The following is a 72089-nucleotide window of genomic DNA, read 5'->3' as shown; positions in this document are numbered from 1 at the left end:
CTGTTACTATGAATGCAAATTGTTCTGCAGTACTATTGAATAAGATACCAGAAAAATTATCTAATCCAGGAAGTTTCACAATTCCATGTTTTCTGGGTAGTCTTAGTTCAGTAGAAGCATTGACAGACTTAGGTGCTAGTATAAATTTAATGCCGTATTCACTATACGCTAAACTAGACCTTGGAGAATTGAAACCAACACGAATAAGCATACAACTAGCCGATCGATCAGTAAAATATCCTAGAGGGATAATGGAGAACATGCTAGTTAAAGTTGGTACTTTAGTATTTCCAGTAGATTTTGTTATTCTGGACATGGAAGAAGATTCTCGAGTTCCTCTCATATTAGGAAGACCATTCTTAAACACGGCTAAAGCAATAATAGACGTGTTTGGTAAAAAACTGACCTTAAGTATAGAGGACGAGAGTGTTACCTTTTCTGTTGATAGAGCCATGCAACAACCGCAATCTGCAGATGATACATGTTATTATATTCAAACTATATATTAACATGCAGAATTGTTAGAAGAATTTCCAGAATTACAAGGAACAGGAGAATGTTCTTTAGGAGAAGGAACTAAACCAATTGATGAAACTGAAATGTTAGCTACACTTATGGCTAATGGATATAAACCAACAACAGAAGAAATTCAAATGCTAAAAGAGGAAGACAGATATCGATATAAATCATCGATAGAAGAACCACCGACATTAGAGTTAAAGCCACTTCCAAACCATTTGGAATACGCTTATTTACATGGTGAATCTGAATTACCTGTAATCATATTGTCTTCTCTTACTGAAAATGAAAAATCTCAACTCATTTCTGTGCTAAAAGCTCATAAACCAGCTATTGCATGGAAAATTCATGATATTAAAGGAATAAGTCCTTCATATTGCACACATAAAATCCTTATGGAAGAAGGTCATAAAACGTATGTGCAACGCCAACGAAGACTAAATCCTAACATGCAAGATGTTGGTAAGAAAGAAATTATTAAACTGCTTGATGCAGGTTTAATTTATCCAATCTCTGATAGTCCATGGGTAAGCCCAGTTCAATGCGTACCTAAGAAAGGTGGCATGACTGTCATCACAAACGAGAAAAATGAGCTTATCCTACTAGGACTGTAACAGGATGGCGTGTTTGTATTGATTATAGAAAATTAAATGACGCTACTAGAAAAGATCACTTTCCCTTACCTTTTATTGATCAAATGTTGGAAAGATTAGCCGGAAATAGTTACTATTGTTTTCTTGATGGTTTTTCCGGATATTTTCAAATTCCAATAGCACCTGAGGACCAAGAGAAAACCACATTCACGTGCCCTTATGGTACTTTTGCTTACAAACGCATGCCATTTGGACTTTGCAACGCCCCTGCAACCTTTCAAAGGTGCATGATGGCGAATTTTCACGACATGATAGAAGAATGCATGGAAGTTTTCATGGATGACTTTTCAGTCTTCGGTGATACATTTGAATCATGTATAGTTAATCTTGAACGAATGCTTATTAGATGCGAACAATCAAATCTAGTACTTAATTGGGAGAAATGCCATTTCATGGTTAAAGAAGGCATCGTTCTTGGTCATAAAATTTCAAAGGAAGGAATTGAAGTGGACAGAGCTAAAGTAGATGTAATTGCTAAATTTCCACATCCCGCCAATGTTAGAGGAGTTAGGAGTTTTCTAGGGCATGCCGGTTTTTACCGACGTTTCATAAATTTTTTTCTAAAATTGCCACTTCTATGAATAAACTCCTAAAAAAGGATGCTCCATTCATTTTTTCAGATGAATGTATCAAATCTTTTAATATTCTTAAAGAAAAACTCACTAATGCGCCGATCATGATAACTCTAAATTGGAATCTACCGTTTGAACTAATGTGCGATGCAAGTGATTTTGCAATGGGAGCCGTTTTAGGACAAAAGATTGAAAAACGATTTCAACCTATTTATTATGCTAGTAAGACATTACAAGGAGCACAAACAAACTACACAACTACTGAAAAAGAACTCCTTGCTATTGTCTTTGCTTTTGATAAATTTCGTTCATATCTCGTTCTAGCAAAAACGGTGGTCTATACCGACCATTCTGCTCTTAGATACCTATTTTCGAAACAAGATGCTAAACCAAGATTAATCTGTTGGATCTTACTCTTACAAGAGTTCGATATTGAAATCAGAGATAAAAAGGGAGCAGAAAATCTCGCCGCTGATCATCTTTCTTGTCTTGAAAATCCTGAATTAGAAGTTCTAAATGAATCGGCCATACAAGACAACTTTCCTGATGAATATCTATTGAAGATAGATTATAATGAAATTCCATGGTTTGCAGACTATGCAAACTACTTAGTATGTGGATTCCTTGAAAAAGGATTATTGTACCAAAAACGAAAGAAACTCTTTAGTGATATAAAACACTATTTCTGGGAAGATCCACATTTGTTTAAAAGTTGTCCTGATGGAATAATACGCCGATGTGTATTCGGAGATGAAGCTAGTCAAATCTTAAACCATTGTCACACAGGACCAACAGGAGGGCATTATGGGCCTCAACTCACAGCAAGAAAAGTTTACGACGCTGGATTCTATTGGCCTACAATTTTCAAAGACGCACACCTTCTTTGCAAATCCTGTGATGCTTGTCAAAGGGCCGGAAAAATAAGTCAACGTGATGAAATGCCACAAAATGTCATTCAAGTATGTGAAGTATTTGACATTTGGGGTATTGACTTTATGGGTCCATTTCCAAAATCTCATAATAATCTCTACATTCTCGTTGCCATTGATTATGTATCTAAATGGGCGGAAGCACAAGCTCTCCCGACTAACGATGCACGAGTTGTAGTCAACTTTTTAAAATGTATTTTTGCAAGGTTCGGAACACCGAAAGCTTTAATAAGTGATCGGGGTACTCATTTTTGTAACAATCTACTTGAGAAAGTTCTCAAAAGATATGGAGTAACTCATAAAATCTCCACTGCTTATCATCCACAAACAAGTGGATAAGTTGAAAATACCAACCGAGCATTAAAACGTATTCTAGAGAAAACCGTAGGATCAAATCCGAAGGAATGGTCCATTAAATTGGAGGATGCACTCTGGGCTTTTAGAACAGCCTACAAAACTCCAATTGGAACCACACCTTTTAGACTTGTTTACGGAAAAGCATGTCATCTTCCAGTAGAAATTGAACACAAAGCATTTTGGGCTTTAAAGACATGTAATCTTGATTTACATGAAGCCGGACGTCTACGATTAAGTCAACTAAACGAATTAGAAGAATTAAGACATGAAGCAAACGAAAATTCGTTAATCTATAAAGAAAGAACGAAGAAATGGCATGATAAAAGAATCAGAAGTTCAAAAGAATTTAAGGAAGGAGACCGAGTTCTTCTTTTCAATTCACGATTCAAGCTATTTCTTGGAAAATTGAAATCAAGATGGTCTGGACCATTTATAGTCAAAAGAGTTTTCCCATACGGAAGAATAGATTTAATAAATTCAAATGGGATTGAATTTAAAGTTAATGGTCACAGAGTTAAACATTACATACATGGTCCGATGGAAGTTGACAACGAAGTTAATCACAATTTCAACACCACATCTAACTAAGTGTGGGGAGGTTTGAATCTTTTTAAGGTAATATGTATTTCTGTTAGAGTTAGATATTCTGTTTTCGTGTAGTTCTCGAGAATGGAATCCGAATGGTCTTTCCCTAGCAGACCCTAAAGAACTAGTCTTCTCCCCCCATTCTGAATTTTTATTTTTTTAGGTTTTACGAGATGAAGAATTCCTTTGATCTGAACCATGGTCTAATTCTACACGCTTTGATCACTAAACGTAATAATGACACTCCCGAGTGACCTGGTATCAGTAATAAGAGCCAAATTGGACGGAGTAAGAAAAGAACTCAGGAACGAACATAATAAGTTACTTTTTGGTAAAGGAAAATCAAAATCCGCACCGAAAAGAAGAGCACGACACCTTGAAAGATGTCATAAATGCGGAAAATGGTCACACGAAGGAAAATGCTCGACGAATCAGACACATTCCAATACCGAGTTCGTTACTTTATGCAGAGAAGGACCGTTCATATGTTTCGAAGAAAAATCGTTGAATGCTCGAGGTTACGCCTATGTAGCTATGGAAAACCAATTAGTTCGACTATCTTATGAGCGTGCTAAAGCAGGTCACTGAGAATTCTTTTTCACAGGTAAGTATGTACAGTTTTTATTTTTATTTTTATTGCTTTTAACCTTTTGATAATAAACGCTAAATCGTTCGCTATAAAGTATTAAATTGGTATTCAATAAAATTAGGTTTTGCGACCGAAATTATTGATATCATACAAAAATTTATTACATCACTGCGAAATTTACCGTTTATTCTTAAGGTATAAATATCTTTAATCAATTAACCCAAAATATTTCAGAAATTCGTCAGGAGTAAAACTAGGTAATATAGCCGAAATTACTTTACCGAAAAGAGGGGCGTATATTTTTGATAATATTTGATTGATTAAAGTGGGATAGAAGACCAAAAAGATTTTTAATTTTATTTTTACTTTATTTTTAAAATTAATATTAAAATAATATTGTAAACTTTTTAAAATCAATATATTTAAGTTTGTAAATATTTAAAAAAATTTATGTTTTTAATATAAGTTTGTATGTATAAAAACAAAATTATAATATAAATTTGGTGTGAATTTTTAAATTTTAATAATATGAATTTTTAATTTTATGCATTTAAGTTTGGTGTGAATTTAAAAAAAAAAATTTACTTTATTTCACTAAGTTAAAAATATGATTTTTAAAATTCGTCGTGAGTTGAAAATTAGGTCGTTGAACCGAAATTACTCTACCCAAGAGAGGGACGAGAACTTTTATTATCATTATTTTTAATCTTATTGAATTAAAGTAAGCCAAAAACATTTAAAAAAAAAACCCAAAAATCTTTGCTTTTAAAACAACGCTTTGAATTGACAAATTTTAAAATTTGGTCGAGGGACGGACTAGGACAACGTTCCGAAACACCCTCACTCCTAAAAAGAAACAAATTTTTAAAATTTTATTAATTTATGTTTTAAAAGTTATAAGGTTTTCATATAAAAAAAAATGGGGACCTCATGCGATCGCATGAGATTTACCCTGTAACCTCATGCGATCGCATGAGGCTGGAAATCAGGCCAGAAACAAAAAGGGCAGCGAGTTATATCTTCACCACAACACACACACAGCTACACGAATACACTCCCAAATCACCTCTAAAATTCGCAATTTTTCACCATAATTCGTCAAATTTCTCGCTCTAATAATGAAATTGTTCAGAAGCTTTTCAAAGAAGGTAAAAATTACACCCCTAAACTCATAAATTTTCTAGTTTTTGTGATATTTATCAATATTTTACCTAATTTGATTTTGTTAATTTCTAGTGTAATTAGAGTTAAATTGTTAGTATTTTATGCATGTATAACCTAGATTGATGCTATTTAACATGATTTGAAGCCAAAAACTTCAAAATTTTTAGGAATCTAGGGTTTGTGTTCTTGAGCAATTTGGGGCTTTTTGATATAAACAGGTTATGGCCGATTTTTGTCATGAATTATTGCTAAATTAAGTAGTGTAACATGTTTAGGTAGCTAAATGATCCAAACTTTGATCCTAAACATGATTTTTGAGAATTAAAGTGGACTTTTTATGTCTAAAATTCATGAACTTGATTAATTTGATATAATTGCCATTTGAGACTTGTTTAATTGCTAGTAATGGTTATTTTGACATGTTATTTAAGTTAAATGCTTATGAACTTTGTAAACATTTTCATATATGCTTATTTGAAAAAGTGTAGAATTGTAAAAATTGTGAAAATGTGTATAAGTTTAATTTTGATTTAACATGTTATTGTAATTGTTTCAATTTGTTATTTTGCTAACACTAATGCATATTTGGATGCACAAATTTTGTGTTTAATGTGTTTTGCAGAGATTTACAGATACTGATGGTGCAACATCATCATCCAGGCAACCTGCTCCAGAACCTGAACCTGAACCTGAAATGCAATATGAAACTGAACCGGAACAACAGAAACCATAACAACAGCCTGATCAACACGTACCTTATTATGATCCGCTACAATTTGTTGATGCCTTTATAGTATTTCCGATGCATCCGCCAGTAGAATACCCAACGATTCCTGAACACACGTTGCATCCTAATCTGAGATTCGATAGAAGCTGGAGGGATTACCCAGCATATCAAAGTAACAAATTCAAACTGCTACCGAATAATGTAGAAGTGCCAAGGGTAATCGATTGGGATTCTTTGGAAAGGGTCCAACTAGCTAACTCAGTTAGGGAGCATCTGATCCAAAGGTATGGCAGTTCTTCTTTTACCGACTGGGAACGTCTATTCACCATTCGTAGGCCTGTATATAAGGAATGGTATGTTGAGCTCATGAGTACTATAGCGTTAAATGTAGATGTAGATAGATTAGATGATAGAAGTTTTCTTAGATTTATACTTGGCTGTAGGATGTACAGGATGTCCATGCTGGACATGGCCAGGGCTTTACAGATATATACTCCTGGTGAATTACTACTACCCGATTGTATGAATTTAATTTATCGTGGTGAAAGGGTAGATAGGAATTTTGACGCGAACGCCGTCTGGAGGCGTATGTCAAACTATAATGTTTTTACGCTGGGAGGAAAACACTCCTACTTACATATTAACAAAGCCGAGCTTCGTATAATTTATAGATTTCTGGCTAACTCGATTACACAGAGAGGTCACAATAAAGAGAAAATGACCGTACATGATTTATTTTACCAAAAGTGTATTCGAGACCCAAGAAGCTTTGTTATTATCCCTTACTGTGTTGGTTTTTATTTGTCTAAAATGGTGGAAGGAATACAGGAAGGGGGACAATAGGAGGAGGTATTTTTGTTACTCTCATTGGAGAGTATTTGGGTGTAGATAGGGACCAGAGGGGTCCACTTTTAGAATGTAGGGAATAGGTTGAGCCTTTAGGATTGAAGGTCTATCAGGGTGCTAAGGTATTAAAGAGCAGACGCAACCAGGCAGTACCCTATGAAGGTCGTCATCCACAGGTAGAGAGAGGATCAGATGAGGAAATGGAGGAAGCAGATGACATTAGGGATGTCATTAGGGAGGCTATGAATGACATCTACCAGCGTGTAGATGAGGTAGATATGACAAACGGGGAGAGATTTAGTCGGATGGAGCAGTGGCAAGCCCGGAATGATTACGGACATTCCAGGCAACGATAGCATGATAGATGGGACTATCATCAGCGTCAGATTATGAGCCGGCTGTCACCTCAGGATCACTACGTCCCGACCCGACCGGCTTACTATCCTCCACACCAGCCCGAGATGAGACCACCATATACTCTCTACGATCCTAACCAGGCCTATCAGTACACCTATCACCAACCATGGAACCCGAACGACGACATGAACTGGAACCCCTATCCAGATTGATATAGTTCCTGTTGGTGATTTCTATGATTTTTATCTTTTTATTATTTCTATTTATTTATGTTTAAACACATTATATTTTGATACTTTTATGTAAGTTTAATATTTTATTTATGTTGTACTAATATTTCATATTTGATTTGAAAGTGGGATTTAAAGTCCCATTTCAAATTACCATGCATGTTTATATTTGTATGTATGTATGTTGTCAATTGTACACAACAGGGTAAAACAGCGCATTTTCAAAGACTGGCATTAAGTTCAGCAAAAGCTACTGATTTTGACAACAAAACGAAAAATAAATGTGATGTAACAACAAGACGGAATGAACAAATGATGTGCACCATTTATCATTCAGCAAACAAACGCCAATATGTTTGGAAACTTTGGTAAAATTTAATCATTTTTCTAAGCTAATCACCCTCAATAATTTAAATTGTTACTGATTTCTTGCAAATGAGGGCATTGCAAGATCTTAAGTGTGGGAAGGGGTTAAATTCTTTCGGATTTTAAAAAAAAAATAAAAAATTTAACTTATACACTTGGTTACCATTAAAAATACTAGTAAAGCAGTAGTTGTATTAGAATCTAGTGCTCTCTGATAATAAAGAACAGCCCTAGTCTTATATACTGACTACCCAATTCTAGTAAAAATTTTCAAAATTTTCAATTAAATGAACTCAAAATCATGTTTATACATATTTATGAACGATAAAACTAGATTTTAACACCGAAATTATTGTTACCTCGGAAAGGATATAAATTGAGAAACAACCTAAAATGTTAGAATTCATTTAAAATGGAATAGAGGACAATAAAAAGGCAAAGAAAAGAAAATAAAAGCCAAGTGTGGAAAAAATTTACCAAGTTATTTTGAACATATATCACATATTTTTGTACAAATAACTGAGGATACTTTTGTTTTGGACAAAATTAACCGTTTTACCCAATTTCTTATAATATATTTGAAAGAAAGATGGATCTACACGATGAATCAATTCCATCATTAAAAGGAAGTAAAGTCTTCCGAAAAAGAAACGCGCTTCTTGATTTAGGTCAGGAAGTTGTCGTCCAGACCAGCTGTAGGTTGACGAAAAATCTAGAAAAGTCATCTCTAAAATCAGCTGGAAATCCACGGACCTCAGCATCAAACAGGGTCGCCAAGTGGTCAGACTTATCCTAACCATGAGAGGATCTGTCTCCTAAAATGGGGAGGGCAACGTGCAAATTAGCTTGATAAGACTAATGAATCAGATCCCCAGAAAGGATAATCTCCTTAAAGATCAAAAATCAGCTTTTAAGCCTGATATTACTCAATCCTTGAGATTGACTTTAAAGATTGAGAATTACAAACTCATCGAATTCGATGATATCTAAACTCGAGCTTGAACGAGAAAATATTTTGATAAAAATTACAAACCGATTTGTTTTCTGAAAACCCTATTTTTAATGCGTTCATTACCATTGAACGTAAAATCCCAGGAATTCACCTGGAATTCATTAGGTCACCTAAACCAAATCGGGTGTCAACCGTAAGAACGGTGGTTGCATAGCATGGTCGAAGACAGGACCTTGTGCCAGACCAAAAAACTATAGGGTGAGCTTTACTATTGCTCCTACCAAGGATAGTAATTGCATCCGACACGTTATAGACCATAATTAAAAGCATGTCAGGGGACATTGCCTTAACAGTTGCTTGTTCAACGCTTTCCTTTACAACTGGACAGTAGTTTATCGAAAGGTAATATACGGAGCAAGTATACTGGACGTGTTGCTTTCCCAATACAAGGTTAGCAAGTGGGTGACACAAAACCGCAAGTTTTGAGCTAAAATTTTCAAATCTGAAACCCACCAAACCCACAAAAACATTTTGCAACACCGGTGAAGGGTTATTCCGGAAAATTTATCTAGGGTAAAAGCTAGATCGTATTTTCAAAAGATCAAATGTTTTTATAAAGATCCAATTTCTTTAAGGATCTAAATTTTTATAGTCATGTGGGACTGTAAACCACATCGTTACTACCATTATTCATATCGCCGTATAAAAATCACTGATGTACAAAGTGTGAAGAATAAAGAAGTGATTCTAGTATTTTTATTTCAAGACTATATTGCTTGAGGACAAGCAACGCTCAAGTGTGGGAATATTTGATAATGCTAAAAATGAACATATATTTCATAGCATTATCCCTCAAGAAAGACAAGCTTTAGTTGCAATTGTTCTATTTACAAGTGATATTCGTTTAAATAATAAAAGGTGAAGACAAAAGACAGATTCGACGAATTAAAGACGCAAATGACCAAAAAGCTCAAAAGTACAAAATACAATCAAAGTGGTTCAAATTATTGGTGAGAAACGTCTCAAAATTACAAGAGTACAAGAAGCGAAACGCAAAATACAAGATATTAAATTGTACGCAAGGACGTTCGAAAATCCGGAACCGGGACCAGAGTCAACTCTCAACGCTTGACGCAACGGACTAAAAATTACAAGTCAACTATGCACATAAATATAATATAATATTTAAATAATTCTTAAAATTATTTATATATTATATTTATTTATTAAAACGTCGACAAGCTTGAAAACAAAAATATGTGAGCTGGTACCTACCTCCATGCGATCGCATGGCCTGTAGGCTTGTTTTCCATGCGATCGCATGGGCCACTTTTTGTGGCCACATGCCTATAAATTTCGCGGTTTTGATCGAACTAAAAAACATCTTTTTCTCTTCTTACTCATACGTAATATATATATATATATATATATATATATATATATATATATATATATATATATATATATATATATATATATTATAATTTTAATTTTAAATTCTAATAATAAGGGTATGTTAGCGAATGTTGTAAGGGTGTAAGTCGAAATTCTGTCCGTGTAACGCTACGCTATTATTAATCATTGTAAGTTATGTTCAACCTTTTTAAATTAATGTCTCGTAGCTAAGTTATTATTATGCTTATTTAATGCCGAAGTAATCATGATGTTGGACTAAATAATAAAATTGGGTAATTGGGCTTTGTACCATAATTGAGGTTTGGATAAAAGAACGACACTTGTAGAAATTAGACTATGGGCTATTAATGGGTTTTATATTAACTAAATGATACTTCGTTGATTTAATATATAGACTTATAATTTGACATATTTATATATAACCACATACGCTTGACTGGGTACGGTGGGCGAGATATCTATAAATACCAATAATTGTTCATTTTACCGGACACAGAACTGGATTAATAGTTAATAGACTTGTTGAAACAGGGGTGGATTACATTCAAGGGTAATTGGTGTAATTGTTAACAAAGTAGTAAAACCTTGGACTACACGCAGTCGATAACCTGGTGTATTCATTAAACAAAGTATTAAGATCTTGTTACAATTTGAATCCCCAATTAGTTGGAATATTTGACTTCGGGAATAAGAATAATTTGAGGAAGACTCTCGCACTTTATGATTATGACTGATGGACTATTATGGACAAATCCGTATGGACATATCGAATAATCCAGGACAAAGGACAATTAACCCATGGGAATAAACTAAAAACAACACGTCGAACATCATGATTACGGAAGTTTAAATAAGCATAGTTTATATATTTCATATTTAATTGCACTTTTAATTATCGCACTTTTATTTATTGTCATTTTATTTAATTGCATTTTTAATTATTGTACTCTTTAATTATCGCAATTTTATTTTATCTCACTTTTATTTATCGCAATTTCATTATCGTTATTTACTTTACGCTTTAAATTAAGTTATATTTATTTTTAATATTTTACATTAGGTTTTAACTGCGACTAAAAGTTTTAAAATCGACAAACCGGTCATTAAACGGTAAAAACCCCCCTTTTATAATAATAATATTACATATTTATATTTTTGTATTTTTGCAATTATAAGTTAAAACTAATATAGCGTTGAACTAGTTTAAGTCTCCCTGTGGAACGAACCGAACTTACTAAAAACTACACTACTGTACAATTAGGTACACTGCCTATAAGTGTTGTAGCAAGGTTTAGGTATATCCATTCTATAAATAAATAAATAACTTGTGTAAAATTGTATCGTATTTAATAGTATTTTCGTAGTAAAAATATAACTATTTCGTACCCCTCTGCTTTAACATCATCTTGAATGCAACGTCTTTTGAAATATGCCATGAATGACTCCAAATAATATCTTTAAAATGAGTAAATGCACAGCGGAAGATTTCTTTCAATCCTGAGAATAAACATGCTTTAAAGTGTCAACCAAAAAGTTGGTGAGTTCATTAGTTTATCATCAATATTCATTTCCATCATTTTTAATAGACCACAAGATTTTCATTTCCATTTCTCATAAATATACATCCCATACATAGAGATAAAAATCATTCATATGGTGAACACCTGGTAATCGACCTTAACAAGATGCATATAGAATATCCCCATCATTCCGGGACTCCCTTCGGACATGATAAATTCGAAGTACTAAAGCAGTTCAAATTCTCTGACCGGGGCTTGTTAGTGCCCACAGATCTATCTTTAGGATTCACGTCAATTAGGGGCCAGTTACCTAATTCTTAGATTACCAGACTAAAAAGGGGCATATTCGATTTCGATAATTTAACCATAGAATGTAGTTTCAATTACTTGTGTCTATTTCATCAAACATTTATAAAACCAGCGCATGTATTCTCAGTCCCAAAAATATATATTGCAAAAGCATTTAAAAAGGGAGCAAATGAAACTCACAACACTGTATTTCGTAGTAAATATGCATATGACGTCACTGAACAAGTACATGGTTGGTCTTGGATTCACGAACCTATATTAAGTATATATATTAACACATATAATCACATAATTTCTCCTACATAATATTTATATATTAAGTATTGTAGTTATATATATATATATATATATATATATATATATATATATATATATATATATATATATATATATATATATATATATATATATATATATATATATATATACTTTATTTATATTTTATATCTTCAGTTATATTTTATATATAGTTATTTTGTAAATAATCTGTATTCATACATATAGTTATATTACAATATATATATATATATATATATATATATATATATATATATATATATATATATATATATATATATATATATATATATATATATATATATATATATTATATTGAAGTTGGTATTATATCAAAAATCAGTAATTTATTATACGTAACATTTATATAATAATGTTATTATGTTTGTAGTAATAATAATACTGTAATAATAATAATACTAATGATAATAATAGTGATAATAAAAATAATGTAAATAAAATTATATATAAAAATCATGTTAATGAAAATAATAATAATGATAGTAATAATGATAATAATAATGATAGTTTTAATTTTAATTAAAATGTTAATTTTTATGTTATTGATAATAACAATAATAATAACAATAATAATAATAATCATAATAGTCATAATAATAAAAATTTTAAAATTGAAAACTACCTCAATTAAGCCTTTATAAAAAATGCACTAAGCCAGGCTCGAACCCGAGACCTCTCGCTTATCCACCTAAACCCTTAACAATGCCTCTAATTCTGTCTTTCTGTTTTATAACCATTTTGATTAATTATAAACCGTATATTCTTTTGTTCACCTTCTTCTTTCTTTCACGATGAAATCGACCAGGGTTCAACCCACGTTAATAGCTAATAAATTGTTTAATTTAGGATTTAAAACTAATACAGAAACATTTAGTGATTGATTGAATTAATTTAAACAAAATAAAAATAAAGATAAAAAGGGTGTGACAGATGAAGAACATGTTCTTGAACTCAAACATCAAACTTGAAATAGAGACTGTTTTAGATAAAGATTTCTAAATGAAATAGGTAGTAAATGAAATGTCCCGTTCTTATTGATTAAAAACGTTCCATATTAATTGATTTCGTTGCGAGGTTTTGACCTCTATATGAGACGTTTTTCAAAGACTGCATTCATTTTAAAACAAACCATAACCTTTATTTCATCAATAAAGGTTTAAAAAGCTTTACGTAGATTATCAAATAATGATAATCTAAAATATCTTGTTTACACACGACCATTACATAATGGTTTACAATACAAATATGTTACAACAAAATAAGTTTCTTGAATGCAGTTTTTACACAATATCATACAAGTATGGACTCCAAATCTCGTCCTTATTTAAGTATGCAACAGCGGAAGCTCTTAATAATCACCTGAGAATAAACATGCTTAAAACGTCAACAAAAATGTTGGTGAGTTATAGGTTTAACCTATATATATCAAATCATAATAATAGACCACAAGATTTAATATTTCAATACACATCCCATACATAGAGATAAAAATCATTCATATGGTGAACACCTGGTAACCGACATTAACAAGATGCATATATAAGAATATCCCCATCATTCCGGGACCCCCTTCGGATATGATATAAATTTCAAAGTACTAAAGCATCCAGTACTTTGGATGGGGTTTGTTAGGCCCAATAGATCCATCTTTAGGATTCGCGTCAATTAGGGTGTCTGTTCCCTAATTCTTAGATTATCAGACTTAATAAAAAGGGGCATATTCGATTTCGATAATTCAACCATAGAATGTAGTTTCACGTACTTGTGTCTATTTTGTAAATCATTTATAAAACCTGCATGTATTCTCATCCCAAAAATATTAGATTTTAAAAGTGGGACTATAACTCACTTTCACAGATTTTTACTTCGTCGGGAAGTAAGACTTGGCCACTGGTTGATTCACGAACCTATAACAATATATACATATATATCAAAGTATGTTCAAAATATATTTACAACACTTTTAATATATTTTGATGTTTTAAGTTTATTAAGTCAGCTGTCCTCGTTAGTAACCTACAACTAGTTGTCCACAGTTAGATGTACAGAAATAAATCGATAAATATTATCTTGAATCAATCCACGACCCAGTGTATACGTATCTCAGTATTGATCACAACTCAAACTATATATATTTTGGAATCAACCTCAACCCTGTATAGCTAACTCCAACATTCACATATAGAGTGTCTATGGTTGTTCCGGAATATATATTGATCTGTCGACATGATAGGTCGAAACATTGTATACATGTCTATGGTATCTCAAGATTACATAATATACAATACAAGTTGATTAAGTTATGGTTGGAATAGATTTGTTACCAATTTTCACGTAGCTAAAATGAGAAAAATTATCCAATCTTGTTTTACCCATAACTTCTTCATTTTAAATCCGTTTTGAGTGAATCAAATTGCTATGGTTTCATATTGAACTCTATTTTATGAATATAAACAGAAAAAGTATAGGTTTATTGTCAGAAAAATAAGTTACAAGTCGTTTTTGTAAAGGTAGTCATTTCAGTCGAAAGAACGACGTCTAGATGACCATTTTAGAAAACATACTTCCACTTTGAGTTTAACCATAATTTTTGGATATAGTTTCATGTTCATAATAAAAATAATTTTCTCAAAATAACAACTTTTAAATCAAAGTTTATCATAGTTTTTAATTAACTAACCCAAAACAGCCCGCGGTGTTACTACGACGGCGTAAATCCGGTTTTACAGTGTTTTTCATGTTTCTAGGTATTAAATCATTAAGTTAGCATATCATATAGATATATAACATGTGTTTAGTTGATTTTAAAAGTCAAGTTAGAAGGATTAACTTTTGTTTGCGAACAAGTTTAGAATTAACTAAACTATGTTCTAATGATTACAAGTTTAAACCTTCGAATAAGATAGCTTTATATGTATGAATCGAATGATGTTATGAACATCATTAATACCTTAAGTTCCTTGGATAAACCTACTGGAAAATAGAAAAATGGATCTAGCTTCAACGGATCCTTGGATGGCTCAAAGTTCTTGAAGTAGAATCATGAGACGAAAACAAGTTCAAGTAAGATCATCACTTGAAATAAGATTGTTATAGTTATAGAAATTGAACCAAAGTTTGAATATGATTATTACCTTATATTAGAATGATAACCTACTGTAATAAACAAAGATTTCTTGAGGTTGGATGATCACCTTACAAGATTGGAAGTGAGCTAGCAAACTTGAAAGTATTCTTGATTTTATGTAACTAGAACTTGTAGAATATATGAAGAACACTTAGAACTTGAAGATAGAACTTGAGAGAGATCAATTAGATGAAGAAAATTGAAGAATGAAAGTGTTTGTAGGTGTTTTTGGTCGTTGGTGTATGGATTAGATATAAAGGATATGTAATTTTGTTTTCATGTAAATAAGTCATGAATGATTACTCATATTTTTGTAATTTTATGAGATATTTCATGCTAGTTGCCAAATGATGGTTCCCACATGTGTTAGGTGACTCACATGGGCTGCTAAGAGCTGATCATTGGAGTGTATATACCAATAGTACATACATCTAAAAGCTGTGTATTGTACGAGTACGAATACGGGTGCATACGAGTAGAATTGTTGATGAAACTGAACGAGGATGTAATTGTAAGAATTTTTGTTAAGTAGAAGTATTTTGATAAGTGTATTGAAGTCTTTCAAAAGTGTATAAATACATATTAAAACACTACATGTATATACATTTTAACTGAGTCGTTAAGTCATCGTTAGTCGTTACATGTAAGTGTTGTTTTGAAACCTTTAGGTTAACGATCTTGTTAAATGTTGTTAACCCAATGTTTATAATATCAAATGAGATTTTAAATTATTATATTATCATGATATTATCATGTATGAATATCTCTTAATATGATATATATATACATTAAATGTCTTTACAACGATAATCGTTACATATATGTCTCGTTTAAAAATCATTAAGTTAGTAGTCTTGTTTTTACATATGTAGTTCATTGTTAATATACTTAATGATATGTTTACTTATCATAGTATCATGTTAACTATATATATATATATATATATCCATATATATATCATCATATAGTTTTTACAAGTTTTAACGTTCGTGAATCACCGGTCAACTTGGGTGGTCAATTGTCTATATGAAACATATTTCAATTAATCAAGTCTTAACAAGTTTGATTGCTTAACATGTTGGAAACATTTAATCATGTAAATATCAATCTCAATTAATATATATAAACATGGAAAAGTTCGGGTCACTACAGTACCTACCCGTTAAATAAATTTCGTCCCGAAATTTTAAGCTGTTGAAGGTGTTGACGAATCTTCTGGAAATAGATGCGGGTATTTCTTCTTCATCTGATCTTCACGCTCCCAGGTGAACTCGGGTCCTCTACGAGCATTCCATCGAACCTTAACAATTGGTATCTTGTTTTGCTTAAGTCTTTTAACCTCACGATCCATTATTTCGACGGGTTCTTCGATAAATTGAAGTTTTTCGTTGATTTGGATTTCATCTAATGGAATAGTGAGATCTTCTTTAGCAAAACATTTCTTCAAATTCAAGACGTGGAAAGTGTTATGTACAGCCGCGAGTTGTTGAGGTAACTCAAGTCGGTAAGCTACTGGTCCGACACGATCAATAATCTTGAATGGTCCAATATACCTTGGATTTAATTTCCCTCGTTTACCAAATCGAACAACGCCTTTCCAATGTGCAACTTTAAGCATGACCATCTCTGAAATTTCAAATTCTATATCTTTTCTTTTAATGTCAGCGTAGCTCTTTTTTCGACTTTGGGCGGTTTTCAACCGTTGTTGAATTTGGATGATCTTCTTGGTAGTTTCTTGTATAATCTCCGGACCCGTAATCTGTCTATCCCCCACTTCACTCCAACAAATCGAAGACCTGCACTTTCTACCATAAAGTGCTTCAAACAGCGCCATCTCAATGCTTGAATGGTAGCTGTTGTTGTAGGAAAATTCTGCTAACGGTAGATGTCGATCCCAACTATTTTCGAAATCAATAACACATGCTCGTAGCATATCTTCAAGCGTTTGTATCGTCCTTTTGCTCTGCCCATCAGTTTGTGGATGATAGGCAGTACTCATGTCTAGACGAGTTCCTAATGCTTGCTATAATGTCTGCCAGAATCTTGAAATAAATCTGCCATCTCTATCAGAGATATTAGAGATTGGTATTCCATGTCTGGAGACGACTTCCTTCAAATACAGTCGTGCTAACTTCTCCATCTTGTCATCTTCTCTTATTGGCAGGAAGTGTGCTAATTTGGTGAGACGATCAACTATTACCCAAATAGTATCAAAACTACTTGCAGTCCTTGGAAATTTAGTGATGAAATCCATGGTAATGTTTTCCCATTTCCATTCCGGGATTTCGGGTTGTTGAAGTAGACCTGATGGTTTTTGATGCTCAGCTTTGACCTTAGAACACGTTAAACATTCTCCTACGTATTTAGCAACACCGGCTTTCATACCCGGCCACCAAAAATGTTTCTTGAGATCCTTGTACATCTTCCCCGTTCCAGGATGTATTGAGTATCTGGTTTTATGAGCTTCTCTAAGTACCATTTCTCTCATATCTCCAAATTTTGGTACCCAAATCCTTTCAGCCCTATACCGGGTTCCGTCTTCGCGAATATTAAGATGCTTCTCCGATCCTTTGGGTATTTCATCCTTTAAATTTCCCTGTTTTAAAACTCCTTGTTGCGCCTCCTTTATTTGAGTAGTAAGGTTATTATGAATCATTATATTCATAGATTTTACTCGAATGGGTTCTCTGTCCTTCGTGCTCAAGGCATCGGCTACCACATTTGCCTTCCCCGGGTGGTAATGAATCTCAAAGTCGTAATCATTCAATAATTCAATCCACCTACGCTGCCTCATATTCAGTTGTTTCTGATTAAATATGTGTTGAAGACTTTTGTGGTCGGTATATATAATACTTTTGATCCCATACAAGTAGTGCCTCCAAGTCTTTAATGCAAAAACAACCGCGCCTAATTCCAAATCATGCGTCGTATAATTTTGTTCGTGAATCTTCAATTGTCTAGACGCATAAGCAATCACCTTCGTTCATTGCATTAATACACAACCGAGACCTTGCTTTGATGCGTCACAATAAATCAAAAAAACATCATTCCCTTCAGGCAATGACAATATAGGTGCCGTAGTTAGCTTTTTCTTTAATAACTGAAACGCTTTCTCTTGTTCATCATTCCATTCAAATTTCTTCCCTTTATGCGTTAATGCAGTCAAGGGTTTTGCTATTCTGGAAAAGTCTTGGATGAACCTTCTGTAGTAACCAGCTAGTCCTAAAAACTGGCGTATGTGTTTCGGAGTTTTCGGAGTTTCCCACTTTTCAACAGTTTCTATCTTTGCCGGATCCACCTTAATACCTTCTTTGTTCACTATGTGACCGAGGAATTGAACTTCTTCCAACCAAAATGCACACTTTGAAAACTTAGCGTACAATTCTTCCTTCCTCAATACTTCTAACACCTTTCTCAAATGTTCACCGTGTTCTTGGTCATTCTTTGAGTAAATAAGTATGTCATCAATGAAAACAATGACAAACTTGTCAAGGTATGGTCCACACACTCGGTTCATAAGGTCCATGAACACAGCTGGTGCGTTAGTTAAACCAAACGACATGACCATAAACTCGTAATGACCGTAACGTGTTTTGAAAGCAGTCTTTGAAATATCATCTTCTTTCACCCGCATTTGATGATACCCGGAACGTAAGTCAATCTTTGAATAAACAGACGAGCCTTGTAGTTGATCAAATAAGTCGTCGATTCTCGGTAGTGGGTAGCGGTTCTTGATGGTAAGTTTGTTCAACTCTCGGTAGTCGATACACAACCTGAATGTACCATCTTTCTTCTTGACAAACAAAACAGGAGTTCCCCACGGTGATGTGCTTGGTCGAATGAAACCACGCTCTAAAAGTTCTTGTAATTGGCTTTGCAGTTCTTTCATCTCGCTGGGTGCGAGTCTGTAAGGAGCACGAGCTATTGGTGCAGCTCCTGGTACAAGATCTATTTGAAATTCAACGGATCGATGTGGGGGTAATCCCGGTAATTCTTTCGGAAATACATCGGGAAATTCTTTTGCAATGGGAACATCATTGATGCTCTTTTCTTCAGTTTGTACTTTCTCGACGTGTGCTAGAACAGCATAGCAATCTTTTCTTATTAGTTTTTGTGCCTTCAAATTACTAATAAGATATAGCTTCGTGTTGCCCTTTTCTCCGTACACCATTAAGGGTTTTCCTTTTTCTCGTATAATGCGAATTGCATTTTTGTAACAAACGATCTCTGCTTTCACTTCTTTCAACCAGTCCATACCGATTATCACATCAAAACTCCCTAACTCTACTGTTATCAAATCAATCTTAAATGTTTCGCTAACCAGTTTAATTTCTCGATTCCGACATATATTATCTGCTAAAATTAATTTACCATTTGCTAATTCGAGTAAAAATTTACTATCCAAAGGCTTCAATGGACAACTTAATTTAGCACAAAAATCTATACTCATATAGCTTCTATCGGCACCCGAATCAAATAAAACGTAAGCAGATTTATTGTCAATAAGAAACGTACCCGTAACAAGCTCCGGGTCTTCCTGTGCCTCTGCCGCATTAATATTGAAAACTCTTCCGCGGCCTTGTCCATTCGTGTTCTCCTGGTTCGGGCAATTTCTAATAATGTGGCCCGGTTTTCCACATTTATAACAAACTACATTGGCATAACTTGCTCCGACACTACTTGCTCCGCCATTACTCGTTCCGACACCATTTGTTCCTTTCGTTCTATTAACCCCTGGTCCGTAGACCTCACACTTCGCCGCGCTATGACCATTTCTTTTACACTTGTTGCAAAATTTGGTGCAGAACCCCGAGTGATACTTTTCACACCTTTGGCATAGCTGCTTCTGATTGTTGTTGTTGTTGCGGTTATTATTGTTGTTGGGATGATTGTTGTAGTTGCTGTTGTTGTTGTTGTTGTTGTTGTTGTTGTTGGGCCGTTTGTTGTAGTTGCGATTGATGTTGCGATTGTTGGGATAATTGTTGCAATTATTGTTGTAATTGATGTTGTTGTTATATTGGTGATTCTTATCACCGTTTTCCTCCTACTTTCTTTTGACTTGCTTCACATTGGCCTCTTCAGCAGTCTGTTCTTTAATTCTTTCTTCAATCTGGTTCCCTAATTTGTGAGCCATTCTACATCCCTGTTGTATGGAGGCGGGCTCATGTGAACTTATATCTTCTTGGATTCTTTCCGGTAATCCTTTCACAAATGCGTCGATCTTCTCTTCCTCATCTTCGAATGCTCCCGGACATAATAGGCACAATTCTGTGAATCGTCTTTCGTACGTGGTAATATCAAATCCTTGGGTTCGTAACCCTCTAAGTTCTGTCTTGAGCTTATTGACCTCGGTTCTGGGATGGTACTTCTCGTTCATCAAGTGCTTGAATGCTGACCACGGTAGTGCGTACGTATCGTCTTGTCCCACTTGCTCTAGATAGGTATTCCACCATGTTAACGCAGAACCTGTGAAGGTATGCGTAGCGTACTTTACTTTGTCCTCTTCAGTACACTTAATTATGGCAAACACCGATTCGACCTTCTCGGTCCACCGTTTCAATCCGATCGGTCCTTCGGTTCCATCAAATTCTAAAGGTTTGCAGGCAGTGAATTCTTTGTAGGTGCATCCTACACGATTTCCTGTACTGCTAGATCCAAGGTTATTGTTGGTATGTAGCGCAGCCTGTACTGCGGCTATGTTTGAAGCTAGAAAAGTACGGAATTCCTCTTCATTCATATTCACGGTGTGTCAAGTAGTTAATGCCATTTCCTTCAAAATAGTCAAATGGAACAAGTTAATCATACAGAATATTAAGAGTAGTTAATAGTATTTCGTAGCATAATATGAACTCATTTATAAAAGCTTTTTCTTCATATTAGCGTTTTATAAGTTTAAATTCGGGCAGTACCTACCCATTAAGTTCATACTTAGTAGCTAATATACAATTCAACTACTACAATTCTATATGAAAAACTGATTATAATAATATTTCGAGTTCAAACTTTTACACAATATTTTACAAACTTACAATACCGCTTATTTTACATATAGCATGAAATATAGCACACAATAAATTTGATACAAGATGGTTGTGAAGATAATTCTAGCTAGTACACAAGTCGTTCAGCAAAGGCAATAAAGACACGTAATTCATACGTCCAGAAACAAGTCATGCATTCTGGTTTTACTAGGATTACTTCCCATCCTTGGTCTTGTGGAACATAACCGTTATGGCCATTGATAAGACAGCGTGTTGTAACGTCGTCAAAGGGACGAGGGTTACGTAATGTCCAACAGTCCCATAACAATCTAAAAACCTTATTTCTTACCCCAATTACCGACTCTGTCACTTGTGGGAACGTTTTGTTTAATAGTTGTAGCCCGATGTTCTTGTTCTCACTTTGGTGAGAAGCGAACATTACTAATCCGTAAGCATAACATGCTTCTTTATGTTGCATGTTAGCCGCTTTTTCTAAATCACGAAGTCCAATATTCGGATATATTGAGTCAAAATAATTTCTTAACCCGTTGCGTAAAATAGCATTTGGGTTCCCCGCAATATATGCGTCAAAGTAAACACATCGTAACTTATGGATTTCCCAATGTGATATCCCCCATCTTTCGAACGAAAGCCTTTTATAAACCAAGGCATTCTTGGAACGTTCTTCGAATGCCTTACAAACTGATCTCGCCTTAAATAGTTGTACCGAAGAATTCTGACCGACTCTAGACAAGATTTCATCAATCATGTCTCCGGGTAGGTCTCTTAAAATATTGGGTTGTCTATCCATTTTGTTTTTTTATACTGTAAAATAGACAAGAGTTAGATTCATAAAAAAAATACTTATTAATACAAGCAATTTTTACATATATCATAAAGCATAAGCACACTATATTACATATATTACACCACACGAATACAACTATCTTATTCCGACTCGCTTGTTTCTTCTTCTTCGGTTTTGGTTCGTTTTGCCAAGTTTCTAGGGATATATGATGTTCCCCTAATACGAGCCGTCGTTTTCCACATTGGTTTAGAAAAACCTGGTGGTTTAGAGGTTCCCGGGTCATTGTTACAACTTAAGGACTTCGGGGGTTGACGATACATATAAAGTTCATCGGGGTTGGAATTAGATTTCTCTATTTTTATGCCCTTTCGCTTATTATTTTCTTTTGCCTTTTTAAATTCAGTTGGGGTAATTTCTATAACATCATCGGAATTCTCGTCGAAATCTGATTCTTCGGAGAATTGGTAATCCTCCCAATATTTTTCTTCCTTGGCGGAAACACCATTGACCATAATTAACCTTGGTCGGTTGGTTGAGGATTTTCTTTTACTTAACCGTTTTATTATTTTCCCCACCGGTTCTATTTCTTCATCCGGTTCCGATTCTTCTTCCGGTTCCGATTCTTCTTTCGGTTTCGACTCTTCTTCCGGTTCCTCTTCGGGAACTTGTGAATCAGTCCACGAATCATTCCAATTTACATTTGACTCTTCATTATTATTAGGTGAGTCAATGGGACTTGTTCTAGAGGTAGACATCTATCACATAATATCAAACGCGTTAAGAGATTAATATATCACATAATATTCACATGTTAAAAATATATAGTTTCCAACAAAATTTGTTAAGTAATCATTTTTCAAGTAAACACGGTCGAAGTCCAGACTCACTAATGCATCCTAACAAACTCGATAAGACACACTAATGCAAAATTTTGGTTCTCTAAGACCAACGTTCGGATACCAACTGAAATGTCCCGTTCTTATTGATTAAAAACGTTCCATATTAATTGATTTCGTTGCGAGGTTTTGACCTCTATATGAGACGTTTTTCAAAGACTGCATTCATTTTAAAACAAACCATAACCTTTATTTCATCAATAAAGGTTTAAAAAGCTTTACGTAGATTATCAAATAATGATAATCTAAAATATCTTGTTTACACACGACCATTACATAATGGTTTACAATACAAATATGTTACAACAAAATAAGTTTCTTGAATGCAGTTTTTACACAATATCATACAAGCATGGACTCCAAATCTCGTCCTTATTTAAGTATGCAACAGTGGAAGCTCTTAATAATCACCTGAGAATAAACATGCTTAAAACGTCAACAAAAACGTTAGTGAGTTATAGGTTTAACCTATATATATCAAATCATAATAATAGACCACAAGATTTCATATTTCAATACACATCCCATACATAGAGATAAAAATCATTCATATGGTGAACACCTGGTAACCGACATTAACAAGATGCATATATAAGAATATCCCCATCATTCTGGGACACCCTTCGGATATGATATAAATTTCGAAGTACTAAAGCATCCGGTACTTTGGATGGGGTTTGTTAGGCCCAATAGATCTATCTTTAGGATTCGCGTCAATTAGGGTGTCTGTTCCCTAATTCTTAGATTATCAGACTTAATAAAAAGGGGCATATTCGATTTCGATAATTCAACCGTAGAATGTAGTTTCACGCATTTGTGTCTATTTTGTAAATCATTTATAAAACCTGCATGTATTCTCATCCCAAAAATATTAGATTTTAAAAGTGGGACTATAACTCACTTTCACAGATTTTTACTTCGTCGGGAAGTAAGACTTGGCCACTGGTTGATTCACGAACCTATAACAATATATACATATATATCAAAGTATGTTCAAAATATATTTACAACACTTTTAATATATTTTGATGTTTTAAGTTTATTAAGTCAGCTGTCCTCGTTAGTAACCTACAACTAGTTGTCCACAGTTAGATGTACAGAAATAAATCGATAAATATTATCTTGAATCAATCCACGACCCAGTGTATACGTATCTCAGTATTGATCACAACTCAAACTATATATATTTTGGAATCAACCTCAACCCTGTATAGCAAACTCCAACATTCACATATAGAGTGTCTATGGTTGTTCCGGAATATATATAGATGTGTCGACATGATAGGTCGAAACATTGTATACATGTCTATGGTATCTCAAGATTACATAATATACAATACAAGTTGATTAAGTTATGGTTGGAATAGATTTGTTACCAATTTTCACGTAGCTAAAATGAGAAAAATTATCCAATCTTGTTTTACCCATAACTTCTTTATTTTAAATCCGTTTTGAGTGAATCAAATTGCTATGGTTTCATATTGAACTCTATTTTATGAATATAAACAGAAAAAGTATAGGTTTATTGTCAGAAAAAGAAGTTAAAAGTCGTTTTTGTAAAGGTTGTCATTTCAGTCGAAAGAACGACGTCTAGATGACCATTTTAGAAAACATACTTCCACTTTGAGTTTAACCATAATTTTTGGATATAGTTTCATGTTCATAATAAAAATCATTTTCTCAAAATAACAACTTTTAAATCAAAGTTTATCATAGTTTTTAATTAACTAACCCAAAACAGCCCGCGGTGTTACTACGACGGCGTAAATCCGGTTTTACGGTGTTTTTCGTGTTTCCAGGTTTTAAATCATTAAGTTAGCATATCATATAGATATAGAACATGTGTTTAGTTGATTTTAAAAGTCAAGTTAGAAGGATTAACTTTTGTTTGCGAACAAGTTTAGAATTAACTAAACTATGTTCTAGTGATTACAAGTTTAAACCTTCGAATAAGATAGTTTTATATGTATGAATCGAATGATGTTATTAACATCATTAATACCTTAAGTTCCTTGAATAAACCTACTGGAAAATAGAAAAATGGATCTAGCTTCAACGGATCCTTGGATGGCTCGAAGTTCTTGAAGTAGAATCATGAGACGAAAACAAGTTCAAGTAAGATCATCACTTGAAATAAGATTGTTATAGTTATAGAAATTGAACCAAAGTTTGAATATGATTATTACCTTATATTAGAATGATAACCTACTGTAATAAACAAAGATTTCTTGAGGTTGGATGATCACCTTACAAGATTGGAAGTGAGCTAGCAAACTTGAAAGTATTCTTGATTTTATGTAACTAGAACTTGTAGAATATATGAAGAACACTTAGAACTTGAAGATAGAACTTGAGAGAGATCAATTAGATGAAGAAAATTGAAGAATGAAAGTGTTTGTAGGTGTTTTTGGTCGTTGGTGTATGGATTAGATATAAAGGATATGTAATTTTGTTTTCATGTAAACAAGTCATGAATGATTACTCATATTTTTGTAATTTTATGAGATATTTCATGCTAGTTGCCAAATGATGGTTCCCACATGTGTTAGGTGACTCACATGGGCTGCTAAGAGCTGATCATTGGAGTATATATACCAATAGTACATACATCTAAAAGCTGTGTATTGTACGAGTACGAATACGGGTGCATACGAGTAGAATTGTTGATGAAACTGAACGAGGATGTAATTGTAAGAATTTTTGTTAAGTAGAAGTATTTTGATAAGTGTATTGAAGTCTTTCAAAAGTGTATAAATACATATTAAAACACTACATGTATATACATTTTAACTGAGTCGTTAAGTCATTGTTAGTCGTTACATGTAAGTGTTGTTTTGAAACCTTTAGGTTAACGATCTTGTTAAATGTTGTTAACCCAATGTTTATAATATCAAATGAGATTTTAAATTATTATATTATCATGATATTATCATGTATGAATATCTCTTAATATGATATATATATACATTAAATGTCTTTACAACGATAATCGTTACATATATGTCTCGTTTAAAAATTATTAAGTTAGTAGTCTTGTTTTTACATATGTAGTTCATTGTTAATATACTTAATGATATGTTTAATTATCATAGTATCATGTTAACTATATATATATATCCATATATATATATATCATCATATAGTTTTTACAAGTTTTAACGTTCGTGAATCACCGGTCAACTTGGGTGGTCAATTGTCTATATGAAACATATTTCAATTAATCAAGTCTTAACAAGTTTTATTGCTTAACATGTTGGAAACATTTAATCATGTAAATATCAATCTCAATTAATATATATAAACATGGAAAAGTTCGGGTCACTACAGTAAATTCCTCATAGAAACTTCTGTAATCATCAATTGATCCCATAACATCAACAAAATTACGAATTTCCTCAAGAACAAAATGGTTGACTTTTTGAACATAAACTTTGACTCAAAAATTCGTACTCAATATTAGAAATTGGGATTTGAAACTTTGAAGTGAGTTTAAATAGACAATTACTAACAAAGCTGCATTTACACATTTTGGAAATTGTTTCGAATTCAAAGGACTGATTAAAAGATATGAGAACAGGGGGACCGGCTGGGTTTCGATTAATTTTCTGTTGAATTCAATCAAATAATGACTGTAATAGTTTTTAATTGATAATGTGAATGTAAAATCGAATAACTATTGTCTGATATCTTAAGTTAATTGATTGCTATGTAGACAAATTTGATCGACAACATTTTCAATCAGGACATTAAAAAAATGAAGCAGATAGTAAAAGGAAAGGATTCGTACGATGGAGTAATAAGATTCAGTCAACAATTGGATTATAGTGTTTATGATCGATAACCAAATATCTTCGAGTGGACAGGTTAAAAAAAATAAAATTCCTAATAGGGAAGTATAACAAATTGGATTATTTTGATTTTATATATTATATTGATAATTAATAAATATAAATATATATTAATAATAATTCTTTTAATATTACTATTAATATAAATAACAATAATAATAATAATTATTAATAAAAATGTTAATAATGATTTTAATAATAATAATAATATTAATGTTAAATACAATAATAATAATAATTTTAAACATAATGATAATGATAATAATAAGATAATAACAATAAGGATAATGATAAAAGTAATAAAATTAATGATAATAATATTTGTAAATGAAAATGATAATTTTTAGTAATGATAATAATAAATAATAATAATAATAATATTAATATTAATAACACTAATAATAGTACTAGTAGTTATATTAATGATAATAATAATTAATTATAATAATACTGATATTAATAATATAATATTAATAATGATAGTAATAACAATAATATTAATATAACACTTTAATATTAACTTACAAATATTTACATAGACTGAAATATTCTAATTTCTTCATTTTATATATATCCATATATATTTATAACATACTAATACTAATTATGTATAGAAATTATGTAAATATATTATATACTAACTTTCAATTATATATTGTGCATTTATGAATATTCATTTTTTTTAACTTTGTCCAATATCAATTGACTGACAATTGAGTGTTACTAACTTCGAAGCCATATCTATATAGATTTATTTTAATAATAAGTTTTATTATATTTTATATTATTTTACCTATTTATCTCAATCAATTAAATCATATATTACTTCAAATTACATTTCATTTTAATATTTATTTTTAATATATTTGTATATATATATTTGTATATATAGAGATTCATTTTAAATAACGACTTTATTATAACGTTTAATATTTTATATTCTTAATTCCAATAATTAATAATTTATTAATGTATTATTATATATTTACAAATAATATTCATATGTATATATATATCTCTTTAAAAATATTTGTTCTTAAATCGTCGGGTAAAGTCCAATGGATAGTTAAGTGCATGAAATTATTTTAATATAAAACGTCGATTTACTTAACTTGTCGATATTATCTACATTTCATAATTTCACCTTTACATTAAATAATATGAAAGTTAAATAGTTACCTTATCAAAAGTCACGAGTAAATTATTGTAAAGCATATATTGGAAATCAAACAGGAATCTCCATTAACTTTTTTCTAGTTATCGTTAATTGACACTTTGTTCTCATATGTAGATCACTTTACTATTTATTCTGAATATTGTTAAAATGGAAAGATTTCTCAAATCAACGTGGATATCACAACAGAGACTTATAATAATATCACAATCCTTAAGGGACTTGATAAATATCTTTTAATTCAATCGTTTGACATTATCCTTTAACTTTGATATTTTAATATATCAAATAGATATGGAAACCAATAAATTTAATGTACGGTATCATACACGAAATACTTTGTTAATGTTTTCAATTAGTATATATATATATATATATATATATATATATATATATATATATATATATATATATATATATATATATGAACATCAAGTTACATATATTTGTTCGTGAATCGTTGTGAATAGTCGAAGGGAAAATGTATATATGAACATAGTTCCAAAATTTTGAGATTTCAACATTACCGACTTTGCTTATCGTGTCGAAAACATTAAATCATTTAAAGATTAAGTTTAAATTTGATCGGAAATTTCCGGGTTGTCACAGTACCTACCCGTTAAAGAAATTTTGTCCTAAAATTTTATTGGGATGGTCATGGCTGACAATAAGTATGTTTTCATGATGCCTACAAGCTGAAAATTAGAGTTTTATCATCATTGAGTAATATAGATAAAACAATTTGATTTTGTGAAGAGTACGAGTGAAGCTATCATTAAAGGGTGAAATGAATAAATGCAGATTTGTCTTAACCGGTGACGTAGTCACGGTTGTTTTCCGGAAATCAAGGGATTTAGAGAAAATCTTCGTAATAAGATTTGGTTCTTCGGTTATTAAGGATATTTAGATCCGCTTTGATTAAATGCAATAATCTGTTTTGATTGCCCTGTATCATATTTTACTATATATCCACCCTCTTCGTTTCCTTATTTCCACAGCTCATACCTTCTATTCTTTCTTCCTCAATACATACTTTAAAGCATTCGTCAATATGCTCCATCCGGTTCTAATTCTTGATATACTCCTAACTTTTCTATCTGTCATTCTTCTTTTTCATCTACCGCCGGAAGAATCTATTTACTTCCACTATACTCTTAGTTTTATAGTGTTTTTAGTCCTCCCGTGTCTTTATATTGCTATATGCATCGATATATACGGTTTATAATTTCTGGGTGGTTTTTGGGTTTTATATCTTCACTTATATTTCGATGTCTCTGCTTTTGTCTTTCTATAATCATTGACATCCACAATTAATGCTTTCTTCTATTTGCTGCGATTTACACTACAATTTCTATTTTGGAGCTTCATTCTTTTATTTTCTCTTCTTGCCATTAAGCACCGTATGTAATGGTTCAGAATTCGTAGATATGAATTTCGGAATGAACTTAGTTAACGTTCTAAGAAGGAAATTGTAATGGCACGATCTTGATTTGTCAAATTACCAGAATATCCGGAAAAGGCCGAATCTTCAAGAAAATATTTTCTTGATATTTTTAGAGATTAAATAGAATACAAGAGTCGTGTAACATGGCACATGATGATGGTATGGTATGTGAATCGTCATGTTCCATTAGAAACTCAGCATGACTTACTATAATATAATCACGTTGATCAAGTGTCATTATATTATACTAAATCATGCTTCAGTTCCTAACACTACTTCAAAAACATTCATATTTTAAACTCGAAGGTTTCAGAATTTAGAAACTAAAATAGTTTCTTTTATGATGTAACACAGATAGCGCGAAGAGATAAATGATTTTGGATAACAATAGTTATGAAGATATCTTCAGAAATATTGAAGATATTTATAATGAGAGATATGTTGATATCTTAGAATTTCTAACATCGATGGATGATGATGAAGATTTGTCCGTAAAGGTTTAGAGTCAGGAGTAAGGTATTCGCTAAAGACTTCAGCAGACACTGAATCATTTGGATTCTTTGAAGGCAGATTTAGTCGTTGTGATTTGTCCACAACCTCCTTCTGAAATGTCCCGTTCATATCGATTATAAACGTTTCATATTAATTGATTTCCTTGTGAGGTATTGACCTCTGTATGAGACGTTTTTTAAAGACTGCATTCGATTTTTAAAACAAACCATAACCTTTATTTTATCGATAAAGGTTTAAAATATTATGACGTTTATCAAACAATGATAATCTAAAATATAGTGTTTTCACAAGACCATTACATAATGGTTTACAATAATATTACACAACAATATAAGTCTTCGAATGCAGTTTTTAAACAATATTATACAAGCATCCAGACTCCAATCTTGTCTTTATTTAGTATGCAACAACGGAAGCTCTTAATAATCACCTGAGAATAAACATACTTTAAACGTCAACAAAAATGTTGGTGAGTTATAGGTTTAACCTATATATTTATCAATTCGTAATAATAGACCACAAGATTTTCAATTTCCATTTCTCAATAACATGCAAACTGCATAAAAATCATTCATATGATGAACACCTGGTAACCGACCTTAACATGATGCATATAGAATATCCCCATTATTCCGGGACTCTCATCGAACATGATAAATTGAAGTACTAAAGCATCCGTAACTCGGATGAGGCTTGTTGGGCCAAATAGATCTATCTTTAGGATTTACGTCAATTGGTGGCAATTATAATAAACACCAATTCTTAGGCTACCAAGCTAAAAAGTGGCATATTCGGTTCGATAATTCAACATAGAATGTAATTTTTTTTTATCACTTGTGTCTATTTTGTAAAACATTTATAAAACTGCATGTATTCTCATCCTAAAAATAATAGATTTTAAAAGTGGGATTATAACTCACTTGGCCACGGGTTGATTCACGAACCTATAACAAATGTATACATATATATCAAGGTATGATCGAAATATATTCACAACATTTTTTTATTACATTTTAATGATTTAAGTTTGTTAAGTTAGAAGTCCAACATTAGTAATCTACAACTAGTTGTCCACAGTTAGATGTACAGAAATAAATCAATATATATTATCTCGAATCAATCCACGACCCAGTGTATACAAGTCTCAGGCTAGATCACAACTCAAAGTATATATATTATTTTGGAATCAACCTCAACCCTGTATAGCTAACTCGAGCATTACTGCATATAGAGTGTCTATGGTTGTTCCCAAATAATATATATAGATGGGTCGATATGATATGTCAAAACATTGTATACGTGTCTATGGTATCCCAAGATTACATAATATATGTTAGAATACATGTATAATACAATATAAGTTAGTTAAGTTATGATTTGTATAGATTTGTTACAAATTTCACGTAGCTACAACAAGCAAAATTATCCAATCTTGTTTTACCCATAACTTCTTCGTTTTAAATCCGTTTTGAGTGATTCAAGTGTAGTGACCCGAACTTTTCCATGTTTTTATATATTAAATGAAATTGATATTTACATGATTAAATGTTTCCAACATGTTAAGTAATCAAACTTGTTAATACTTGATTAATTGAAATAGGTTTCATATAGACAATTGACCACCCAAGTTGACCGGCGATTCACGAACGTTAAAACTTGTAAAAACTATATGATGACATATATATGGATATATATATATAGTTAACATGATATTATGATAAGTAAACATATCATTAAGTATATTAACAATGAACTACATATGTAAAAACAAGATTACTAACTTAATGATTTTGAAACGAGACATATATGTAACGATTATCGTTGTAACGACATTTAATGTATATATATCATATTAAGATATATTAATACATCATGATATCATGATAATGTAATAATTTAACATCTCATTTGATTTAATAAACAATGGGTTAACAACATTTAACAAGATCGTTAACCTAAAGGTTTCAAAACAACACTTACATGTAACAACTAACGATGACTTAACGACTCAGTTAAAATGTATATACATGTAGTGTTTTAATATGTATTCATACACTTTTGAAAGACTTCAAGACACTTATCAAAATACTTCTACTTAACAAAAATGCTTACAATTACATTCTCGTTCAGTTTCATCAACAATTCTACTCGTTTGCACCCGTATTCGTACTCGTACAATACACAGCTTTTAGATGTATGTACTATTGGTATATACACTCTAACGATCAGCTCTTAGCAGCCCATGTGAGTCACTTAACATATGTGGGAACCATCATTTGGCAACTAGCATGAAATATCTCATAAAATTACAAAAATATGAGTAATCATTCATGACTTATTTACATGTAAACAAAATTACACATCCTTTATATCTAATCCATATACCAACGACCAAAAACACCTACAAATACTTTCATTCTTCAATTTTCTTCATCTAATTAATCTCTCTCAAGGTTTATCTTCAAGTTCTAAGTGTTCTTCATAAATTCTACAAGTTCTAGTTTCATAAAATCAAGAATACTTCCAAGTTTGCTAGCTTACTTCCAATCTTGTAGAATGATCATCCAACCACAAGAAATCTTTATTATTTACAGTAAGATATCTTTCTAATACAAGGTAATACTCATATTCAAACTTTGATTCAATTTCTATAACTATAACAATCTTATTTCGAGTGGAAATCTTACTTGAACTTGTTTTTGTGTCATGATTCTACTTCAAGAACTTTCAAGCCATCCAAGGATCCTTTGAAGCTAGATCTTTTTTTCTCATTTCCAGTAGCTTTATCCAGAAAACTTGAGGTAGTAATGATTTTCATAACATCATTCGATTCATACATATAAATACATATAAAACTATCTTATTCGAAGGTTTAAACTTGTAATCATTAGAACATAGTTTAGTTAATTATAAACTTGTTCGCAAACAAAAGTTAATCCTTCTAACTTGACTTTTAAAATCAATTAGACACATCTTCTATATCTATATGATATTCTAACTTAATGATTTAAAACCTGGAAACACGAAGAACACTGTAAAACCGGACATACGCCGTCGTAGTTACACCGCGGGCTGTTTTGGGTTAGTTAATTAAAAACTATGATAAACTTTGATTTAAAAGTTGTTCTTCTGGAAAAATTATTTTTCTTATGAACATGAAACTATATCCAAAAATCATGGTTAAACTCAAAGTGGAAGTATGTTTTCTAAAATGGTCATCTAGACGTCGTTCTTTCGACTGAAATGACTACCTTTACAAAATGACTTGTAACTTATATTTTTGACTATAAACCTATACTTTTTATGTTTAGATTCATAAAATAGAGTTCAATATGAAACCATTGCAATTTGATTCACTCAAAACGGATTTAAAATGAAGAAGTTATGGGTAAAACAAGATTGGATAATTTTTCTCATTTTAGCTACGAGAAAATTGGTAACAAATCTATTCCAACCATAACTTAATCAACTTGTATTGTATATTATGTAATCTTGAGATACCATAGACATGTATACAATGTTTCGACCTATCATGTCGACACATCTATATATATTCCGGAACAACCATAGACACTCTATATGTGAATGTTGGAGTTAGCTATACAGGGTTGAGGTTGATTCCAAAATATATATAGTTTGAGTTGTGATCAATACTGAGATACGTATACACGGCGTCGTGCATTGATTCAAGATAATATTTATCGATTTATTTCTGTACATCTAACTGTGGACAACTAGTTGTAGGTTACTAACGAGGACAGCTGACTTAATAAACTTAAAACATCAAAATATATTAAAAGTGTTGTAAATATATTTTGAACATACTTTGATATATATGTATATATTGTTATAGGTTCGTGAATCCACCAGTTGCCAAGTCTTACTTCCCGACGAAGTAAAAATCTGTGAAAGTGAGTTATAGTCCCACTTTTAAAATCTAATATTTTTGGGATGAGAATACATGCAGGTTTTATAAATGATTTACAAAATAGACAAAAGTACGTGAAACTACATTCTATGGTTGAATTATCGAAATCAAATATGCCCCTTTTTATTAAGTCTGATAATCTAAGAATTAGGGAACAGACACCCTAATTGACGCGAATCCTAAAGATAGATCTATTGGGCCTAACAAACCCCATCCAAAGTACTGGATGCTTTAGTACTTCGAAATTTATATCATATCCGAAGGGTATCCCGGAATGATGGGGATATTCTTATATATGCATCTTGTTAATGTCGGTTACCAGGTGTTCACCATATGAATGATTTTTATCTCTATGTATGGGATGTGTATTGAAATATTAAATCTTGTGGTCTATTATTATGATTTGATATATATAGGTTAAACCTATAACTCACCAACATTTTTGTTGACGTTTTAAGCATGTTTATTCTCAGGTGATTATTAAGAGCTTCCGCTGTTGCATACTTAAATAAGGACAAGATTTGGAGTCCATGTTTGTATGATATTATGTAAAAACTGCATTCAAGAAACATATGTCGATGTAATATATTTCTATTGTAAACCATTATGTAATGGTCGTGTGTAAATAGTATATTTTAGATTATCATTATTTGATAATCTACGTAATGCTTTTGAAACCTTTATTGATAAAATAAAGGTTATGGTTGTTTTAAAAATGAATGCAGTCTTTGAAAAACGTCTCATATAGAGGTCAAAACCACGCAACGAAATCAATTAATATGGAACGTTTATAATCAATATGAACGGTACACTTCAGTTGGTATCCGAGCGTTGGTCTTAGAGAACCAGAAAATTTGCATTAGTGTGTCTTATCGAGTTTGTTAGGATGCATTAGTGAGTCTGGACTTCGACCGTTTTTTCTTTAAAAATGATTGCTTAACATTTTTGTTGGAAACTACATATTTTTAACATGTGAATATTATGTGATATATTAATCTCTTAACGTGTTTGATATTATGTGATAGATGTCTACCTCTAGAACAAGTCCCATTGACTCACCTAATAATAATGAAGAGTCAAATGTAAATTGGAATGATTCGTGGACTGATTCATAAGTTCCCGAAGAGGAACCGGAAGATGAGTCGGAACCGGAAGAAAAATCGGAACCTGAAGAAGAATCGGAACCGGAAGAAGAAATAGAACAAGTGGGGGAAATAATAAAATGGTTAAGTAGAAGAAAATCCTCAACCAACCGACCAAAGTTAATTATGGTCAATGGTGTTTCCGCCAAGGAAGCAAAGTATTGGGAGGATTACCAATTCTCCGATGAATCGGATCCCGACAAGGATTCCGATGATGTTATAGAAATTACCCCAACACAATTTAATAAGGCAAAATAGAACAATAAGGGAAAGGGCATAAAAATAGAGAAATTTGATTCCAAACACGATGAACTTTATATGTATCGTCAACACCCGTATTTCTTAAGTTGTGACAATAACCCGGGAACCTCTAAACCACCAGGTTTTTATAAACCAATGTGGAAAACGATGGCTCGTATTTGGGGAACATCATATATCCCTAGAAACTTGGCAAATCGAACCAAAATCGAAAAAGAAGAAACGAGCGAGTCGGAATAAGATAGTTGTATTCGTGTGGTGTAATATATGTAATATAGTGTGCTTATTGTGACGACCCAGAAATTTCCGACCAAATTTAAACTTTAATCTTTATATTATTCCGACACGATAAGCAAAGTTTGTTAAGTTAAATCTCAAGAATTTTAAACTGTGTTCATACATTCATTATAACCTCGACCAAATTCCGACGATTCACGAACCGTTATATATAAATAGATATGTATATTTATATATATATATTATAACTTGAGAATATTAATAAAGTATTAAACGTATAATACTTTATACGAACGTATTTGTTTTAATATGATTTTCAGAGAAATTAAAAAAATATATATTAAATGATTGAATTATCAGAAACATTGAATTATGATTACAAGTCTCTGTTGAGAGGTCCACTATGATTTGAGAAAATCTATTCCTCTTAACGATATTCAGAATAATTTGTAAAGCTATTTATAAATAAAAACAAAAAGTGTCATTTACGAAAGTTAGACAAAAGTTAGTGGAGAATTGGTTTCTATAATATTCTATTAATCTATTTTCAAACGTACAAAGACGTTTTCAGTTTAAAAAGAACTTTATTATTAAAACGTATATAACTTTTATAAATATCTAGAATCACTTTTGATAACTCATTACTTAACCAGTATAATAAATATAACGATATTTATATTTTATTTCATTAAATATATATAACGATTTAAATTAATATTATATATTTATACGCGTATTATACATACATAGTTTTTATACTTTTACTATACTTTAACTTTACATTTACTTTACTTTAACTTTACTTTAACTTTAATAATTCATACTTTAATAATTCACTTTAATAATTCACTTTAATAATTCGTACTTTAATAATTCACTTTAATAATTAATACTTTAATAATTCACTTTAATAATTCATACTTTAATAATTCACTTTAATAATTCATACTTTAATAATTCACTTTAATAATTCACACTTTAATAATTCACTTTAATAATTCACTTTAATAATTCATACTTTAATAATTCACTTTAATAATTCATACTTTAATAATTCACTTTAATAATTCATACTTTAATAATTCACTTTAATAATTCATACTTTAATAATTCACTTTAATAATTCATACTTTAATAATTTACTTTAATAATTCAAAAATCTATTATAAATAGAATTCAATAGGTTTCATTATTTCATAGAAACTTGAAAATATATTTTTCTAAACTCTCTCAATCGATTTATATATATATATATATATATATATATATATATATATATATATATATATATATTTGCTCTGTATTATTTCAAGATATTATTAGTATACATAAAATATTACGACGGAGTGGTATCCGAGTGATTTCAAAATAGTTTTTTTGAATGAGTCGAAGCTAAGGAAATTATGGGTTATAACTATAGAGGTGATGAGTATGGTTCATGGGTATGCTCGTGAGGTCAATCTAGTGTTTATCATCTCCGTTGCGTCTACGTACTTTCCTGCAATATTGAATCTAAATATTGATACGTTCGTGAATCCGAGGCCAACCTTTCACTTGTTAAATGACGTTATATGTATTTTTACTATGAAATACAGTATTGTGAGTTTCATTTGCTCCCTTTTTATATATATTTTTGGCCTGAGAATACATGCGCTGATTTATAAATGTTTTACGAAATAGACACAAGTACTAAAACTAATTCTATGTGGGTTTAAACCAGAAATATACCCTTAGCTTGGTAACATTAAACTACTTGTCTATGTACGGTAGGCGCGAATCCTAAAGATAGATCTATTGGGTCTGACAAACCCCATCCTGACTATGGGATGCTTTAGTACTTCGAGGTTATTTTAAACACACCTGATCTGGTGTACTTCAGAGGGTAAAACATGAACGTTAAGGCTTGTTACCGGGTGGCTACAACTTATAGAATACTTTTATACACTTGCGAGTGTACATATATTTATAAACGGAAATCTTGTGGTCTATTAATATATTGAAATGATTGTTATGATAAACCTATGAACTCACCAACCTTTTGGTTGACACTTTAAAGCATGTTTATTCTCAGGTATTAAAGAAATCTTCCGCTGTGCATTAGCTCATTTTAAGGATATTACTTGGATTCATTCATGGCATATTTTGAAAGACGTTGCATTCGAGTCATTGAGTTCATCAAGATTATTATTAAGCCAATTATAGTTGGATGTATTATGAAATGGTGTGCATGCCGTCAACTTTTGTTGTAAAGAAAGTTTATCTTTTAAAAACGAATGCAATGTTTGTAAAATGTATCATATAGAGGTCAAATACCTCGCGATGTAATCAACTATTGTGAATCGTTTATAATGTATATGAACGGGTCCTTTCAGTTGGTATCAGAGCGGTGGTCTTAGCGAACCAGGTCTGCATTAGTGTGTCTAACTGATAGTCGTTAGGATGCATTAGTGAGCCTGGACTTCGACCGTGTCTGCATGTCAAAAGTTTTGCTTATCATTTTTGTCGGAAATTGCCTGCTTATCATTCTTAGTCTAGACACGTCTTACTGCATTGATTTCATGAATAGTGTATAGACAAAATTCATATCTTAGCGTATCTGCTAATCCATATCTTAGTGTATCTGTTACTGTAAACTTTGCCTGACATATCCCGTAAATTCCTCCGTAATCTACGAAATCTTTTGCGCTATATATATAGATATTCTATGTAATTAGAATACCACCCGATAGCCGAAAAATCATTTCATATCGAAAAATCCTTTATTCAATCGGACGAAATGGAATTCGTCATTAGTTCAAGTCCCTCGAATTCCGATATGGAATCCCACTCAAGCTCCGAAAGCAGTGTGACCGGAATGGATCAACCAATTAGCCATCATCTATTCTGGATGAATTGGGGATAGGTTCGTAGCCTCCTCAATAATTGGAGACAAGAAGAAGGTGATCCCTTCCATCCACCACATTGCCCTCTTGGCGATGAACCTGAAGCACTTACCGGCGAACCGGTCCGAAACACCATTTTCTCTCTCATTTCCAGAGTTTCTCGTCATGATTATATACTACATCAAATTCTAGATTTTATTTATTCGCTCGTCCGAACCGACAATCACCCCGGTGTAATAGAAGAAGTCAACGCGCTTCGCGCTCGAGTAGTTGCTTTAGAGAATATGGTGCAAGGGTTACAAACACCAACAAATAACGAAGTATTAATTCATAATTTCAATTTTATTGAATAAATACTCCGTAAAAGTTATGTAATTTCTAAAGTCTTTAGGGATTATTCAGTTCTAGTTTCAACCGTAAATCAAATGAGTTTAATTTAATATTAAATCATTAAATCTATGTTACATCTGAAGAAAATATGCACATATATATTTTCATAAAGACTGTAATAAAATTCTGTTGTACAAAATATTAATTGTGAAATTTTTTTAAACGGGTAGGTAATACCCGAGAGATATATAAATTCACAATTAATATATTACATTTTTCGAAACTGATTCAGTAATCATCAACTATACTCCCTACTTTCACAACAATATCCATTCTTTCATATAAATCAAAACAATCATACTCATTCAAATTCAATTACATATTCTGATTTTGAAATCGCATAATTCAATTCGAAATATAACCAGTATCATCACTCTTAGATTCCTATATCTTTCAAAGCTATACTTTGACTTCAAAACTGTGTTAGAACATCATATGTATTAACGATTACAATATGTGCTCAAATCCTTCTAAATTCCTGAAGACACTTCAACTAATGAACAATCGAGATGATGATCCAATCACATGTTACCCACAGTTATACACCTGAAAAACTCTCAAAACCCAAGTCATAGTTCGACACGTATCCGTGTTAGACCCTTTGGCATTTACTAGCTAACATAACTTTTCAATTCCGTTTAAAAATAGACAGTTTTGTCACAGCTCCAGCAAGTCGACTTCGACTTCTCAGTCAAAAAAGTCTTATTATAACCTCGATAGATACGTTGCCCTTTCGCCAACGTTACCGGGGAATCGTTTACATTCACCAAATTAGCAATAAACTTACCAACAACTTCACTGATCTTTGACTTTCCAAAAAAAAAAATTCATTATAATTATCGAAACCCTATCATATACTCATTCGTACCTTATAACAAGAATTGCCATACCAATTATTGAGAATCAGCAATCAGTATTTTGAAACCTCGCAGCATGTCTACATCAACAATTACATATACACACAACGTCTACCTCCAAGACTTACATTCTTTGAATGAGAAATTTCTGAAAAACACCCTAAACTGTGAACCAGTTTTCGAAATTTTGAAAAATGCTGATGAAGCAGCAAAAACTATAAACGACCTTAATAGTAAAAAGTTGGATGATAAAGGATAGTATATTGGCAAAGCTCAGAAAAAGAGAAGATTTGGAACTAGAAAACGGATTGAGCAAAGTATGAAGGAGGCTGTGGACAAATCACAAAGGCTGAACCGGCCTTCAAAGAATCCAAATGATTCAGTACTTGCTAAAGTCATTAACGAATACCTTGCTCCTGACTCTAAACCCCTGCGAACAATATCCTTCATCATCCTCTGATATTAGACATTCTAAGATATCATCGTATCTTTCATTATAAATATCATCCATACTTCTGAAGATATTTTTATAATTATTCTTATCTGAAATCATTTACCTCTTCGCGCTATCTGTAATATATCATAAAAGAAACTATTTTAGTTTCTAAATTCTGAAACATTCGAGTTTAAAATAGGAATATTCTTGAAGAAGTGTTGGGAGCTGAAGCATGAGTTAGTATAATATAATGACACTTGATCAACGTGATTATATTACAGTAATTCATGCTGAGTTTCTAAATGGAACATGATGATTCACAGATCATAACGTCATCATGTGCTATGTTACACAACTCTTGTATTCTCTTTGATCTCTAAATATCAAGAAAATATTTCTTGATGATTCGGCCTTTTCCAAGGTATTCTGGTAATTTGACAAGTCAAGATCGTGTCATTACAATTTCCTTCCTAGAACATTAACAATGTTCATTCCGAAATTTATATCTGCGAATTCTGGACCATTATAAGCGGTGCTTAATCGCAAGAAGAAGAAATGAAAGGACAAAGCTCCGAACTAGAAATGGGAGTATAAATCATAGCAAATAGAAGAGAGCATAACTGTGGATGATAATGATTATAGAAGAAGCAAGGACTTTGAAATATAAGGGAAGATATAAAACCCAACAACAACCCAGAAATCACAAACCGTATATATCAATGCATATAGCAATATAAAGACACGGGAGAACTAAAAACACTATAAAACCAAGAGTATAGTAGAAGTAAATAGATTCTTCCGGAGGCAGATGAAAAAGAAGAGCTACAGATATGAAAGTGAGGAGTATATCAAGAATCAGCACTGGATGAAGCATATTGACAAATACTTTAAAATATGAGTTGAGAAGGTGTGAGTTGTAAAAAAACAAATGAGGTGGATTTATAGTGAAATATCCGACAGAGAAATCAAAATGGATTATCGCATTAATTCGAAGAGGATCATAATTTTCTTAATCGCCGAATAATCAAATCCAATATAGATTACAAAGATTTTCTTTTCGGAGATCAATCGTGATGACGTCAAAAGGTACGACGAATCACTATTATCTTATTTCATTCATTTACGATAACTTCACTCACACGCTTCGAGTAATCGAATTATTTTATCCATTCTTCTTGAACATGATAAAACTCTATAATCATTATAATAACATTCTCATTGTTAGTCATGACGACCTCTATCAAATTTCGGGGACGAAATTTCTTTAACGGGTAGGTACTGTGACGACCCGGAAATTTCTGACCAAATTTAAACTTTAATCTTTATATTATTCCGACACGATAAGCAAAGTTTGTTAAGTTAAATCTCAAGAATTTTAAACTGTGTTCATACATTCATTATAACCTCGACCAAATTCCGACGATTCACGAACCGTTATATATAAATAGATATGTATATTTATATATATATTATAACTTGAGAATATTAATAAAGTATTAAACGTATAATACTTTATACGAACGTATTTGTTTTAATATGATTTTCGGCGAAATTAAAAAAATATATATTAAATGATTGAATTATCAGAAACATTGAATTATGATTACAAGTCTCTGTTGAGAGGTCCACTATGATTTGAGAAAATCTATTCCTCTTAACGATATTCAGAATAATTTGTAAAGCTATTCATAAATAAAAACAAAAAGTGTCATTTACGAAAGTTAGACAAAAGTTAGTGGAGAATTGGTTTCTATAATATTCTATTAATCTATTTTCAAACGTACAAAGACGTTTTCAGTTTAAAAAGAACTTTATTATTAAAACGTATATAACTTTTATAAATATCTAGAATCACTTTTGATAACTCATTACTTAACCAGTATAATAAATATAACGATATTTATATTTTATTTCATTAAATATATATAACGATTTAAATTAATATTATATATTTATACGCGTATTATACATACATAGTTTTTATACTTTTACTATACTTTAACTTTACCTTTACTTTACTTTAACTTTACTTTAACTTTAATAATTCATACTTTAATAATTCACTTTAATAATTCACTTTAATAATTCATACTTTAATAATTCACTTTAATAATTCATACTTTAATAATTCACTTTAATAATTCATACTTTAATAATTCACTTTAATAATTCACACTTTAATAATTCACTTTAATAATTCACTTTAATAATTCATACTTTAATAATTCACTTTAATAATTCATACTTTAATAATTCACTTTAATAATTCATACTTTAATAATTCACTTTAATAATTCATACTTTAATAATTCATTTTAATAATTCATACTTTAATAATTCACTTTAATAATTCAAAAATCTATTATAAATAGAATTCAATAGGTTTCATTATTTCATAGAAACTTGAAAATATATTTCTCTACACTCTCTCTCAATAAATTTATATATATATATATATATATATATATATATATATATATATATATATATATATATATATATATATATATATATATATATATATATATATATATATATATTTGCTCTGTATTATTTCAAGATATTATTAGTATACATAAAATATTACGACGGAGTGGTATCCGAGTGATTTCAAAATAGTTTTTTTGAATGAGTCGAAGCTAAGGAAATTATGGGTTATAACTATAGAGGTGATGAGTATAGTTCATGGGTATGCTCGTGAGGTCAATCTAGTGTTTATCATCTCCGTTGCGTCTACGTACTTTCCTGCAATATTGAATCTAAATATTGATACGTTCGTGAATCTGAGGCCAACCTTGCACTTGTGAAATGACGTTATATGTATTTTTACTACGAAATACAGTATTGTGAGTTTCATTTGCTCCCTTTTTATATATATTTTAGGCCTGAGAATACATGCGCTGATTTATAAATGTTTTACGAAATAGACACAAGTACTAAAACTAATTCTATGTGGGTTTAAACCAGAAATATACCCTTAGCTTGGTAACATTAAACTACTTGTCTATGTACGGTAGGCACGAATCCTAAAGATAGATCTATTGGGTCTGACAAACCCCATCCTGACTATGGGATGCTTTAATACTTCGAGGTTATTTTAAACACACCTGATCTGGTTTACTTCAGCGGGTAAAACATGAACGTTAAGGCTTGTTACCGGGTGGCTACAACTTATAGAATACTTTTATACACTTGCGAGTGTACATATATTTATAAACGGAAATCTTGTGGTCTATTAATATATTGAAATGATTGTTATGATAAACCTATGAACTCACCAACCTTTTGGTTGACACTTTAAAGCATGTTTATTCTCAGGTATTAAAGAAATCTTCCGCTGTGCATTAGCTCATTTTAAGGATATTACTTGGATTCATTCATGGCATATTTTGAAAGACGTTGCATTCGAGTCATTGAGTTCATCAAGATTATTATTAAGCCAATTATAGTTGGATGTATTATGAAATGGTGTGCATGCCGTCAACTTTCGTTGTAAAGAAAGTTTATCTTTTAAAAACAAATGCAATGTTTGTAAAATGTATCATATAGAGGTCAAATACCTCGCGATGTAATCAACTATTGTGAATCGTTTATAATGTATATGAACGGGTCCTTTCACTTATTCTTTATGATATATGTAAAAATTGATTGTATTAATAAGTATTTTTTATGAATCTAACTCTTGTCTATTTTACAGTATAAAAACACAAAAAAGATAGACAACCCAATATTTTAAGAGACCTACCCGGAGACATGATTGATGAAATATTGTCTAGAGTCGGTCAGAATTCCTCGGCACAACTATTTAAGGCGAGATCAGTTTGTAAGACATTCGAAGAACGTTCCAAGAATGCCTTGATTTATAAAAGGCTTTCGTTCGAAAGATGGGGGATATCACATTGGGAAATCCATAAGTTACGATGTGTTTAATTCGACACATATATTGCGGGGAACCCAAATGCTATTTTACGCAATGGGTTAAGAAATTATTTTGACTAAATATATCCGAATATAGGACTTCGTGATTTAGAAAAAGCGGCTAACATGCAATATAAAGAAGCATGTTATGCTTACGGGTTAGTAATGTTCTCTTCTCACCAAAGTGAGAACAAGAACATCGGGCTACAACTATTAAACAAAACATTCTCACAAGTGACGGAGTCGGTAATTGGGGTAAGAAATGAGGTTTTTAGGTTATTACGAGACTGTTGGTCATTACGTAACCTTCATCCTTTTGACGACGTTACAACACATTGTCTTACTATCAGTCACAACGGTTATTTTTCCCAAGACCAAGGATGGGAAGTGGTATTAGTAAAACCAGAATGCATGACTTGTTTCTGGACGTATGAATTACGTGTTTTTATTGCCTTTGCTGAATGCCTTATTTATTAACTAGAATTATCTTCACAACTACTTTGTATCAAAGTTTTATGTGCTATATTTCATGCTATATGTAAAAAAAAGCAGTATTGTAAGTTTGCAAGTTATTGTATAAAGGTTTGAATATGATATTTTTTTTTGTGATTAGTTTTTCATATATAATTGTAGTAGTTGAAATGGTATGTTAGCTACTAAGTATGAACTTAACGGGTAGGTACTACCCGAATTAAAGAGTATAAAATGCTAATATGAAGAAAGAGCTTTTATAAATAAGTTCATATTACGCTACAAAATACTATTGACTACTCTTGATATTCTATATGATTAACTCGTTTCATTTGACTATTTTGAAGGAAATGGCACCGACTACTCGACACACCTTGAATATGAGCGAAGAGGAATTTCGTGCCTTTCTTGCTTCAAACATAGCCGCAGTACAGGCTGCGCTACATACCAACAATAACTCCGAATCTAGCAATGCAGCTAACGGCGCAAGAAATCGTGTAGGATGCACCTACAAAGAATTCACTGCCTGCAAACCTTTGGAATTTGATGGAACCGAAGGACCGATCGGATTGAAACGGTGGACCGAGAAGGTCGAATCGGTGTTTGCCATAAGTAAGTGTACTGAAGAGGACAAAGTGAAGTACGCTACGCATACCTTCACAATTACTGCATTAACATGGTGGAATACCTATCTAGAGCAAGTGGGACAAGATGATGCTTACGCACTACCGTGGTCAGCATTCAAGCACTTGATGAACGAGAAGTACCGTCCCAGAACCGAGGTCAATAAGCTCAAGACAGAACTTAGAGGGTTACGAACCCAAGGATTTGATATTACCACGTACAAAAGACGATTCACAGAATTGTGCCTATTGTGTCCGAGAGCGTTCGAAGATGAGGAAGAGAAGATCGATGCATTTGTGAAAGGATTACCGAAAAGAATCCAAGAAGATATAAGTTCACACGAGCCCGCCTCCATACAACAGGCATGTAGAATGGCTCACAAACTAGTGAACTAGATTAAGGAAAGAATTAAAGAACAGGCGGCTGAAGAGGCCAATGTGAAGCAAGTCAAAAGAAAGTGGGAGGAAAACGGGGATAAGAATCACCAATACAACAACAACAGCAATTACAACAATAATCGCAACAACTATCCCAACAATCGCAACATCAATCGCAACTACAACAAATGGCCCAACAACAACAACAACAACAACAACAACAATAGCAACTACAACAATCATCCCAACAACAATAACAACCGTAACAACAACAACAATCAGAAGCAGCTATGCCAAAGGTGTGAAAAGTATCACTCGGGGTTCTGCACCAAATTTTGCAACAAGTGTAAAAGAAATGGTCATAGCGCGACGAAGTGTGAGGTCTACGGACCAGGGGTTAACATAACAAAAGGAACAAATGGTGTCAGAACGAGTAATGGCGGAGCAAATTATGCCAATGTAGTTTGTTATAAATGTGGAAAACCGGGCCACATTATTAGAAATTTCCCGAACCAGGAGAACACGAATGGACAAGGCCGTGGAAGAGTTTTCAATATTAATGCGGCAGAGGCACAGGAAGACCCGGAGCTTGTTACGGGTACGTTTCTTATTAACAATAAATCTTCTTACATTTTATTTGATTCGGGTGCGGATAGAAGCTATATGAGTAGAGATTTTTGTGCTAAATTAAGTTGTCCATTGACGCCGTTGGATAGTAAATTTTTACTCGAATTAGCAAACGGTAAATTAATTTCAGCAGATTATATATGCCAGAATCAAGAAATTAAACTGGGTAGCGAAATATTTAAGATTGATTTGATACCCGTAGAGTTAGGGAGTTTTGATGTAATAATTGGCATGGACTGGCTGAAAAAGGTGAAAGCAGAGATCGTATGTTATAAAAATGCAATTCGCATTGTACGAGAAGAAGGAGAACCCTTAATGGTGTACGGAGAAAAGGGCAACACGAAGCTACATCTTATTAGTAATTTGAAGGCACAAAAACTAATAAGAAAAGGTTGCTATGCTATTCTAGCACACGTCGAGAAAGTACAAACTGAAGAAAAGAGCATCAATGATGTTCCCGTCCCAAAAGAATTTCCCGATGTATTTCCGAAGAATTACCGGGACTACCTCCACATCGATCTGTTGAATTTCAAATAGATCTTGTACCAGGAGCTGCACCAATAGCTCGTGCTCCTTATAGACTAGCACCCAGCGAGATGAAAGAACTGCAAAGCCAACTGCAAGAACTATTAGAACGTGGTTTCATTCGACCAAGCACATCACCATGGGGAGCTCCTGTTTTGTTTGTCAAGAAGAAGGATGGTACATTTAGGTTGTGTATTGACTACAGAGAGTTGAACAAACTTACCATCAAAAACCGTTATCCACTGCCGAGAATTGACGACTTATTTGATCAACTACAAGGCTCATCGGTTTATGCAAAGATCGATTTACGTTCTGGATATCATCAAATGCGAGTAAAGGAGGATGATATTCCAAAAAATGCTTTTAGGACGCGTTATGGTCATTACGAGTTTATGGTTATGTCGTTTGGATTGACTAACGCACCAGCTGTGTTCATGAACCTTATGAACCGAGTGTGTGGGCCATATCTTGACAAGTTTGTCATTGTTTTCATCGATGACATACTTATTTACTCAAAGAATGATCAAGAGCATGAAGAACATTTGAGAAAAGTGCTAGAAGTATTGAGGAAAGAAAAACTGTACGCTAAGTTTTCAAAGTGTGCATTTTGGTTGGAAGAAGTTCAATTCCTCAGTCACATAGTGAACAAAGAAGGTATCCAGGTGGACCCGGCAAAGATCGAAACCGTTGAAAAGTGGGAAACCCCAAAAACTCCGAAGCATATACGTCAATTTTTAGGATTGGCTGCTTACTACAGAAGATTCATCCAAGATTTCTCCAAAATAGCAAAACCCTTGACTGCATTAACGCATAAAGGGAAGAAATTTGAATGGAAGGATGAACAAGAGAAGGCGTTTCAATTATTGAAGAAAAAGCCAACAACGGCACCTATATTCTCATTGCCTGAAGGGAATGATGATTTTTTGATTTATTGTGACGCATCAAAGCAAGGTCTCGGTTGTGTATTAATGCAACGGACGAAGGCGATTGCTTATGCGTCTAGATAATTGAAGATTCACGAGCAAAATTATACGACGCATGATTTGGAATTAGGCGCGGTTGTTTTTGCATTAAAGACTTGGAGGCACTACTTATATGGGGTCAAAAGTATTATATATACCGACCACAAAAGTCTTCAACACATATTTAACCAGAAACAACTGAATATGAGGCAGCGTAGGTGGATTGAATTGTTGAATGATTACGACTTTGAGATTCGTTACCACCCGGGAAAGGCAAATGTGGTAGCCGACGCCTTGAGCAGAAAGGACAGAGAACCCATTCGAGTAAAATCTATGAATATAATGATTCACACTAACCTTACTACTCAAATAAAGGAGGCGCAACAAGAAGTTTTAAAAGTGGGAAATTTAAAGGATAAAATACCCAAAGGATCGGAGAAGCATCTTAATATTTGGGAAGACGGAACCCGATATAGGGCTGAAAGAATTTGGGTACCAAAATTTGGAGATATGAGAGAAATGGTACTTAGAGAACCTCATAAAACCAGATACTCAATACATCCTGAAACGGGGAAGATGTACAAGGATCTTAAGAAACATTTTTGGTGGCCAGGTATGAAAGCCGACATTGCTAAATATGTAGGAGAATGTTTGACATGTTCTAAGGTCAAAGCTGAACATCAGAAACCATCAGGTCTACTACAACAACCTGAAATCCCGGAATGGAAATGGGAAAACATTACCATGGATTTCATTACTAAATTTCCAAGGACTGCAAGTGGTTATGATACTATTTGGGTAATAGTTGATCGTCTCACCAAGTCAGCACACTTTCTGCCAATAAGAGAAGATGACAAGATTGAGAAGTTAGCACGACTGTATTTTAAGGAAGTCATCTCCAGACATGGAATACCAATCTCTATTATCTCTGATAGGGATGGCAGATTTATTTCAAGATTCTGGAAGACATTACAGCAAGCATTAAGAACTCGTCTAGACATGAGTACTGCCTATCATCCACAAACTGATGGGCAGAGCGAAAGGACGATACAAATGCTTGAAGACATGCTACGAGCATGTGTTATTGATTTCGGAAACAGTTGGGATCGACATCTACCGTTAGCATAATTTTCCTACAACAACAGCTATCATTCAAGCATTGAGATGGCGCCATTTGAAGCACTTTATGGTAGAAAGTGCAGGTCTCCGATTTGTTGGAGTGAAGTGGGGGATAGACAGATTACGGGTCCGGAGATAATACAAGAAACTACCGAGAAGATCATCCAAATTCAACAAGGGTTGAAAACCGTCCAAAGTCGACAAAAGAGCTACGACGACATTAAAAGAAAAGACATAGAATTTGAATTTGGAGAAATGGTAATGCTTAAGGTTGCACCTTGGAAAGGTATTGTTCGATTTGGTAAAAGGGGGAAATTAAATCCAAGGTGTATTGGACCATTCAAGATTATTGATCGTGTCGGACCAGTAGCTTACCGACTTGTATAACGACCCTCATTTTTTCCATTCTATATTTTTCCAATATTAAAAGCCCAAACAATATAATTAAAACTTAATGATTAAACTTTAATCAACAATTGTTAAGTGTTAAGAGTTAGAAAACATATTAATTAACTTTGTACAAAAATTGACAAGTTAATAAAAGATGAAAATAATAAACTGTTAGTCGACACTCACTGCTAATTAAAATTTATGCATTTATGTAATATTATAACTAATAACCTATAAGTAATAAATAAAAAGTGACATTTATATAAATAATAAAACAATTGGGAACTAAATATATACAAGTCATGAATTAGTAAAAAGAAAATAATACTTATCATGTAGTAAATGTAAAAATAATAATAATAATAATAATAATAATAATAATAATAATAATAGTAATAATAATGAGACTAAAAAATCTTACATCCTTATGTTGACTAAAAATAAAGTGTAAACTAGTACATCCTTATGTTGACTAATTATAAACTAGTACCACCTATTGTTGACTAAAAATTATAAAACAAAATAAAAATCATTAATTAGAACATCCTTATGTTGACTAACACTCTAATACTTGCACTATATAAACACCTAGTTTCTCATTCACAAATCACACCAAAATCCTCTCTCAAAAACAATCTCTCCCTCTCCCTCTCTTGTGGTATTCGGATCTTCAAGCTTGTTCTTTGTGTTCTTCAAGAATCTTCAAGGAGTTCTTCAAGATTTTCAAGGCTTTGATCTTCCATCTTCATCGTGTTCATCTTTTCTTTGTTAATTATCTTGAATCTTCAAAGGTATAACATAAACCCTAAACTATTTACATAAACTTTGATCTTTGATAATTCATATTCATATTATAAACTTGTTATTCATAAGTATATACATAAACACACCTAGATTTATATATACATATATACATGTAAAAAAAATATTTTTATATATATATATATATACATATATATACGAATTATATATACATATACATATTAAAACCTTAAACCCTAATTACACCTAAACTATAATTCTTAAACCCTAATTAATTAAACTCTAAACATTTATGAAACCCTAGGACATTAATTACTAAACCCTAGTTATTAATTACTACTTTAATTAACTAACCCTAATTAATGAAACCCTAATACTACTTATACTAGTACTTAACATGTATACACTATTACTATTACTAGCACCTATAACCTACTAATTATATTGTAGCACAAAAACATTTTGGGATATGCATTAGAGATGTATAGATCTTCGAACTTTCTTGACAAATGGTTTCTACGAGATTCTAGGCAGAGGGTTTGGATTTCCGATTTAAAGGGTCCTATGGCTCAAGCCCCTAGATCTAAATTAGCCATTCGAAGGGAAAGTGGTGATTGGAAGCTTATCTAATACGGCAAGTATCCTAAAATGGAAACACTCATAAAAGTAGAAACTCTCTAGTCATAGAAACTTAGTAAAATAAGAAACTTTCTAAAAATAGAAACTTTATAAAAATAGTAACTTACTAGGAATAGAAACTTAGTAAAACAAACTATACTTAAACACATATTTAAACTTAAACATGGGCAAAACACTTAACTACTCTTAAATGTCAATAGGTTGACTTTCCTGCTCACTCGTTCAACTCTCTATTCCGAGGAATAACTCTCTCTACTTACTAAGGTGAATTTCATAGCCCCTCTTTTTACTATTTCATTACTGTTTTGAAACTATGGGGTGAGACACATGCTTGCTTTTAAATTTTTAACATGCAATATTTTAATAACTGTTTTACAATATTTATCTACGTGAATTTCATAGCCCCACTTTTTACTATTTCATTACTGTTTTGAAACTATGGGGTGAGACACATACTTGCTTTTAAATTTTTAACATGCAATATTTTAATAACTGTTTTACAATATTTATATACGTGAATTCATAGCCCCACTTTTTACTATTTCATAACTGTTTTATAACTTTTGGGGTGAGAATACATGCACAACTTTTATAACTATTTTACACGTATTAACTATTAAACTGTGATATATTGGGCTATGACCAGCAAGCCCCCAACCGATAAGTATAAACAATAACTTGTTACGGGGTAAACTTGAAAGTTTAGTCTAAATATCAGTACTTACACGTATCAACTATTAAACTGTGATATGTTGGGCTATGACCAGCAAGCCCCCAACCGACAAGTATAAACGATAACTTGACACGGGGTAAACTTGAAAGTCTAGTCTAAATATCAGTACCAATTGTTAAAACTATGCTATACCCGGCTATGTCCGACTAAGTCCCTACAGTGATATTTTTAAGTGCTGCGGCATGCTTATTTATTGGGGGTAGGCCTATCGGGAGTAACGTCCCCGATACATTTGACCGCGATGTCTTTGTATTACTTAATAATGATTTAAACATGGTGATAAGGTACTGCCAACTTATCATCGGGGCAAAAAAACGAACGTTTAGTCTAAATATCACGCACTGGCATAACTTTTTGATCCTGCGAGAGATCAACGTTACAAACTAAATCTTGTGGTCTAAAACAATGATAACTACTTTTGTTAAACCTATGAATTTCACTCAACCTTTTTGGTTGACACTTTAGCATGTTTTGTCTCAGGTGCTGTTTGATTCAAGCTTTCTTATCTACTACTTATGTGATGCTACTTGGACTTAGGATCAAGAGATATCGCATTTATTACCTCTGCATATGAACAATTACTTTATCGTTATTTCCATTATTGAAATGTCCCGTTCTTATTGATTAAAAACGTTCCATATTAATTGATTTCGTTGCGAGGTTTTGACCTCTATATGAGACGTTTTTCAAAGACTGCATTCATTTTTAAACAAACCATAACCTTTATTTCATCAATAAAGGTTTAAAAAGCTTTACGTAGATTATCAAATAATGATAATCTAAAATATCCTGTTTACACACGACCATTACATAATGGTTTACAATACAAATATGTTACAACAAAATAAGTTTCTTGAATGCAGTTTTTACACAATATCATACAAGCATGGACTCCAAATCTTGTCCTTATTTAAGTATGCGACAGCGGAAGCTCTTAATAATCACCTGAGAATAAACATGCTTAAAACGTCAACAAAAATGTTGGTGAGTTATAGGTTTAACCTATATATATCAAATCGTAACAATAGACCACAAGATTTCATATTTCAATACACATCCCATACATAGAGATAAAAATCATTCATATGGTGAACACCTGGTAACCGACAATAACAAGATGCATATATAAGAATATCCCCATCATTCCGGGACACCCTTCGGATATGATATAAATTTCGAAGTACTAAAGCATCTGGTACTTTGGATGGGGTTTGTTAGGCCCAATAGATCTATCTTTAGGATTCGCGTCAATTAGGGTGTCTGTTCCCTAATTCTTAGATTACCAGACTTAATAAAAAGGGGCATATTCGATTTCGATAATTCAACCATAGAATGTAGTTTCACGTACTTGTGTCTATTTTGTAAATCATTTATAAAACCTGCATGTATTCTCATCCCAAAAATATTAGATTTTAAAAGTGGGACTATAACTCACTTTCACAGATTTTTACTTCGTCGGGAAGTAAGACTTGGCCACTGGTTGATTCACGAACCTATAACAATATATACATATATATCAAAGTATGTTCAAAATATATTTACAACACTTTTAATATATTTTGATGTTTTAAGTTTATTAAGTCAGCTGTCCTCGTTAGTAACCTACAACTAGTTGTCCACAGTTAGATGTACAGAAATAAATCGATAAATATTATCTTGAATCAATCCACGACCCAGTGTATACGTATCTCAGTATTGATCACAACTCAAACTATATATATTTTGGAATCAACCTCAACCCTGTATAGCTAACTCCAACATTCACATATAGAGTGTCTATGGTTGTTCCGAAATATATATAGATGTGTCGACATGATAGGTCGAAACATTGTATACGTGTCTATGGTATCTCAAGATTACATAATATATAATACAAGTTGATTAAGTTATGGTTGGAATAGATTTGTTACCAATTTTCACGTAGCTAAAATGAGAAAAATTATCCAATCTTGTTTTACCCATAACTTCTTCATTTTAAATCCGTTTTGAGTGAATCAAATTGCTATGGTTTCATATTGAACTCTATTTTATGAATCTAAACAAAAAAAGTATAGGTTTCTAGTCGGAAAAATAAGTTACAAGTCGTTTTTGTAAAGGTAGTCATTTCAGTCGAAAGAACGACGTCTAGATGACCATTTTAGAAAACATACTTCCACTTTGAGTTTAACCATAATTTTTGGATATAGTTTCATGTTCATAATAAAAATCATTTTCTCAGAATAACAACTTTTAAATCAAAGTTTATCATAGTTTTTAATTAACTAACCCAAAACAGCCCGCGGTGTTACTACGACGGCGTAAATCCGGTTTTACGGTGTTTTTCGTGTTTCCAGGTTTTAAATCATTAAGTTAGCATATCATATAGATATAGAACATGTGTTTAGTTGATTTTAAAAGTCAAGTTAGAAGGATTAACTTTTGTTTGCGAACAAGTTTAGAATTAACTAAACTATGTTCTAGTGATTACAAGTTTAAACCTTCGAATAAGATAGCTTTATATGTATGAATCGAATGATGTTATGAACATCATTACTACCTTAAGTTCCTTGGATGAACCTACTGGAAAAGAGAAAAATGGATCTAGCTTCAATGGATCCTTGGATGGCTCAAAGTTCTTGAAGCAAAATCATGACACGAAAACAAGTTCAAGTAAGATCATCACTTGAAATAAGATTGTTATAGTTATAGAAATTGAACCAAAGTTTGAATATGATTATTACCTTGTATTAGAATGATAACCTACTGTAAGAAACAAAGATTTCTTGAGGTTGGATGATCACCTTACAAGATTGGAAGTGAGCTAGCAAACTTGAAAGTATTCTTGATTTTATGAAACTAGAACTTTTGGAATTTATGAAGAACACTTAGAACTTGAAGATAGAACTTGAGAGAGTTTAATTAGATGAAGAAAATTGAAGAATGAAAGTGTTTGTAGGTGTTTTTGGTCGTTGGTGTATGGATTAGATATAAAGGATATGTAATTTTGTTTTCATGTAAATAAGTCATGAATGATTACTCATATTTTTGTAATCTTATGAGATATTTCATGCTAGTTGCCAAATGATGGTTCCCACATGTGTTAGGTGACTCACATGGGCTGCTAAGAGCTGATCATTGGAGTGTATATACCAATAGTACATACATCTAAAAGCTGTGTATTGTACGAGTACGAATACGGGTGCATACGAGTAGAATTGTTGATGAAACTGAACGAGAATGTAATTGTAAGCATTTTTGTTAAGTAGAAGTATTTTGATAAGTGTATTGAAGTCTTTCAAAAGTGTATAAATACATATTAAAACACTACATGTATATACATTTTAACTGAGTCGTTAAGTCATCGTTAGTCGTTACATGTAAGTGTTGTTTTGAAACCTTTAGGTTAACGATCTTGTTAAATGTTGTTAACCCAATGTTTATAATATCAAAAGAGATTTTAAATTATTATATTATCATGATATTATGATGTACGAATATCTCTTAATATGATATATATACATTAAATGTCGTTACAACGATAAACGTTACATATATGTCTCGTTTCAAAATCATTAAGTTAGTAGTCTTGTTTTTACATATGTAGTTCATTGTTAATATAATTAATGATATGTTTACTTATTATAATATCATGTTAACTATATATATAACCATATATATGTCATCATATAGTTTTTTTTACAAGTTTTAACGTTCGTGAATCACCGGTCAACTTGGGTGGTCAATTGTCTATATGAAACCTATTTCAATTAATCAAGTCTTAACAAGTTTGATTGCTTAACATGTTGGAAACATTTAATCTTGTAAACATCAATCTCAATTAATATATATAAACATGGAAAAGTTCGGGTCACTACAGTACCTACCCGTTAAATAAATTTCGTCCCGAAATTTTAAGCTGTTGAAGGTGTTGACGAATCTTCTGGAAATAGATGCGGGTATTTCTTCTTCATCTGATCTTCACGCTCCCAGGTGAACTCGGGTCCTCTACGAGCATTCCATCGAACCTTAACAATTGGTATCTTGTTTTGCTTAAGTCTTTTAACCTCACGATCCATTATTTCGACGGGTTCTTCGATGAATTGGAGTTTTTCGTTGATTTGGATTTCATCTAACGGAATAGTGAGATCTTCTTTAGCAAAACATTTCTTCAAATTCGAGACGTGGAAAGTGTTATGTACAGCCGCGAGTTGTTGAGGTAACTCAAGTCGGTAAGCTACTAGTCCGACACGATCAATAATCTTGAATGGTCCAATATACCTTGGATTTAATTTCCCTCGTTTACCAAATCGAACAACGCCTTTCCAAGGTGAAACTTTAAGCATGACCATCTCTCCAATTTCAAATTCTATATCTTTTCTTTTAATGTCAGCGTAGCTCTTTTGTCGACTTTGGGCGGTTTTCAACCGTTGTTGAATTTGGATGATCTTCTCGGTAGTTTCTTGTATAATCTCCGGACCCGTAATCTGTCTATCCCCCACCTCACTCCAACAAATCGGAGACCTGCACTTTCTACCATAAAGTGCTTCAAACGGCGCCATCTCAATGCTTGAATGGTAGCTGTTGTTGTAGGAAAATTCTGCTAACGGTAGATGTCGATCCCAACTGTTTCCGAAATCAATAACACATGCTCGTAGCATGTCTTCAAGCGTTTGTATCGTCCTTTCGCTCTGCCCATCAGTTTGTGGATGATAGGCAGTACTCATGTCTAGACGAGTTCCTAATGCTTGCTGTAATGTCTGCCAGAATCTTGAAATAAATCTGCCATCCCTATCAGAGATAATAGAGATTGGTATTCCATGTCTGAAGACGACTTCCTTCAAATACAGTCGTGCTAACTTCTCCATCTTGTCATCTTCTCTTATTGGTAGGAAGTGTGTTGATTTGGTGAGACGATCAACTATTACCCAAATAGTATCAAAACCACTTGCAGTCCTTGGCAATTTAGTGATGAAATCCATGGTAATGTTTTCCCATTTCCATTCCGGGATTTCGGGTTGTTGAAGTAGACCTGATGGTTTCTGATGCTCAGCTTTGACCTTAGAACACGTCAAACATTCTCCTACGTATTTAGCAACATCGACTTTCATACCCGGCCACCAAAAATGTTTCTTGAGATCCTTGTACATCTTCCCCGTTCCAGGATGTATTGAGTATCTGGTTTTATGAGCTTCTCTAAGTACCATTTCTCTCATATCTCCAAATTTTGGTACCCAAATCCTTTCAGCCCTATACCGGGTTCCGTCTTCCCGAATATTAAGATGCTTCTCCGATCCTTTGGGTATTTCATCCTTTAAATTTCCCACTTTTAAAACTCCTTGTTGCGCCTCCTTTATTTGAGTAGTAATGTTATTATGAATCATTATATTCATAGATTTTACTCGAATGGGTTCTCTATCCTTCCTGCTCAAGGCATCGGCTACCACATTTGCCTTCCCCGGGTGGTAACGAATCTCAAAATCGTAATCATTCAATAATTCAATCCACCTACGCTGCCTCATATTCAGTTGTTTCTGATTAAATATGTGTTGAAGACTTTTGTGGTCGGTATATATAATACTTTTGACCCCATATAAGTAGTGCCTCCAAGTCTTTAATGCAAAAACAACCGCGCCTAATTCCAAATCATGCGTCGTATAATTTTGTTCGTGAATCTTCAATTGTCTAGACGCATAAGCAATCACCTTCGTTCGTTGCATTAATACACAACCGAGACCTTGCTTTGATGCGTCACAATAAATCACAAAATCATCATTCCCTTCAGGCAATGACAATATAGGTGCCGTAGTTAACTTTTTCTTCAATAACTGAAACGCTTTCTCTTGTTCATCATTCCATTCAAATTTCTTCCCTTTATGCGTTAATGCAGTCAAGGGTTTTGCTATTCTGGAAAAATCTTGGATGAACCTTCTGTAGTAACCAGCTAGTCCTAAAAACTGGCGTATGTGTTTCGGAGTTTTCGGGGTTTCCCACTTTTCAACAGTTTCTATCTTTGCCGGATCCACCTTAATACCTTCTTTGTTCACTATGTGACCGAGGAATTGAACTTCTTCCAACCAAAATGCACACTTTGAAAACTTAGCGTACAATTCTTCCTTCCTCAATACTTCTAACACCTTTCTCAAATGTTCACCGTGTTCTTGGTCATTCTTTGAGTAAATAAGTATGTCATCAATGAAAACAATGACAAACTTGTCAAGGTATGGTCCACACACTCGGTTCATAAGGTCCATGAACACAGCTGGTGCATTAGTTAAACCAAACGGCATGACCATAAACTCGTAATGACCGTAACGTGTTCTGAAAGCAGTCTTTGGAATATCATCTTCTTTCACCCGCATTTGATGATACCCGGAACGTAAGTCAATCTTTGAATAAACAGACGAGCCTTGTAGTTGATCAAATAAGTCATCGATTCTTGGTAGTGGGTAGCGGTTCTTGATGGTAAGTTTGTTCAACTCTCGGTAGTCGATACACAACCTGAATGTACCATCTTTCTTCTTGACAAACAAAACAGGAGCTCCCCACGGTGACGTGCTTGGTCGAATGAAACCACGCTCTAAAAGTTCTTGTAATTGGCTTTGCAGTTCTTTCATCTCGCTGGGTGCGAGTCTGTAAGGAGCACGAGCTATTGGTGCAGCTCCTGGTACAAGATCTATTTGAAATTCAACGGATCGATGTGGGGGTAATCCCGGTAATTCTTTCGGAAATACATCGGGAAATTCTTTTGCAATGGGAACATCATTGATGCTCTTTTCTTCAGTTTGTACTTTCTCGACGTGTGCTAGAACAGCATAGCAACCTTTTCTTATTAGTTTTTGTGCCTTCAAATTACTAATAAGATGTAGCTTCGTGTTACCCTTTTCTCCGTACACCATTAAGGGTTTTCCTTTTTCTCGTATAATGCGAATTGCATTTTTGTAACAAACGATCTCCGCTTTCACTTCTTTCAACCAGTCCATACCGATTATCACATCAAAACTCCCTAACTCTACTGGTATCAAATCAATCTTAAATGTTTCGCTAACCAGTTTAATTTCTCGATTCCGACATATATTATCTGCTGAAATTAATTTACCATTTGCTAATTCGAGTAAAAATTTACTATCCAAAGGCGTCAATGGACAACTTAATTTAGCACAAAAATCTCTACTCATATAGCTTCTATCCGCACCCGAATCAAATAAAACGTAAGCAGATTTATTGTCAATAAGAAACGTACCCGTAACAAGCTCCGGGTCTTCCTGTGCCTCTACCGCATTAATATTGAAAACTCTTCCACGGCCTTGTCCATTCGTGTTCTCCTGGTTCGGGCAATTTCTAATTATGTGGCCTGGTTTTCCACATTTATAACAAACTACATTGGCATAACTTGCTCCGACACTACTTGCTCCGCCATTACTCGTTCCGACACCATTTGTTCCTTTCGTTCTATTAACCCCTGGTCCGTAGACCTCACACTTCGTCGCGCTATGACCATTTCTTTTACACTTATTGCAAAATTTGGTGCAGAACCCCGAGTGATTCTTTTCACACCTTTGGCATAGTTGCTTCTGATTGTTGTTGTTGTTGCGGTTATTATTGTTGTTGGGATGATTGTTGTAGTTGCTGTTGTTGTTGTTGTTGTTGTTGGGCCGTTTGTTGTAGTTGCGATTGATGTTGCGATTGTTGGGATAATTGTTGCGATTATTGTTGTAATTGCTGTTGTTGTTGTATTGGTGATTCTTATCACCGTTTTCCTCCCACTTTCTTTTGACTTGCTTCACATTGGCCTCTTCAGCAGTCTGTTCTTTAATTCTTTCTTCAATCTGGTTCACTAGTTTGTGAGCCATTCTACATGCCTGTTGTATGGAGGCGGGCTCGTGTGAACTTATATCTTCTTGGATTCTTTCCGGTAATCCTTTCACAAACGCGTCGATCTTCTCTTCCTCATCTTCGAATGCTCCCGGACACAATAGGCACAATTCTGTGAATCGTCTTTCGTACGTGGTAATATCAAATCCTTGGGTTCGTAACCCTCTAAGTTCTGTCTTGAGCTTATTGACCTCGGTTCTGGGACGGTACTTCTCGTTCATCAAGTGCTTGAATGCTGACCACGGTAGTGCGTACGCATCATCTTGTCCCACTTGCTCTAGATAGGTATTCCACCATGTTAACGCAGAACCTGTGAAGGTATGCGTAGCGTACTTCACTTTGTCCTCTTCAGTACACTTACTTATGGCAAACACCGATTCAACCTTCTCGGTCCACCGTTTCAATCCGATCGGTCCTTCGGTTCCATCAAATTCCAAAGGTTTGCAGGCAGTGAATTCTTTGTAGGTGCATCCTACACGATTTCCTGTACTGCTAGATCCAAGGTTATTGTTGGTATGTAGCGCAGCCTGTACTGCGGCTATGTTTGAAGCTAGAAAAGTACGGAATTCCTCTTCATTCATATTCACGGTGTGTCGAGTAGTCGGTGCCATTTCCTTCAAAATAGTTAAATGGAACAAGTTAATCATACAGAATATTAAGAGTAGTTAATAGTATTTCGTAGCATAATATGAACTCATTTATAAAAGCTTTTTCTTCATATTAGCGTTTTATAAGTTTAAATTCGGGTAGTACCTACCCGTTAAGTTCATACTTAGTAGCTAATATACAATTCAACTACTACAATTCTATATGAAAAACTGATTATAATAATATTTCGCGTTCAAACTTTTATACAATATTTTACAAACTTACAATACCGCTTATTTTACATAAAGCATGAAATATAGCACACAATAACTTTGATACAAGATAGTTGTGAAGACAATTCTAGCTAGTACACAAGTCGTTCAGCAAAGGCAATAAAGACACGTAATTCATACGTCCAGAAACAAGTCATGCATTCTGGTTTTACTAGGACTACTTCCCATCCTTGGTCTTGTGCAACATAACCGTTATGGCCGTTGATAAGACAGCGTGTTGTAACGTCATCAAAGGGACGAGGGTTACGTAATGTCCAACAGTCCCGTAATAATCTAAAAACCTCATTTCTTACCCCAATTACCGACTCCGTCACTTGTGGAAACGTTTTGTTTAATAGTTGTAGCCCGATGTTCTTGTTCTCACTTTGGTGAGAAGCGAACATTACTAATCCGTAAGCATAACATGCTTCTTTATGTTGCATGTTAGCCGCTTTTTCTAAATCACGAAGTCCAATATTCGGATATATTGAGTCAAAATAATTTCTTAACCCGTTGCGTAAAATAGCATTTGGGTTCCCCGCAATATATGCGTCAAAGTAAACACATCGTAACTTATGGGTTTCCCAATGTGATATCCCCCATCTTTCAAACGAAAGTCTCTTATAAACCAAGACATTCTTGGAACGTTCTTCGAATGTCTTACAAACTGATCTCGCCTTAAATAGTTGTGCCGAAGAATTCTGGCCGACTCTAGACAAGATTTCATCAATCATGTCTCCGGGTAGGTCTCTTAAAATATTGGTTTGTCTATCCATTTTGTGTTTTTAAACTGTAAAATAGACAAGAGTTAGATTCATAAAAAAAAATACTTATTAATACAAACAATTTTTACATATATCATAAAGCATAAGAACACTATATTCCATATATTACACCACACGAATACAACTATCTTATTCCGACTCGCTCGTTTCTTCTTCTTCGGTTTTGGTTCGTTTTGCCAAGTTTCTAGGGATATATGATGTTCCCCTAATACGAGCCGTCGTTGTCCACATTGGTTTAGAAAAACCTGGTGGTTTAGAGGATCCCGGGTCATTGTTACAACTTAAGGACTTCGGGGGTTGACGATACATATAAAGTTCATCGGGGTTGGAATTAGATTTCTCTATTTTTATGCCTTTTCCCTTATTATTTTCTTTTGCCTTTTTAAATTCAGTTGGGGTAATTTCTATAACATCATCGGAATTCTCGTCGGAATCCGATTCATCGGAGAATTGGTAATCCTCCCAATATTTTGCTTCCTTGGCGGAAACACCATTGACCATAATTAACTTTGGTCGGTTGGTTGAGGATTTTCTTTTACTTAACCGTTTTATTATTTCCCCCACCGGTTCTATTTCTTCATCCGGTTCCGATTCTTCTTCCGGTTCCGATTCTTCTTCCGGTTCCGACTCTTCTTCCGGTTCCTCTTCGGGAACTTGTGAATCAGTCCACAAATCATTCAAATTTACATTTGACTCTTCATTATTATTAGGTGAGTCAATGGGACTTGTTCTAGAGGTAGACATCTATCACATAATATCAAACACGTTAAGAGATTAATATATCACATAATATTCATATGTTAAAAATATAAAGTTTCCAACAAAAATGTTAAGCAATCATTTTTAAAGAAAACACGGTCGAAGTCCAGACTCACTAATGCATCCTAACAAACTCGATAAGACACACTAATGCAAATTTTCTGGTTCTCTAAGACCAACGCTCGGATACCAACTGAAATGTCCCGTTCTTATTGATTAAAAACGTTCCATATTAATTGATTTCGTTGCGAGGTTTTGACCTCTATATGAGACGTTTTTCAAAGACTGCATTCATTTTTAAACAAACCATAACCTTTATTTCATCAATAAAGGTTTAAAAAGCTTTACGTAGATTATCAAATAATGATAATCTAAAATATCCTGTTTACACACGACCATTACATAATGGTTTACAATACAAATATGTTACAACAAAATAAGTTTCTTGAATGCAGTTTTTACACAATATCATACAAGCATGGACTCCAAATCTTGTCCTTATTTAAGTATGCGACAGCGGAAGCTCTTAATAATCACCTGAGAATAAACATGCTTAAAACGTCAACAAAAATGTTGGTGAGTTATAGGTTTAACCTATATATATCAAATCGTAACAATAGACCACAAGATTTCATATTTCAATACACATCCCATACATAGAGATAAAAATCATTCATATGGTGAACACCTGGTAACCGACAATAACAAGATGCATATATAAGAATATCCCCATCATTCCGGGACACCCTTCGGATATGATATAAATTTCGAAGTACTAAAGCATCTGGTACTTTGGATGGGGTTTGTTAGGCCCAATAGATCTATCTTTAGGATTCGCGTCAATTAGGGTGTCTGTTCCCTAATTCTTAGATTACCAGACTTAATAAAAAGGGGCATATTCGATTTCGATAATTCAACCATAGAATGTAGTTTCACGTACTTGTGTCTATTTTGTAAATCATTTATAAAACCTGCATGTATTCTCATCCCAAAAATATTAGATTTTAAAAGTGGGACTATAACTCACTTTCACAGATTTTTACTTCGTCGGGAAGTAAGACTTGGCCACTGGTTGATTCACGAACCTATAACAATATATACATATATATCAAAGTATGTTCAAAATATATTTACAACACTTTTAATATATTTTGATGTTTTAAGTTTATTAAGTCAGCTGTCCTCGTTAGTAACCTACAACTAGTTGTCCACAGTTAGATGTACAGAAATAAATCGATAAATATTATCTTGAATCAATCCACGACCCAGTGTATACGTATCTCAGTATTGATCACAACTCAAACTATATATATTTTGGAATCAACCTCAACCCTGTATAGCTAACTCCAACATTCACATATAGAGTGTCTATGGTTGTTCCGAAATATATATAGATGTGTCGACATGATAGGTCGAAACATTGTATACGTGTCTATGGTATCTCAAGATTACATAATATATAATACAAGTTGATTAAGTTATGGTTGGAATAGATTTGTTACCAATTTTCACGTAGCTAAAATGAGAAAAATTATCCAATCTTGTTTTACCCATAACTTCTTCATTTTAAATCCGTTTTGAGTGAATCAAATTGCTATGGTTTCATATTGAACTCTATTTTATGAATCTAAACAAAAAAAGTATAGGTTTCTAGTCGGAAAAATAAGTTACAAGTCGTTTTTGTAAAGGTAGTCATTTCAGTCGAAAGAACGACGTCTAGATGACCATTTTAGAAAACATACTTCCACTTTGAGTTTAACCATAATTTTTGGATATAGTTTCATGTTCATAATAAAAATCATTTTCTCAGAATAACAACTTTTAAATCAAAGTTTATCATAGTTTTTAATTAACTAACCCAAAACAGCCCGCGGTGTTACTACGACGGCGTAAATCCGGTTTTACGGTGTTTTTCGTGTTTCCAGGTTTTAAATCATTAAGTTAGCATATCATATAGATATAGAACATGTGTTTAGTTGATTTTAAAAGTCAAGTTAGAAGGATTAACTTTTGTTTGCGAACAAGTTTAGAATTAACTAAACTATGTTCTAGTGATTACAAGTTTAAACCTTCGAATAAGATAGCTTTATATGTATGAATCGAATGATGTTATGAACATCATTACTACCTTAAGTTCCTTGGATGAACCTACTGGAAAAGAGAAAAATGGATCTAGCTTCAATGGATCCTTGGATGGCTCAAAGTTCTTGAAGCAAAATCATGACACGAAAACAAGTTCAAGTAAGATCATCACTTGAAATAAGATTGTTATAGTTATAGAAATTGAACCAAAGTTTGAATATGATTATTACCTTGTATTAGAATGATAACCTACTGTAAGAAACAAAGATTTCTTGAGGTTGGATGATCACCTTACAAGATTGGAAGTGAGCTAGCAAACTTGAAAGTATTCTTGATTTTATGAAACTAGAACTTTTGGAATTTATGAAGAACACTTAGAACTTGAAGATAGAACTTGAGAGAGTTTAATTAGATGAAGAAAATTGAAGAATGAAAGTGTTTGTAGGTGTTTTTGGTCGTTGGTGTATGGATTAGATATAAAGGATATGTAATTTTGTTTTCATGTAAATAAGTCATGAATGATTACTCATATTTTTGTAATCTTATGAGATATTTCATGCTAGTTGCCAAATGATGGTTCCCACATGTGTTAGGTGACTCACATGGGCTGCTAAGAGCTGATCATTGGAGTGTATATACCAATAGTACATACATCTAAAAGCTGTGTATTGTACGAGTACGAATACGGGTGCATACGAGTAGAATTGTTGATGAAACTGAACGAGAATGTAATTGTAAGCATTTTTGTTAAGTAGAAGTATTTTGATAAGTGTATTGAAGTCTTTCAAAAGTGTATAAATACATATTAAAACACTACATGTATATACATTTTAACTGAGTCGTTAAGTCATCGTTAGTCGTTACATGTAAGTGTTGTTTTGAAACCTTTAGGTTAACGATCTTGTTAAATGTTGTTAACCCAATGTTTATAATATCAAAAGAGATTTTAAATTATTATATTATCATGATATTATGATGTACGAATATCTCTTAATATGATATATATACATTAAATGTCGTTACAACGATAAACGTTACATATATGTCTCGTTTCAAAATCATTAAGTTAGTAGTCTTGTTTTTACATATGTAGTTCATTGTTAATATAATTAATGATATGTTTACTTATTATAATATCATGTTAACTATATATATAACCATATATATGTCATCATATAGTTTTTTTTACAAGTTTTAACGTTCGTGAATCACCGGTCAACTTGGGTGGTCAATTGTCTATATGAAACCTATTTCAATTAATCAAGTCTTAACAAGTTTGATTGCTTAACATGTTGGAAACATTTAATCTTGTAAACATCAATCTCAATTAATATATATAAACATGGAAAAGTTCGGGTCACTACAATTATTGTAACGACATTTCATTTTCCGCTGCGTACTCAATAAAGTTAAATTTTCTCATTTAGTATTGTTCTCATATTATAATATGTTGGTTTATTTGATATTAGTAACGTTTCTTCCAGACCCTATTGGGAGGACGTTACAGATTGGTATCAGAGCATAACCAGGCTGTTATAGAGAACCAGGATTGCAATTTTATGTGTGCCTTACTTGCTAGCTAGGGTGCCTTAGCAATCTAGGAAACTATAACCTTTCCTGCCTTACACTTAAAGCACTTAGGATTGCCTTATAATCTTAACAATCATGCTTTACCAAACTTGACTTAAAGATTCTAATCAAAGTCTCTTTCCTAATGTAGGACTACAACTTTTCTTGACCATAGTGCCTTTAATTGTTGCCTTTAACTGTTAAATGCTACACTATACTTTAGAAACTTTACTTATCTTAGAATGACGAGCTAATCTAAGAACTCTGCTCACTTTCCTGAGTACTATCCAATTACACCACCGCATCTAAATGCGACACAATGATTTCAGAAATTCTTGACATTCATAAGTCATCTATCATGGTTATGTGTATTACATATGTATTACATGAAATATTATCCATGATTTTGAAACTCTTATAATTGTTACTACTCACACACAAACGTATATAACTCCCTGTTATATCACGTACCTATATGCCTTATGCCTTTATGCATCGGTTTATGAATCGAAAAATGTCATTGGGTTATCACAGTATAAAAATTGAAAGTCTTTAATCAAAAGATTATTAGATTACATACTTATCACTTTATGATCTCGACACGTCATACTGCCATTATTAAAGTATAAACACATCATATCTTATTATATCTTATTGTATCTATCCCAATAGATTTTGTCTAACACTTTTCCTAAATTCCCTCCGTAAATTACGAAAATCTTTTTGCTATATACACGTATTCGAGGAGACGAATATATCATCCAGTATTCAACACTAATCTCATATCAAAAACCCTAATTCCAAACACATAATATGGATTCCTCGAACTCTTCGAGCTCCAATGGCAGCGTAACAGGAATGAACCAACCAATCAGCCATCATCTATTTTGGATGAATTGGGGATGGGTTCGTAGTAAACTTAATCAATGGAGACAAGAAGAAGGTGATCCCTTCCACCAACCGAATTCACCTCTTGGTGAAGAACCTGAAGCACTTACTGGCGAACCCGTTCGGAACACTATTTTCACCCTCATTTCCAGGATATCCAGTCACGAATATATAATATCTAAAATTTTAGATCTTATTCATCCACTTGTCCGAACCGCCAATCATCCCGGAATAATAGAAGAAGTCAACGAGCTTCGCGCTCGAGTAGTGGCTCTGGAGAATATGGTGCGAAACCTACGAACACCAGCAGTAGCACCAGCAGCATAACCAGTACCACCAGTACCATCGGCATCACCACCAACATCACCACCAACATCACCAGCTTCACCAACGACAACATCCGCATTCCACGCCTCAACATCGCACTCAGTACCTCAAACATCAACATCATACGCCCCATAGATACCAAGGAATATTATTAATAATGAGTTAAGATGTATTGACTCATTCTTCCTGAAGAATTACATATGTATACTTTATATATATGGATTGGAACAATAATAAATCTTTTCGTACTAAGCTATTACGTGTGAATCTTAACTAGTATGTACTACATGGTTAATTCATATCACAATATGCTATGATGTACATCTTTTGTTAATAACTTAACAATCGTTAATCATTGCTTCAATACAATAAACTCCATTTCGTAATAAACCAAGTGTATTACTCAAATATATGATTGATTGTATACTTTAATTTTCGATGTACTCGAAACTTTCTAGAAAATATCATTAGTGCCTTATGAATTTCACAAGAATTCCAAGAGCACCAACATCATATACCGAAGTATATCAATAACAATGAACGATGAAGTATTAATTCATAACTTCATTAGCGAAATATTTCACGACAATTATGAAATCTCTAAGGTTTTGGAGATTATTTATTCTCGTTTCAACAGCAAATCAAATGAGTTTAATATTATATTAGCTCATTAAAACCATGATTACATCTGAAGAATACATATATGAACGTATATCTTCTCTTTTGTACAAACTGTTAATTGTAAAAAATATTTTAACGGGTAGGTAAAACCCGAGAGATATTCATATCTCATATAAATATGTTACATTGTACATTCTTCCATTCTGATTCAGCAGTTGTTAACTATACTACTTACATTCACATGATATATGTAGTGACCCGAACTTTTCCATGTTTATATATATTAATTGAGATTGATATTTACATGATTAAATGTTTCCAACATGTTAAGCAATCAAACTTTTTAAGACTTGATTAATTGAAATATGTTTCATATAGACAATTGACCACCCAAGTTGATCGGTGATTCACGAACGTTAAAACTTGTAAAAACTATATGATGACATATATATGGATATATATATATATATAGTTAACATGATACTATGATAAGAAAACATATCATAAAGTATATTAACAATGAACTACATATGTAAAAACAAGACTACTAACTTAATGATTTTTAAACGAGACATATATGTAACGATTATCGTTGTAAAGACATTTAATGTATATATATCATATTAAGAGATATTCATACATGATAATATCATGATAATATAATAATTTAAAATCTCATTTGATATTATAAACATTGGGTTAACAACATTTAACAAGATCGTTAACCTAAAGGTTTCAAAACAACACTTACATGTAACGACTAACGATGACTTAACGACTCAGTTAAAATGTATATACATGTAGTGTTTTAATATGTATTTATACACTTTTGAAAGACTTCAATACACTTATCAAAATAGTTCTACTTAACAAAAATGCTTACAATTACATCCTCGTTCAGTTTCATCAACAATTCTACTCGTATGCACCCGTATTCGTACTCGTACAATACACAGCTTTTAGATGTATGTACTATTGGTATATACACTCCAATGATCAGCTCTTAGCAGCCCATGTGAGTCACCTAACACATGTGGGAACCATCATTTGGCAACTAGCATGAAATATCTCATAAAATTACAAAAATATGAGTAATCATTCATGACTTATTTACATGAAAACAAAATTACATATCCTTTATATCTAATCCATACACCAACGACCAAAAACACCTACAAACACTTTCATTCTTCAATTTTCTTCATCTAATTGATCTCTCTCAAGTTCTATCTTCAAGTTCTAAGTGTTCTTCATAAATTCCAAAAGTTCTAGTTTCATAAAATCAAGAATACTTTCAAGTTTGCTAGCTCACTTCCAATCTTGTAAGGTGATCATCCAACCTCAAGAAATATTTGTTTCTTACAGTAGGTTATCATTCTAATACAAGGTAATAATCATATTCAAACTTTGGTTCAATTTCTATAACTATAACAATCTTATTTCAAGTGATGATCTTACTTGAACTTGTTTTCGTGTCATGATTCTGCTTCAAGAACTTCGAGCCATCCAAGGATCCATTGAAGCTAGATCCATTTTTCTCTTTTCCAGTAGGTTTATCCAAGGAAATTAAGGTAGTAATGATGTTCATAACATCATTCGATTCATACATATAAAGCTATCTTATTCGAAGGTTTAAACTTGTAATCACTAGAACATAGTTTAGTTAATTCTAAACTTGTTCGCAAACAAAAGTTAATCCTTCTAACTTGACTTTTAAAATCAACTAAAAACATGTTCTATATCTATATGATATGCTAACTTAATGATTTAAAACCTGGAAACACGAAAAACACCGTAAAACCGGATTTACGTCGTCGTAGTAACACCGCGGGCTGTTTTGGGTTAGTTAATTAAAAACTATGATAAACTTTGATTTAAAAGTTGTTATTCTGAGAAAATGATTTTTATTATGAACATGAAACTATATCCAAAAATTATGGTTAAACTCAAAGTGGAAGTATGTTTTCTAAAATGGTCATCTAGACGTCGTTCTTTCGACTGAAATGACTACCTTTACAAAAACGACTTGTAACTTATTTTTCCGACTATAAACCTATACTTTTTCTGTTTAGATTCATAAAATAGAGTTCAATATGAAACCATAGCAATTTGATTCACTCAAAACGGATTTAAAATGAAGAAGTTATGGGTAAAACAAGATTGGATAATTTTTCTCATTTTAGCTACGTGAAAATTGGTAACAAATCTATTCCAACCATAACTTAATCAACTTGTATTGTATATTATGTAATCTTGAGATACCATAGACACGTATACAATGTTTCGACCTATCATGTCGACACATCTATATATATTTCGGAACAACCATAGACACTCTATATGTGAATGTTGGAGTTAGCTATACAGGGTTGAGGTTGATTCCAAAATATATATAGTTTGAGTTGTGATCAATACTGAGATACGTATACACTGGGTCGTGGATTGATTCAAGATAATATTTATCGATTTATTTCTGTACATCTAACTGTGGACAACTAGTTATAGGTTACTAACGAGGACAGCTGACTTAATAAACTTAAAACATCAAAATATATTAAAAGTGTTGTAAATATATTTTGAACATACTTTAATATATATGTATATATTGTTATAGGTTCGTGAATCAACAGTGGCCAAGTCTTACTTCCCGACGAAGTAAAAATCTGTGAAAGTGAGTTATAGTCCCACTTTTAAAATCTAATATTTTTGGGATGAGAATACATGCAGGTTTTATAAATGATTTACAAAATAGACACAAGTACGTGAAACTACATTCTATGGTTGAATTATCGAAATCGAATATGCCCCTTTTTATTAAGTCTGGTAATCTAAGAATTAGGGAATAGACACCCTAATTGACGCGAATCCTAAAGATAGATCTATTGGGCCTAACAAACCCCATCCAAAGTACCGGATGCTTTAGTACTTCGAAATTTATATCATATCCGAAGGGTGTCCCGGAATGATGGGGATATTCTTATATATGCATCTTGTTATTGTCGGTTACCAGGTGTTCACCATATGAATGATTTTTATCTCTATGTATGGGATGTGTATTGAAATATGAAATCTTGTGGTCTATTGTTACGATTTGATATATATAGGTTAAACCTATAACTCACCAACATTTTTGTTGACGTTTAAAGCATGTTTATTCTCAGGTGAATATTAAGAGCTTCCGCTGTTGCATACTAAAATAAGGACAAGATTTGGAGTCCATGTTTGTATGATATTGTGTAAAAACTGCATTCAAGAAACTGATTTCGATGTAACATATTTGTATTGTAAACCATTATGTAATGGTCGTGTGTAAACAGGATATTTTAGATTATCATTATTTGATAATCTACGTAAAGCTTTTTAAACCTTTATTTATGAAATAAAGGTTATGGTTTGTTTTAAAAATGAATGCAGTCTTTGAAAAACGTCTCATATAGTGGTCAAAACCTCGCAACGAAATCAATTAATATGGAACGTTTTTAATCAATAAGAACGGGACATTTCAGTTGGTATCAGAGCGTTGGTCTTAGAGAACCAGAAAATTTGCATTTGTGTGTCTTATCGAGTTTGTTAGGATGCATTAGTGAGTCTGGACTTCGACCGTGTTTTCTTTAAAAATGATTGCTTAACATTTTTGTTGGAAACTATATATTTTTAACATATGAATATTATGTGATATATTAATCTCTTAACGTGTTTGATATTATGTGATAGATGTCTACCTCTAGAACAAGTCCCATTGACTCACCTAATAATAATGAAGAGTCAAATGTAAATTGGAATGATTTGTGGACTGATTCACAAGTTCCCGAAGAGGAACCGGAAGAAGAGTCGGAACCGGAAGAAGAATCGGAACCGGAAGAAGAATCGGAACCGGATGAAGAAATAGAACCGGTGGGGGAAATAATAAAACGGTTAAGTAAAAGAAAATCCTCAACCAACCAACCAAAGTTAATTATGGTCAATGGTGTTTCCGCCAAGGAAGCAAAATATTGGGAGGATTACCAATTCTCCGATGAATCGGATTCCGACGAGAATTCCGATGATGTTATAGAAATTACCCCAACTGAATTTAAAAAGGCAAAAGAAAATAATAAGGGAAAGGGCATAAAAATAGAGAAATCTAATTCCAACCCCGATGAACTTTATATGTATCGTCAACCCCCGAAGTCCTTAAGTTGTAACAATGACCCGGGAACCTCTAAACCACCAGGTTTTTCTAAACCAATGTGGACAACGACGGCTCGTATTAGGGGAACATCATATATCCCTAGAAACTTGGCAAAACGAACCAAAACCGAAGAAGAAGAAACGAGCGAGTCGGAATAAGATAGTTGTATTCGTGTGGTGTAATATATGTAATATAGTGTTCTTATGCTTTATGATATATGTAAAAATTGCTTGTATTAATAAGTATTTTTTTATGAATCTAACTCTTGTCTATTTTACAGTTTAAAAACACAAAATGGATAGACAACCCAATATTTTAAGAGACCTACCCGGAGACATGATTGATGAAATCTTGTCTAGAGTCGGCCAGAATTCTTCGGCACAACTATTTAAGGCGAGATCAGTTTGTAAGACATTCGAAGAACGTTCCAAGAATGTCTTGGTTTATAAGAGACTTTCGTTTGAAAGATGGGGGATATCACATTGGGAAACCCATAAGTTACGATGTGTTTACTTTGACGCATATATTGCGGGGAACCCAAATGCTATTTTACGCAACGGGTTAAGAAATTATTTTGACTCAATATATCCGAATATTGGACTTCGTGATGTAGAAAAAGCGGCTAACATGAAACATAAAGAAGCATGTTATGCTTACGGATTAGTAATGTTCGCTTCTCACCAAAGTGAGAACAAGAAC

This window comes from Rutidosis leptorrhynchoides, chromosome 3, assembly GCF_046630445.1.
Source record: "Rutidosis leptorrhynchoides isolate AG116_Rl617_1_P2 chromosome 3, CSIRO_AGI_Rlap_v1, whole genome shotgun sequence".
NCBI classification, from domain to species: domain Eukaryota; kingdom Viridiplantae; phylum Streptophyta; class Magnoliopsida; order Asterales; family Asteraceae; genus Rutidosis; species Rutidosis leptorrhynchoides.
This window is presented reverse-complemented; position numbering follows the sequence as displayed.